Below are 60,948 nucleotides of genomic sequence, written 5' to 3'. Positions count from 1 at the left end.
CCACAATTCCTTAAATAACTTTGAGGATCCCGTATCTTTTTAACTAGCGCCATCATCAGGTCCAAATTACAATTAGTTCAAATACTAACGACATCCATCGGCCTAAGCTAATGCTAACACAAAAGATGATACACACAAAGCCTGCAATCAGAATTTTATAATTGTCATTGTTAGCTATGGATCTATTAATAGATGAACTTATATGTAGAGTACATAAAAGGGTTACTGGACGTTGTAAATGTTTTGCTGCCCTGGTTGAGAAGAGATCCCTTTAAACAAAACAAAAGATGGATCAATGTGGTAATACAGCACTACAGTAGTAGTTCATATTTAAACCCCCCTCCTTCAGACAAATGTTTAACTTCCACTTCTATCTCATTATTTTGTTCATCCTGTATCTTTTAAGGCTCTCATAAATGACAATGTCTTCATGTAATAAAACCTTTATTTTCTTGTGTGAAACTTGTGGCACTAATATGAATGACCACCTATAATGTTAGTCTGACAATACAATTAGTAAAACAATAGTTTCACATACAGGTTTTTATATTCCTTAGTGACAGTCCTCATTTCTGACTGTGAAACTCCTGATTGAGGATTTGTTGGAACAAAACTTTATGGGCTATGAAGGTTTAAAAAAGACATGTCAGTGAACGCAAAATTTATGAGGAGCGGGGCCTATAGATCAGTTCTGGCAGATCAGCAGAAATGTTGATTGATGTGCTCCATACTTATACTCATAAACCGGCAGTTTGTAATACAAGTGTAGAAAAATGTAATTAAAGTCAAAGTCAAAGCAGTATTAATAACATTTTTCAGCTACTGAAAACAAGAGTTTGCTCATTAGATCCCTGGGGATGGGGTAAACTTCCATATTGACGTTTGATGTGGACACATCACATTGATTTATATGCACTGTCCCCATCATATGAATGTAAAGCAGGAGCAGTATGGCCATCCATTGTTATTCTCTGGCTTGTCTGACACACACTAATTTGATATGACAGTGTTCGCAGCGGTGACAGCTGAATGTAACACAGCCAAATAACTTCATACTCAATAAACTCACACTAACTGATCTTAAAACAAAACACACAAGCCATTTTTACATTGATGCTGTCAATACTACTATACACAAGAAAAGCTGCTACTGAAATTCTTCATAGGACATAAAATAAACAAGTATAGTACAAATAATCTGGGCTGCTGCCCTGAGGTTTAAAAAATAAAGTTAAAATGAATGCATGTTTCCAATTTAACTTAAATCTACTGTTTCCTGATTTATAATTGAAGTTAATACCAGAATCAGTGAAACAGGAGTTTAAAAAAAAAAAACATTTGCATTGTAACTGGTAAGACTAAACTTGTTAATGTTCAATTCTAAACAACTCCAAGGCAGTTCTCTATTCACCACTTTCCCGCAATCACACTAAACCTAGGAATTTCTGATGAATGTCATTGTATACATTAAAAACAGATAATAAGTTACTATTGTTTATGAGTATTTCTCTCCTTGACCAAAGAAGTGTATATATTGTCCAAGAGACACATAAAGGCATATAGACCAGTGGGGACATATACATATGTACAGAAACACCAAAATCTAGAGTGATGGCAGGTTAATGGGACCTATGACGACTGTGGTCTAATTAGGAGGTGTTCCATCATTTCTTTTGGAGGTTTGTGGTTCTGCTCTTCTCTCTGGCCATCAAAGATCGCGTCTTCCTGCTGGACAGGGCTCCCACAGGACGGATCTTCATCTCGGTGAAGTCGAGGGACACTAGGTGGCCCTTCCACGGTTCCCAGTTCACTCCCTGAGAGCAGGAGAGCAGATTGAGCGAGAAAGAGATTGGAGAGAGAAAAGCAAAGTATGGTTAGAAGGAGATGTTGGAGCGATGAAAAAGGAGAGAGAGGGGAAATGAGAAAGACAAGAAAATGGTGAGGGACAGAGTCACAGAACAGGCAAGCAGCAATGACAGACAGGCAGAATGACAAACACTAATAAACACCAGCCTCAGGCTTCATTTCTTGTGAGTACAAACTTGTTTTGACTGTTATTGCATTTCGCCACCAAAGAGTGCGGGAGACATCTGCAGCGGCAATATTATGGTTGAAATCTTGACAAGAGCAGAGAAATCCCCTGGCATTTTCTTTAGTATCACACTTTCAGACATAATAACTGTTGTTGTTACCCTATCAGCCTGGTAAAAAACACTTATGGTTTATAGCTGGTGTGAGAAATGTGTTTTCTTATCACTGCTGATGGATTCAGGCGATTTCTGCTTCATCTCGACAATCCAAAACAAAACAAGTAAGAGTGGGCTGGGGTGAAGTTGTCTTTGATTGCTGACCAGGGAACAGCCACCGGTCAGTACTCTTTTTAAAAAATTGTTTTGTTTTTGTAAGAAATAACCCAGAATAAGAATAAGATGAGACAAGATACATTTAGCAGTTTCAAATGAATACAGGACAATGTGTTGTGAGTGGTACAACTACTAACAGTATTTCATTTAGCAGCAAGAGGTATGCATGGTGAAAAATGAATAGAAAAAAAACACAGCAGATCTCCTCCTTGAAACCCCTAATGACTGCTGACTTAATCAAGAACACAAAAAATGTAATTTGCCTCATTGACATTTTGAGCTGAAAAGGACTCATAGCAAACACAGGGGATCCACTTATTATTCATGGACACCAAGTCTCCAGTAAACGGTAGCTAAACTTAATGAAGCAGATTTAAACTTTAAATGAATTCAACAAATCCATAATTAAATAAATACAATCATTTACTGGCAAGGACGGAGTGAAGGCATGATATGTGACCGCCTATAGCCATCTCAACGATGTAAGACTGTTACAGTAACTGGTAACTTGGGTTAGTATAAATCTGTCATCACATGATACTGTCAGTGCCACCTATTGGTGAGAAGGCACACTACACCAGAAGATAGGTGTATATATGTACCTATACCTATAAAAAAACAAAATTAAAAATATTTACAAAAAAACATGTACTGGGGACAAACACTTTTGCCAAATCTTGACTTGGCTCTTGCGAGATCTTGAGTTTTATTTGTGAGATCTTGACTTTGACATGGAGGAAAAAACAAAAATTAAAATAATAAAACATGCACTGGAACAATCACTTTTGCAAGATCTTGACTTTGTTTTGCGAGATCTTAAGTTTTATTTATATACAAACAATAAGGCTAACCTAGCTAGCTGGCATGCTAGCGCAATTGCTAGTATCTAGCTAGCTAGTAGCATGACGTGATTGCATCTTCTTGGTTAAATACATTCAACATTTATTTTGATAAACATTACTAATTAATACATGCCAAAGTGAAGTGTTATAATGGACATTGTTACTGACTGTTGATGTCAATGACTGCAGGCTAAGTTTAGTTGCTAGCTAGTATCTAGCTAGTAGCATGACACAATTACATCAACTTGGTTGTCTAAATACATCAATCGTTTATTTTGATACGCATGTAAACGATCAGGAACAATGAAAACACAATGTTTACCATTAGTGAACATTTTATACAATGAAATGGCAAGTTCATGAGTTTGCCACAATGCTAGCTAGCTATACCATGGCTGTATTATGAGAATGAACTAGCTATACTTGTAAGAGACAAGAAAGAAGCTCATGTACAAGCATGTTGTTACAACAACACAAACTAGCGCTACTGACATCAACTGTCAACAACATTGTTCATTATAACACTTCTGTTTGGCATTTATTAATTAGTAGTGCTTATCAAAATAAACAGTGGATGTATTTAGACAACCAAGAAGATGTAATCATGTCATGCTACTAGCTAGATACTAGCTAGCAACTAAGGTTAGCCTGCAGTCATTGACATCAGTCAACAACAATGTCCATTATAATACTTCACTTTGGCATGTATTAATTAGTAATGCTTATCAAAATAAACAGTGGATGTATTTAGACAACCAAGAAGATGTAATCATGTCATGCTACTAGCTAGATACTAGCTAGCAACTAAGGTTAGCCTGCAGTCATTGACATCAGTCAACAACAATGTCCATTATAATACTTCACTTTGGCATGTATTAATTAGTAATGCTTATCAAAATAAACAGTGGATGTATTTAGACAACCAAGAAGATGTAATCATGTCGTGCTGCTAGCTAGGTTATCCTTATTGCAAACCCTTATGACAAAAAAACTCGACATCTCTCAAAACAAAGTCAAGATCTCGCAAAACAATGTCAAGATCTTGCAAAAGGGATTGTTCCAATATTTATTTTTGGGGGGGATTTCTCCCCCCCCCCCCCTTGTCACCTTGGGGGCCCCATAGATGTTAAACCACCAAGACCAAGAATGACTTATTGTGAATGACGGAGCAGTATGACTTAATACACTTTAAAACCACATTGGCAGATCCACAATAATTGCAGGATAGCACCCTATGACCGTCATGCATGATCCAGTGCAGGACTGCCTTTCTGCTCACTTACCAAACTGTGCCTGTTGTCTCCCCATTTTCCATTGGGGTTGGCCAGGTGACAGTTTTTGTACCACCAGGCACCACGGTGGGTCAGGGCACAGTTACCCAGAGCGATGTCGTTATCATTATCAATAGTAGTCCAGGGTCGGCCTTGGTGGTAGGTCATAGCATCACCTGGGAATCATTAACAATAATTAAGAAGCAATAATCATGCTCATTTTCAGGTTCATACTTGTATTTTCAGTTTTTATTAGAACAGGTTTATATGCTTTGTTGTTCAAAAAGCACATTATTTTTCTTACATTTGTCTGAATATACCCTACAGTCACCCTATGTCTAAAACGCCCTGTTTAGGCCCTGCCTATTTAAGGCAGGTATCTACCTAGGCACACCCGTCTACTGTCTGGAGAAGTCTGGCCAGACGTGGTCTTCTTGGAAAAGTTGCAGCCAAAAAGCCATACCTCAGACATAGAAACAAGGCCAAGGGACTCAAATATGCACAAAAACATAGTCTGAGGTATGGCTGTTTGGCTGCAACTCTTCCATGAAGACCACTTCTGGCCAGACTTCTCTGGACAGTAGACGGGTGTGCCTGGGCCCCACTGGTTTCTGCCAGTTCTGAGCTGATGTCACGGCTGGACATCCTCCGATTTGAAGGGAAATAAGCTTGATGTGTTTTTCATCTGTTGCACGTCTACAATCCTCAACGTTGCCCAACTTTTTGCGAGTAATTATAAGAATTGATGCTGGTTTGAAGGCAAAGGGTAATAACACCAAAGATTGATGTGATTTAGATTTTTCTTTAGTTTGCTCACTTTGCATTTTGTAAATTGATAAAAACAAAAAACAATCATTTATACTTTTGAAAGCATTCTTAGTTTACAGCATTTTTTCGCACAGTACTGTATACACATGCACACACACACACACACACACACACACACACACACACACACACACACACACACAAATCATCATCATCATCATTATATATATCATGTGATTTTATTGATACCATACAAATTTATAAAAATATGAATTGATTTTTGGAATTCTAGGAATCGATTTTGAATCGGTAGAACTTGAATCGCGACATACGAATACAAATCAAATTTTTTGCACACCCCTAAGACCTACTGTACATAGAGTAATATTATGACATCACAACCTTATGGAAGACCTGACAGATTGTTTAAAGGCACAGTTTCTGAATGCGGTCTGTGGAATTTCTCTGTGGATCGAGTTCTTTGATACTTTCAGTCTCTATGGCATGGGCATCGGAAGCAAAAAAAGGGGGTGGGTCCTCCCTCGCTAGTCAGTGAAGAGTAGAGCCTGACCAATAAAGGATTTTTAAGGCCGATACCGATATTTGGTAATTTAAAAATTAGATATGTCAATTTATCCAGAAATGCGTTATAAAAAATAAACAGATTTCACTAACACTAGTTATTTGTAGTTATTTGTTTTATTGTCACAGCAGAGGAACATCAAAATATATTAAAGTTCTGATAAATAAAATGTTAAAAATACAAACTTAAGGTATGAAACTTAAAGTCCTTTGAACAAAAACACAATAACAAAAAAAAAAAGAAAATCAGTGTTGCCAACAGGGACGCTGTAGAGTGCCCTCTGGTGGATAAACTATGCAAAACCAACACTCATAACATGGCTGACAGTCCGTTTTTATTTATCAGAATCAATTGTTTTCACTATAAATGATTTTGATAAATTAATATTAAAAAAAAATTGGCCATTATGAAATGCCAATACTAATAGATTGGGAAATGCCTAATATCGGCCCACAGATATATCGGTCAGGCTCTAAAGAAGATTACCATACAGTAGCAGTTTGGCTTTAAATCAACACATAGCACTGGTACAAAAACTATCTTCTCTCACTGAACATGATTCAAAGAGCTGCTCTTACTGTTGCAGTGATCAAATAATTGTCAGTGATGTTAAACAGCCTATAGGCCTAGGGCAGTGTAACAGAACGCCCCTACGGTTTTTGTGATTTTCCTTTGGCGTTGGCTTAAACCTGTTCTCTATGCAGGAAAAACCCTGACTTAGTAAGCTAACAGCAAGAGCCACCTGAGTAGCAGACATGAAAAGATGATTTGTTTACCTTGCTGTATCTCGGGAGAGCAGAAGGTGTGAGTAGTGAAAACACGCAACAGAGTTTATATGGACTCTGATTGAGCCAAGTGGAATAGATTTTAGGAAGCAGTAGCGTGGAAGTCAAGGCTGTGGCTAAAACTGAAATGGAATTTGATGAATTTGGGCATTCCTCAAGTGGAATGGATTTGACTGATGGCGCTCTGAAATGTAAAATAAACAGATGCGCTGCAAAGTGAGCGGGTCCGGTATCATTGGTCCCCAAAAGTGGATGCGTCTTGTCCCACCCCCATACAATTGTATGTATATTTGATATAATTGATGCCCATGCTCTGTAGGCAACTATGCTTGCTGTATAATCAAAAAGACATGGAAATCTAACTTTTTACAATATGGGAACTTTAAAAATATTAAAATTGTATTATTTAAAGAATCTGTATGCAATTCAACCTTCCTCTATCAACAATATATTCTTAGATTTTGCTGATCACTTCTTTTTCTTCCATGTGTTCCCAGAAGAAATTTAACAAAAAGGCCAAAAATAGAGAGATCCAGTATATGTTGTGCAGCACACTGTGGTATATGTAGACACAGCACCCCACTTGCTGTGCGTGTGTATCTATCTGGCTCAAAAGCCAACTAAATCCTGCCTTCCTCAGATGCCAGAAGCCTTCCTTATATAGCCCCCGTCTATAACTGACTGAACAGAACATTCTGAATATCCCACCTACTGTTGGTATGTATTAGCTTTCTCAGCACCCTTGAGAGTTATGGGTTGGGTGTCTACTGCTTAAAACCCCTCCATTCCACTCGCAGCCTGTCTCAATGCCATTCTTGCAGTCTTTTTTGTCCCTATAACATCTTCTATTTGATTAAAGAAAATTAAAGTTTTCGTTAATTCTTCTTAATGTTACACATGCTGTCTATTGTATCGCTGGTAGTTTGGAAAGATATTAGGGGCTAAAGGCCTACCTGCTGTCCCACTGTATTTGCCGATAGTGAGTTGGAACTTCTGCTTGACCGGTGCAATCTTGAAGTTGTCATATACAGCATAGGCTCTCTCTGCGCCCAGTCCCAGGTCAAACCTCAGCTCATACTGAGTAGGAGTGTTGGTGAGCTCATAAATCTTATCCAGACCTGAGGGAACAGCCGGACAGAGAATGTGAAAGCAAGAAGAAATACTTCAGTGCTGTTCATACGTGGATGTTTCAATGTCTGCAGAAACAGTGCTCACCAATCCAGAACTCGTCTGTCATGTTGCCAAAACCGATAATGTACGGTTTCCAGCGTTTCATAAAGTCCAGCTTGCCAACGGTACGTCGTTGGAGCACCTGAAAACATTGAACACAGGATGCTTACAAACAGCTGTTACTTATGTTTCATACTATCTGCTTTGGGATGTTGGTTATCATCTACATCACTAAAATTCCAGTGGCAATAACTGTCAACTACAAACCCCAATTTCAATGAAGTTGGGAAGTTATGTAAAATGTAAATAAAAGCAGAATACAGTGATTTGCAAATCCCTTCCAACCTATATTCAATTGGATACACTACAGAGACAAAATATTCAATGTTCAAACTGATAAACTTTGAACAAATATTCACTCCTTTTGAATTTGATGCCTGCAACACATTCCAAAAAGCTGGGACAGGGGCAACAAAAGACTGGGAAAGTTGTGGAATGCTCAAAAAACACGTTTGGAACATTCCACAGGTGAACATGTTAGCTGGTCATGATTTGTTATAAAAAGGAGCTTCCCCAAAAAGCGTTGTTGTTCACAAGCAAAGACGAGGGTCGCGTTTCAATACTTTGTGAACAACTGCGTGAGCAAACAGTTTAAGAACATTTTTCAAAGTACAATTGCAATGAATTTAGGGATTTTACCAACTACAGTCCATAATATCATCAAAAGATTCATAGAACCTGGAGAAATTTCTTCACGTAAGCGGCAAGGCCGAAAACCAACATTGAATTCCCGTGACCTTCGTTCCCTCAGGCAGCACTGCATTAAAACAGACATTATGTAAAGGATATTACATCAAGTGCAAGTTAAAACTCTACCATGCAAAGCAAAAGCCATATATCAACATCACCCAGGAACGCCGACTGCTTCTCTGGGCAAAAAGCTTATCTGAGACGGACTGACGCAAAATGGAGAAGTGTGCCGTGGTCTAACGAGTCCACATTTCAAACTGTTTTTGGAAATCATGGAGTACTGTACTCCGACCCAAAGAGGAAAAGGACCATCCAGATTGTTATCAGCGCAAAGGTCAAAAGCCAGCATCTGTGATGGTATGGGGGTGTGTTAGTGCCCATGGCATGGTTAACTAAGGCATCATTAATGCTGAAAGGTACATAAAGGTTTTGGAGAAACAAATGCTACCATTTAAGAAAAGTCTTTTTCAAGGACGTCACAGCAAATTTCAGCAAGACAATGCTAAGCCACGTTCTGCACATGTTACAACAGCGGGGCTTCGTAGTATAAGAGTATGGGTGCTAGAATGGCCAGCCTGCAGTCCAGACCTGTCTCCCATCAAAAATGTGTGGTGCAATGTGAAGCGCAGAGGTTGGGGACTTTTGAGCAACTGAAGTCGTACATCAAGGTACAGCAATAAGTGTCCTCAGTTCCCAAATGCTTATTGAGTGTTGTTAAAAGAAAAAAATGAGTTAACAGTTGTAAACATGCCCCTGTCCCAGCATTTTTGGAACGTGTTGCAGATATAAAATTCAAAATGATATTATTTGCAAAACAATAACAAAGTATCATATCAGTTTAACATTGCATATGTTGTCTTTGTAGTGTATTCAATTGAATATAGGTTGCAAATCATTGTATTCTGTTTCTATTCACTTATTACACAACATCCCAACGTCATAGGAATTGGGATTTGTACTTTCAATAACTGGATTATCCAGTAATTACACTGCATTGCCACACAGTTGGGAGACTCAAGACTTAAAATGGTTAAAATCAAAGGTCAGAGGTCCAGTTATATTGACTTTTAGCATGTGGACATAATCAGGATAAATTTTGAAAAGCCAAAGAAGACATTATATAATAACTGTTTTCACAGGTGGAATGTTTCTTCATTATTTACTGATAGAAATTCTGCTCACATAATAAACATTACTGTAAATAATAATAAATAAACCATATTATAATATCCTGAAACCTTATTTAAAAGATAGTTTTTCATATTTTGGTCTGTGCAGTTTATCAGTTATTTGTACCAGCCAGCCGCCTCCATCAGTCTCCATGTCGCAGTAAACCTCAATTGGTTTGGAGCGGTCGTTGTTAATATAGACTGTGTAGATAGCACTCTTTTTATTGCCATTCTTCATGATCTGAACGCAGTCCATGGGGAAGGGGTACATCAGGCCAACTACAAAAGAGGTGTGATGGCATTATTATTGTTGAATACTCAAAATGCGATGCAATGTTAAATATGTTATAACATGACCTAATAAATGTCAGACAAAGTGACACAATGCAACGATAAAAAAAGAAAAAGACCATATCAAGAAAGAGCAGAGCAGTGCACATACCTGTTCTGAAGACAGTCTCTACTACCTTGCTCCTCTTGTTCTCCGTGTAGGCAATGATGGTGACAATATATCGCTTCCCCATCTCCAGACTGGCCACAGCAAAACTGTTCTCGCTGGCTCCAAGCCGTTTTCCACCATCTGAACCCAATAAACATCAATTTCACTTAACTTACTGCATGAGAGATGGCATCGTCTTGAGCTTCGATTAGAGACAGGCATCAAGATCACTCATCTCATCCATGTACTTAAAATACTTCCAGTAGATTCATTTTAGTTCTGACCACAAGAGGTCAACGTTCTACAGAGCTTAAATTGAACAACACCTTTACTGTCATCTCAATCTATTTTAAACATTAAAAAACAGTATGCTTGTAATCTTAAGCACAGATAGCTTGTAAACATCTTAGCTCTTCTGGATGGAGGCTAAGAATCCCTGGTTGCATAACGACAAGATTTAAAAAAAAAAAAAGTCCCACCAGCAAACACTATTAAATTATAGAATTAGAATTACTTGCACAAAGCGCACAAGCACTTTGGTTGTGTACTGTTTTCTATTCTTTTTATCCGTGATTTACTGTCTGTTTTATATGGTTTATTGTTTTGTGTGTTGCATTTATGTAAGTTTTAAGGATGTCCTTCCTCTTAGACTGTAAACCTAGTTTACTCACGGGTACCAATAAAGTAACCTGAACCTGTAAAGACAAAGACAGGACTTAAAATCCTGCATGGTAGTGTTCAATATTCCAATAATATAATACTCAAAGAAACTGCAGTTCTACCCAATGCAAAATAAAAGGGTTTTGCATACTCCTACACAGTCAAACTCAGTTTTCCATATGAGGGTGTTCTTCACATTTAATGGAACAGTTTAAATAAATAAATATATAAAATATATAAAAAAATGAATGCAAATATACCCAGACACATAATACAGACCACTTATCTCTGTATTAACAAATTGTAAGACAAAGAGCTTAATACTTCAGTTGTGGCATATGTGAATACATTTGGGTGAGAAAATATGGCTAAGTTACCTCCATGTTCCCATCCTCATCTCTGTAGCTGAGGGTGTACCCCTCAATGTCAGCGAGAGGAGGAACCCAAGTCAAGAAAGCAGAATCCAGCGTCACATCTGTCGCCTTCAGGTCCTTAGGGGCATCAATATCTATGGATTGGATTGTAAATCGAGTAGATTACAGCACAAGAACATGTTGTATACTTTACGTTCATCAATACATCTTATCAACTCGGGTCTAGATTGGGTAAGCAGATGATTTTTGGTACTGCTCTTTCTTGAGTTTGTCCACAAAACCTGGGCAAATAATCAATTGTGAGAGAATATATTCTCTTAGTCAAACAGATGTTTTAATTATGTTTTGTTAAATCATAATTTTAATTAAACACTTTGTTTGTGCTTCAGTACAAACCGTTGTCATACTCACATGCAAAAGCAGTGGTTCTCAAACAGACATAACTTTGCGGCGCAGTATCATCCCTCTTTATTCCCTTCCCTTTCTCTACCTTCTCTTTCAATGCCAAGGCCAACATTCATGTCATCTGACACACTTTGCAGCCTCTTCCCCTGAAGCAAGACAGCAGAGATGTCTACCCGCCGCCTGCAAAGTTACAATTTGCCTTTGGAGATAAACTAGTAGTTATTCCTCTGCCATATTTAAACGCTTTAGAGGTTTGACCTGAGACACACGCTGAAATAATTTGTCTGACACAAAGACGGCTGCTGGAACAGTGGGAGCCATAACCTCCCATGGCTCAAGAAATTAATGAAAGCATATGTCACCATGATGTACAAAATCAGCCCAAGCTATTTACTACTTAGTAAAGTCAAGACTCATAATTATAGTCTTCTTCTGGTATAAACACTGCCTTCTGTTTATATTCAGGAATTGTCCAATTGTAGTTTTACTATCCGTGAAAAAATGAAACCTCTTTATCTGGTAATTTCAAGGAAATGGGAGTAAAGTGTGAACAGTGACACATTAGTGCATATCGTGGTATCATTAGTGGAAAGCAATGCAGCTGAAAAAGTCTGTGAAGCACACTGATGTTTGTTTGAAACATTTTTAACTGACGCATTAATGGTGCTTGTTACTAGGTCCAGTAAAATCTCAACTGTAATAACGCGTACGTTTATGTGTCCCAGATGATATCTTTTGACACAATGCCTTTCCTCTCTGAACCAAGCACCACGTTGGTCTGTAGCTACCACCGTTTCTAATGAGTCACGACGAGACTGGTTTATAATTCAAAACTCTTTCACCTAAAGCGCTCAGGTGATTTTACAGATCATCTGGCTCACACAAAGATACCCTGTTGTCAACATGTGCTGCCGCTGCTATTTTTACGCCACACTAGGTCAATAGACATGCCCGGTGACCTGGGCTGGCCTATGGGTAACATTTCCTGCCAGAGCAGGAGTTTTGGAAGTGTAGAGTAAACTTATTTTTACTTTCTAAGAGATTTACAGTTTAATAAATCAAAGGTCATATGAAGTAAGAATTAATGGATTGCAGTTTTGTGTGCAAACATAACATTCATAAATAAAGTGAATAAAAAAGCAATTTCCAAGTTTACTTAGTAAGCCGGTGTCTACAAAATGTGGTAATAATTTAAATTTGACCGAATTACTCTTATTAAGACAATCAACCGTTTTGGAGGTTCTATCGATATGTTAAAAAGCCCCAAATGTAACTTTCTGTGCCAACAAAACAACCCGGATGTATTCCCTGACTTCTTATACTTAACCCTCAACCCCTGTGAATACCAGTGTATCCAGTATTGTCACATAAACAACACTAAAGTAGGCTAATATACACCCACAATTGCAGCAATCCACAACCAAATTCAGTGCGTTAATCAGCATTAATTACAATAATGGGACTCTTTAACAACTCTATAAGGATGAAATAACTGCACTCTTGTCCTCTTTAAGTGAAAGGCTACAACTTTTCTATATCTGTACATAATGCTGCTCCAGATAATGACCTGTTACTGCTGTTATAGAACCAATAGTCCCCCAAACTACGACCACATGTTCAGTAGGAGACCAGCATTAAGAATCTTGGAACTTGACAGCTTTGGGCCAAGATAAAAGCATTTTTAAAACAGTGCCACAGTGGTGTTGCTTATGGGCCATGCACAGCATGTTGATGCCTAATAAAAAAGATAAATGTAAAATCTGCCCAAATGACTTTTACTTATGTTTGGTATGTATGTTATATAAGCTTTCATCTAGACTGCCTCTGTCAAAAAACACCTTTTATATGATGTTAAATTGCCATTACCAGAGAGAGGATAGCTTTCTTATTTACTAAATGATAATCATGCCTATTTGTTGTGTATTAACCTGTCTCAGCTTTTGTTGAGATCTTCCTGCTGACTTTGCTCCCCTTGATGGCCCAGATGTAGACAGTGTAGAGGACACCAGGCCTCAGACCGGTCAGCATGTAAGACCTGCTGTCAGACCCGACTGGGATCTCCTCACTAAAGCCCTCAGAGGAGCTGTAGGTCAGGATGTAGCCATCAATTTCTGCCTGGACTGGATCCCATGATAAGCTGAAGGAGGTCTCTGTTTCATCTTGGGCTAAGAGGTTAGCAGGAGCATCCAGTTCTAGAGGAAGATGTTAGTGGAGGTGGTTAATATACTACACATGCAAACTATAAGAAATATTGATGAAAACTACAAAATGTATGGTTTCATTTCTCACCCAAAAGGCGAACAAATTTAAACTTTTGGCATGTACTGGCTGAAAACAATCATACTATGATGGCAATTACAAGGAGAAGAACGATGTTTACCCTCATATACGGCCTCGTAAAAAAATGAGACCCAGACAGTAAGCTTGTAAGAAGACAGCATGGGATCCAAGAGGTGTCTCTGTGCTTGAACTCTCATCAGAACTGTAGCTAAATTTATGTCACAAATTTTTGACTGCACTTGTCTCATGACACGCTGATGAAGTGTTTATTTGGAGTGCCAAGTTCTGCATATGGAGTCACAGTTTTAGCAAGAGCCAAGAAAACTCTGCCTTGAATAACAGCCCCTGTGGCCAGGGGAACCTTGCAACTCAGCCAGAAAGGCTGGAGGTTGGGTTAATACCTGTTAGGCAAATAGTTACGGACTAAGCACATTATGACTCATGTAATGTGCACTCTGAGAGAGAGAAAAGAGCCTAATCTAATGCTAAATCTGATCCTATCTACCCTGGTTTCCCCTGGTGGATGGAGTCTGGTGCACTTGACTGTTGCAGGGAGGAAAATAAAGATTGGTCAGAACATTTGGCATTCTGAGTTTGCTAAAAAAAAGGCCTGGTATCCCCGTACAGCCCAAATTTAACTCTCAACTCCCAAGTTGAGACAAGACAAAATTCCCAAGACAAAATTTATTTTATTCATGCATAGGTTCTATACATAATGGACTGTTTAAAATCCCTATCAGGGATGCAGCTTCAAGGAGCAGTGGTTAGAAGGTGAAGAGTGGTCACCCCAAGAAACCTGGCGGTGGACAGCACGAGCAAAGAAGGCTGTCAAAATGAGGAAAGAGTCTTTCAAAGCCTTCACTTGTCCTCTTCTGATAAAAAGTGTCTTGTTAAATTCTGATAATTAGGCAGTTGCTCTAAGGATCCAGGTAAATTGGGATTTTACACACAAGTTAGATTGTAGGGCAACAACAAAACATCAGGGGAATTGAGAGCAGCAATGCAGACAATATATCAGATCTTGAAAAGACAGCTGAGCCAAAGAGTCCATCTTCAAGCCATCTTTCATCTGTAGACACACAAAAGTTGGTTGAGTGGTAAAGAACAAGAAACTGAACTGATCCTATTGTTGGATACAAGAGGCTGAGATGAGGTTCCCCGACATGTTGGCTGATCTCAGTCTGCACGACAGAGTGATGACTCTATTGATCTGAGAGAAATATGAATACAGCAGCTTCTCTTCCAGAGTAGCAGGTAGATGTGTTTTGATCACTCGGAAAGAATGGCCCTGAGTGCCTCCTTATGCACAACTTATTAGAGGCTGAGGGGAGACTGCAGGGTTGTCGCAGGACATACCGGAGGGATTACTCCTCGAAGCTGGCATGGGACTGCTCAGAAAGAGCTGGAAATTGGCTGTTGGGGGGAAAAGAGGGGCTGCTTTGCTTGCAGTGACCCGCATAAGAAGTTGGCAAGAAGGGGGATGAATACATTGGAAACGTTTTTAAAACAAACAAGCTGATTGGTCTACCATGTGAATAACACATTTTCTTTTGCCGTTTGCAAAAGAGTTGCCAAAAGAGTTGTCTTGTCAAAATAACTACAAGATTTTATGCTAAACATTAACACTGCCAAACAGAAGAATGTACGAGATGCGTATTTCAATTGAGGCATGGCTTCAATTGGTGGGTTTAACAGACAATGGTAGATTTAAGACCTGTCTGAGCTTGTGTTGAGATCTTCCTGCTGGCTTTGTTTCCTTTGATGGCCCAGATGTAGACAGTGTAGAGGACCCCAGGCCTCAAACTAGTCAGCATTAAAGAGGTGCTGTCAGGTCCCACTGGGATCTCCCCACTATGGCCCTCAGAAGAGCTATAGGTTACAATGTAGCCATCACTTTCAGCCTGGGCTGGATCCCATGACACGCTGAAGCTGGTCTCTGTCACGTCTTGGGCTAAGAGGTTAGCGGGAGCATCCAGGTCTAGAGGAAGATGGTAGTAGAGGATATTAATACACTAATGATGCAAACTACAGACCAGTCTATACAGTTATTCCAAGAATAAAAACTATATATAGAGTAGTGTTTTTTGTAATAGACTAATAACACAATGGTTGAAAGCTACATATAACAACTAAGTGTTATCATCTAAGATAATAAAAAGGTTTTGAGACATTTTAAAATTGTTTTAAAGTGCCTAAACATACTGCAGGTAGATGCAGGTAGATGAGCATTTAACCCCAATATTTGGCATTAGCTGGTCAGATAATTAAGTGCTTTGGATTTGAACACAATGTCATAGATTTGAGACCTGTCTCCGCTTTTGTTGAGATCTTCCTGCTAACTTTGCTCCCCTTGATGGCCCAAATGTAGACAGTGTAGGGGACACCAGGCCTCAAGCCAGTCAGCATGTACGAAGTACTGTCAGACCCAACTGGGACTTCCTCACTTGAGCCCTGAGAAGAGCTGTAGGTTAGGGTGTAGCCATCAATTTCGGCCTGGGTGGGATCCCAGGACACCCAGAAGCTGGACTCTGCTTCATCTCGGGCCAAGATGTTAGTAGGAGCATCCAGCTCTGCAGGGGAGTTATGATTAGTATAGACTGCTAGTTGCATTAATACATCCAGTGCAAATAAAAAAACTAAACACAGCTAAAACAATTCAGTAAAATGTGGTTACCACTTACACATGACCTTTTGGTCAATGTGTAAGAGGGTAGAAACGTCAAACTTGGATCAAGGTGTTAGAGGGGTTTGACTGTTTTTTGTCCTTTAATCAAAATAAGTAATTTTCTTTCCCATTCTGTAGAAATATTTTACTATGAGATTATTTCTGCTTAAGTCCAAAAAAAATCCAAGTTTGATGTCTCATCTAAAACATTGTTATGTAAGCAGGGCTACTACAGTACGAGTTTATTATGAGCTATGTTAATTAAAGAACATGCAAACTACTATTGCAAACAACTGATTGTGACAGAACACAACACACTTAAGAAAAATTAGAACCATTGATGTTGGAGAATACTAGATGAATCCTCTATGTATTTTGTGTCTTTGCTTCTCTGAATGTTTGTATTCTCTCAAAACAAGTAAGGTAGTGTAAAGTAAAGTGCAACCCATTCAACACTGAAAATGGAAGATTTCAACACGTATACAGCCAATAATTTGACACATCCGTCCCTCATCATGACAAAATAATAAAAAATAAAAAAAGTTACTCTTCCCCATATCACCCATGTTATAGGTCATTGAGATCACAATTGCTAACATCACCAGCTAGCAAAGTGAGTTTCAAGCCACTTCAGATATTAACATCCAGGAGCACTCCCGCTGGTTGATGTATGAGTGAGGATATTGGAGCCGAAATCTCTGCTTCCCTCATCAAAAGAGACCAAGAACAATGAAATACAAATTTAAAATGTGTATAAACATGAAAAAAAAAATGGAAAAAGACATCAGGTATATTCATCAACCGAAACTCAAAGCGGTAAACCATTTTTTCCCCCCCACACACACACACACACACACACACACACACACACACACACACACACACACACACACCCACACACACACACACACACACACACACACACACACACACACACACAACACACAAAACACACACTTATACTTATACTATTGATATTTAACAGTCACATCAATACAAATATGAGAACTATCTATTCTTTTACTGCTGATATATAATGCAGTTTATATAAATGTCTCAAAGGTTTTTGTTTCTAAAGCAATTTGGATATGCGCCAGTTGGTCCTCAAAAGCATTCATCTGCTGCCTCTCTTCAGAAACATAAAGGCAAGCAGACAGCAACAGCTGCTACCCTTCGCAACAGCAAAGATGAAGAGACAAGAGAAGCAAAATCGCTGGCTTTGTTAACAAAGCAAAAATGGCTCATCTCAAACTTCCTTCACACATTCAGCCCCAGGCTAAACTAAATGCCTTAAAATGAGGTGCCTAATTATGTTGAATAGCATTTTATGTGAGAGTTCAAATTCTTATGTTGGTAGATAGCACACTTACCCCTTTTTGCCTAAGTGTAAAATGTCTATTTTACTTTTTGCTACCACAAAAAAGAGCAGGAAATTGTGCAGAAAACCAATGCATAGAAGATCAAATGGAAATGATTGGTAGCATTGTACACAAGGTCTATTTGAGATAAGAGCGTTTGCACAAAGGAGCGTAAAAAAAAGAGCCACTAAAAACATCTTTCCCTTTGCTCTAAGGTTGTAAGGAAGAAAGAAAAGAAACGCACTGCCTAGGAACACTTGAGATATCTGAGAATCACACGTTAAAATGTTTGTTTTAACAACTACAACTGTGTTTAAACAAAAGTGTTAGTAATTTATCTCTTTATATTATTTAATTACAGACACAATTCCCATTCAGGGTCCCATTCAAAGTTTACCTGTTTCAGCTTCTGTTGAACTCTTCCTGCTGACTTTGTCTCCCTTGAAGGCCCAGATATAGACAGTGTGCAGAACTCCAGGCTTCAAGCCAACCAGCCTGTACGAGGTGCTGTCACGTCCTACGGGGATGTCGATGCTGGAGCCCTCAGCAGAAGTGTAGCTCAACATGTAGCCCTCTATTTCTGCCTGGACACGATCCCACGAAACTGTTGCAGTGTCCTCTGTTACTTCAGTGGTGACCAGGTTGGTAGGAGCATCAATGTCTGAAGAAGAAGAGATTAAAAAAAGGAATGAGACAAGCAGACAAATAAAAAATATGAGGACTACTATAGAAACTCAGTTGAGCAAAAAGCACAATCTAACAGCACCCACAGTACAGAAAACAGAAACTGGGAAACATATCCTTCCAATAACGTTGGGAAAAGATCATGGGTTGCGTTTACTAAGTAATTAGTTAAGGTTGCTGAACCAAATGGTTTGGGTTAAAATGACTACTTAGTTAAGGTTAAGGGACCTTTATCCTTATGGTTAAAATAATAATCATGTGGTTAAGGTTCAGGGACAATCACGTTAAAGCAAAACAAAAAAAAACAATATTGACTGTCAGTTGAAAACAGAAAAAGAATAGCAGTTAGAAAATATAGGCAGCTACAATTGTTGCATGGATCAAGATTATAGCGCAATGCTTGTTAAAAGTTGTGGTGGTGTGCGGTTTGCGAGTGCAATGGAAAAACACTAAAACATTGTTAAAAAATAAATAAATTAAAATGAACAGTGCTCTCCCTTGTTAAAGCCTGACTATTTGTTGTCCCATTCGTCTTCCCTCCATCACCTGACTTCCTTGTACCCCACATAATACTAAGGCCACCCGTGAGCTTTGTAACTTGAACATACACATAAGTTGTTAGCTAAAAGGACTAACAGAGTTGTTTCTCTTGGGAGGGCAGTCTTAATAAAACAGGAACGTGTTAGTATAGGGCAGGATCAGCGCAGTATAGCAATAGTTTTTTGTAAAGTGTGGATAGAGTGGGTCTGAGGTTGGACTCTCGCTTACACAACATCATTGAATTGGTGTGTTTGGAAGAAGCGTGAGGTGAGTAAAAACTAGAATCGCAGTTGAGAGTAAGCAGTTGTCTGCTGCAGTGTTTGGCATGAAGGAACTATGGAGAACTTGTTCAATCAGCTGCCAGAGTGCATATGAGTCAAGCTCATTATACACATTTTCTTTGTATGGACACTAAAGATGACACATGAACCAATGTCTCAAAGGAAGAGCTATGTGAAGCTCTTCAAAAGAACATCACCAGCACCCAACCCATGGTCTGGTCCTGGTCAATGAGCTGCACAGGATAAGCTGCAGTGGGACAAGGACACAAGGAGCACAGCCGAGAACACAGAGCCCCTGTTTGTAAAGATGATGGGCTTAAAGTGCCCATAAAATGCTAATTTTCAGGTTCATATTTGTATTTAGAGGTTGTACCAGAATAGGTTATATATATATATATATATATATATATATATATATATTTATATATAGGTTTATGTGGTTTCATTTTCAAAAAACACCATATATTTGTTGTACTGCACATTGCTGCAGCCCCTCTTTTCACCCTGTGCTTTAGCTACTGAGTGTGGCATCTCAATTCTGTACCCTCTTTGAAGGGAGTCACACATGCACAGTAAGTACTACTAGCCAGTCAGTTGCAGAGTATGAGGGCGTGCCACGCTAGCAGATAAGCAAGCAAATATTCAAATGTTTTGGCCGATGACGTAGACGGCCCTGCCAGAGGCGAGGTAAACAGATGACGACAGTTTAATCTACCAGTTAGCTCCGCTGGTAGCTAAGTGTATGGGTCTCTGGATACGTCATCCCGTGTGTTGTTGTGATTGGTCGTAGTGTTGCGTGCATCCAGTTGCGTGCAGTTAGATTTTCAAATGCATGCTTGGTGCCGCCCCTTACTCAATGCCAGACTACCAGAGACACAAACTAACATGCCACGTCCCAGAAAAAGTGATTTTTTTCACAATATGGGGACATTAAAAAATCACAGGAGACATATAGAAGACACAATGGGTGGTGCACGTGCATGGATGGGTGTCAGTCTTTGTTGAGAAAATCTCAATGAAAGCAAAGAGAGAGAGCAACAAAGAGAGGAAGGGAGAGAAAATAAAAGAGTCACAGAGGCATAGTACGAAATACACAGAGGAAGTGAAGAGCAATGTAAAAGCAATCATCATTTAGGATTATTCCTCTGTGGCAGCAGCTCAATGGAGGTCAGTCTTGTGTCAGTGTGCAGTCTGCATCATGAAAACTGATTGATGATGCATCCAGGAGAAGAAAGGAACCATGCAGCTGTCTAACTCTATACCCCCTCTCTGTCTCCCTTCTCTTTTCCTGTTGTCACTTTTCTGTCCTTGGCTGCACAGCTTGACAGTCTGTCATGAGCTAAACCACAGAAAGAATTTATAATAGCCGCATTTTATAAGGGTTGAGTGTTTCTTCCGAAGCCTAAAAATGAGATGTCAATCAGTGGTCTAAGTACCTTAAGTGGGCGCTACTAGGGAGCCCAGAAAGTGTCTGTGACTACACATATACAATGACACAGCTTATATGCATCCATCTATATGTTTGTTTTCTTTGACTACCATACTGGAGACTACAAAACACAACATTATCTCTCAATAAACAAAACAACCAACAGCAGTTTATATCACATATATCAAATCAATCTAACATCATCATACTACTTTTGGTCTGTTCATCCCACACTTAACCACCTTTGTTTTAATATGTTTCGTGGCATGCTGAATGTTCACAGAGTTGGTCTACTTTTTACTATTAAATCTCCAAATTTCACTGTTTCACACCAGAGTTGTGTGAGTATGACTTGACACAGGCAGCATGGGCCACAAGGCATATTGTGTTTACATCTTGTAATATGGCAGTAATTGGGAAGTGGTTGTCACACATACTAGTTGTAATTTCATTTCAGTGGCTTTGAGATAATATTTTAAACTTGCACATATAATAGTCCATTAGCCAAGGCAAAACTTGCCCACTTCACGGTACCGTGTACACAGGAGTAACAGTCGAATCACACAGTCTTCCCTGCAACATCCATAGTGGTATGATTTTTCTATACAGCCAGAAACAGTGAATCCAGACCATTTTAACAACCACTGACACATCTTAACATTTTACTACAAATCCTGCTTTGCTACAGTCAGTCTGAGGAAAATGATGTTTTACCCAAAGCAATGTTGGCTACCGCTGATTTATTACAGGTAAATTCAATTAGTGGGCTGTAAATTGATTTGCAATAGTCAGAAAGTCCAAATGAACTATTAAAGTTAAAAACCTTTTGAAAGTTTCAAGGACAGTCTGCTAATGCTTTTTATCCCTCACTACAACTTAACTTAAATTGGGTTTGTAACCATCAGAATAAAGCTTGTATGCCTTGTTTCCCTCTCCCTCTGTATTGCTATGTTACCCTCTGCAGTTCCTTTGGCTCTCATAGGCAGTATAGCTGCTGTCTTGGCCGTCTGATATATTCTATATGTTATTCTATAAATTAGAAGTTTTTTTTCCAAACACTAGTACTTTCTGAGGGCGCCTTGCATTTGTTCTGAAATTACAGTGTGTGATGGATTGAGTTTCTCCAGGCGTTCTACCCCACTAGCTGCATAGCGACAGTGGCTACCGGGCTACAGAACACGAGAGGTGGCTTTGGTCGTTTGGAAAACAGCTTATCCATTATAGGTGGCATGTTCAGCAGAGGCATCAACCACAAGGCACACAGCAACAGGCCATCTTTCATCATTTACAGCCTCACTGTACAGTGGAAGCCAATCAGTATGTCTGCAGATGGAGCCGAGGGAAAATATGTGTCAATGGACGCCATTCTTTTAGACACTACATTATGTCAGGTGTGACATGTGTTTTGTTGTGGAGTCCTCTGGCTGCCAAGGGCTTTTGGTTATGTTATGTTATGTTATCAACAATCTATTAGTACCGTAAGCAGCTCATAATTCTTTATGACAGTACTGACATGTATATTCTGCCACATCTACAAGTAAAAGTAACATACGATGTGGATGATATAAAAAGGCCCCCTTTTACATCATCAAATCTGCTCATTAGCCATTTACTCACAAAGGCCAATCCACATTACACAAACAGTGTGTGTCTTCACAATTCAAACCTTCATTGAAGCATGTTAAGTTTAAAAATGTATTTTATTGCATGTATTAATTAACTCTGGGATTAGAAACAGAATGTTTCATTTTACTTTTAAAATCTTAATTTTACGAGAAAATAACAAACAGCTGTTGTAGTCAATTCTGTGGAGGACATGGTAATTTCAATTTTCAAAATGAATGTGTATTGCGATACGTATGGTGACCTCTGTAAATCTTGAGGTTATAAGTCAGACCCAGCCCTAATCAATATATCTTTACCTCTCAAAAAAAAACAATGCAAAAAAACTAACTTTTGAGGAGACAGAGCTGTTACAGCATGTATACTTTAATAAGGGCAAAACCAGCAGAGCCTCTTCCAAATACCACATTTGAGAACATAATCTCTCTTGTGCCTGAACCTTGCTACATACACATGGATGTACATCTACATAAGAACAGGCCAATAGAGCTGTCTCATACCACACCAATATAATGATCAGACAAAGAAGGGTTAGACTTCTCATCAACAGATTTTATTAAAAGTCCCTACTCACATTTTCACTTGTCATTTCTTTCTGCCACCTAGTCTCGGAAAACATTGATGGACAAGTTTGAGCAGACAGGCTACTCCCAGTGGGCCACATGAGGTGCTAAAGTCGGTCCAGATAAAATAAAGACCAAACATTCATTCTCTACCAAAGACAAGTCCATCTGCTCTTGGTTATCCAGGCCTTGGTGGTGACTTTATTGAATCTGAATGTGCAGTAGCAGCCATGGTATGTTGTGTTTGTACGTCTTATAATCTTTTGGCAGGTTAGTGACTTTGAAACCTCTGCTTTAAATAGAGATCCATTTGACTGTTTTCCTAAATGTTAGCTGTCACTGAATCATTTTACTTTGGCAGTTAAAGGACACCATCCAGCCACCCACAGAATCACAGAATCACAGAATCACACACAACACACACACACACACACACACACACACACACACAGACTTTATATGTTGCAAGACCAACATAATTCCAACATACCACAGGCAGACAGAAGATGATTTATAGAGCCAATCTAGATGCATATGTGCATGAAGGCCTTAATACTAATTTCGCCAACATTTATAGAGTTGTCAAAAACAACTTTTTAAATGTCGGGACTAACTTTGTTATCTTGAAGAAACACTAGAGATACATTCCCACACTGGCTATTTATTTATATATGTGTTTATTTAGCATTTTTAAACTGTGGTAAGTCAGGAACGACTGAAAGAGAGTGAGGGGCCACGACTGGCATGGTGTAGGATCACTACCTCATACAGTTTTGGTTGTATGGAGAACAAGGACATGATTAACAAAAATGTTGATGGTGAACAAAGACAGATTGAGAAATAGAAAAGAGTGGAAGACAGATTGTAAAAATGAATAAGAAAATAGACAGGAGCAGGGTTATAGCCTCGACGGATAAAAGTTTCTTACCATACCATTCATTTCATAACAAGTAGCAACACAGTAATGCATAATGTGTGGCTAATAGTAACTCAAACGGATTTCCACACCGGGACAGTCTAAAGCTTTAGACACACAGACTAGCTGTACCATGGTTACCACCGTAGTCTATTCAATGTCATTTTAACGCATTCTTCAGCTATCTAGTTTGGACCTCATTTCTTGCTGCAACCATAGCACTTACTGTTCTTTTTTCTTTATTTCTCTTTTCTACATTTTTCTTATGTTTTACATTCTCCTTATGTTCCCTTTATCTGTCATTGCGTTTAACCACTCCGGCCCAATGCGAACACCATGTTTGGGGAGATAATAGGGGAGTGTAGAGGTCTCTGTTGCGCCATGCCAGACATCATGAATCCAGAACATCCTAGCTGGCAAGCAGAGCTGAGGACTATCCTCCTCAATCACCTCTAAGCCTTTTCATGCAATACCTAAAATTAAGGATTGTAGCTACTGGAGTGGAGACAACCCACTGTCTGTCTGGTGTAGATTAGCACATTCATCCACACACATGAAATTACTACACGAGTAGATGGCAGAGTCGCACACATAAAGATTAGCTGTGACAGGGTCCCTTGAATACCTGACAGGCTGCAAAAGAAGAGAAGTGAGTTTTGAAAAAAAACAAGCTAACACTGATGACTAAAAACCGTTATATTGGCTGCCTCAGGGTCTAAAATCAAAGAGTCATCAACCTGGAGACTGCTTTTGAGCTGAGTAACGACGAAGGACGAGAGGAAGGAGATGAAAAGGCAGAAAAGTAAAATAATATATATAACAAAGCATAAATGAGCAGAATGGAAGAAACTGAAGACCTGCCGTGCCATTGTGGATCAATCAATCACTTACCAGTAAATAATAACTTTAAAGCAACTGAATGTCATGACCAACTGTTGAAGTGAAACTGAAAAATTAATTCCTCCTCACATCATGAAACCAAATGTTAGACCAAACGCTTCAAACTCAATGCGACACCGCTAAACTCCAACATTACCAGATGGACTCTGTAAATCCTGGACCTTCTCACCTCCACCATCAGGGAGCATCTTGTAGATGTTACACCATTTTATATCACATTTCCTCTTGGTGAAGCGGCTTACTACCGGCATTATGACCCGTCCAGATTAGATTATAAATTCAAGCAATCCATCATTAAGTCATAATTGTGCTCCTTGCTGGCTGTATTCATTATGCTATTATTGTTGCCTGTGTGTGGAAGGTAATACAAGGTTGTATAATACCATGTCAGTATTGTGTATGACAGATTATGTTTTTCCTATTAGATTTCTGACCACTGGTTAATTACTGGCTGCTTGACAAGAGCTAAGAGCTGTCTTTGATGCAATTCAAAAATAAATGGAATATGAATATTCTCGCTGTTTCTTTAATGTGTTTCACTTGCAGAAGTCGCTGATCTATCATTTTAAGTGTCGTCCAATTCAGAGACAGTGAGTTGTAGCATATACGCAAGTTTCTGCAATTTCTGTCCAGCGGCAGTCCATTTGTCGGAAATTGGGCCAATTTTGTGGTTACTGATAATATACACAATTTGCACTGAGTAACACATTATGTTAAAGGGTTCGTGGACACCAAAGTCTTGACACTGACCTGTGGCACCAGTGACAGAGGATGGTTTTCCCTCAGTGGTTCCTTTGATAGCCTGCACTGAGATTTGGTACTCTGTTCCTGGAAAAAGACCTGCAGAAAGACACATTTTTTAATATCCAATATATTTCTGTTACACCATTATTCCACGTTTACTTTTCTTCCTTTGCAAAAGTGGTTATCTGTTCAGGACTAAAAATCCATAAAATGCACAAAAATGCAAAATCTGAGAAGGAAATTCCCTTTTTGGTTAACCTGATCATAATTTGCGTCAACACAAAGGACATAATCTATGATGAAAATTCTCAAAAGACATTGCTTTGTTTTAAAGGTCCTATGACATGCTGCTTTTTGGATGCTTTATATAGACCTTAGTGGCTCCTAACACCATATCTGAAGTCTCTTTCCCAAAATTCAGCCTTGGTGCAGAATTACAGCCACTAGAGCCAGTCCCACAATGAGTTTTCCTTAGGATGTGCCATTTCTGTGTCTGTAACTTTAAATGAAATTGAGGAGGAGAGAAGGGGGCAAGGAGGAGGGTGGGGGTGTGGCCTTGACAAACTGCTATGCTTTGCTTGTTTGCAAGCCATAATGTCTCTCTCTTTCTCATGGGCGGACCAAATTCTATGGGCGGGCAAAGCAAAGAAAGGGGAGGTAACCCTTCCCTTTATGACATTTAGGGAACATTCTAAATTGGCCCATCTGAGCTTTCATTTTCTCAAAGGCAGAGCAGGATATCCAGGGCTTGGTTTACACCTATGGCCATTTCTAGCCACTGGGCAACTCATATTAATGTTAAAAAACCTCATTAAGTGAAATTGTCATGCCATGGGACCTTTAAAGGCTAACAAGAAAATAGTGAGAAACTACTGCTCTAAACAACTACGTGAATGTTTTCTTTAATCATCCACATTTAAATGTTTATTGGGTGTTGTGATATGATGTGACATAAATATATTAAGATGTATTCTACTTTTTCATGGATTTGCATTATATTATCATGCATATTTAGGGGCAAAGACAGATAATTTGCACAGTCACCCTTACATTTAAGCCTAGCGCTAACATCCAGTGCTAACATCCATTGGTGAGCCAACAAGAGAGACTTTAAAATAAGCAACATATTAGAAGTATACTCAGAGGCTTCAAGTGTTTTGCATTTATTTTAAAACCCTTCCGTGCAAACTGATGTTCTGTCTATCACAACACTTACCAACAATAGTGTGTTTGGTGCGCGCCTCTTGGCTCCTCTGTACATTCAGCTCCTCCTCCTGTCCTGCCGGGTCAGTGTGTTTGAGCCTGAAGAGATCCACCTCAGCTGATGGGTTCTTCCAGTCCACCTGTATAGAGACTTCTGTATGGCCAAGAACTCGGATACCATCAATAGCGGAGAAATCTGGGAAGGATACAAGTGTTGTAAAGCAAGGTGGAAATGAGAGTCAGCTACAGACGGGACCCTTAAACTTGAAAGCCTGCATTAAAGCCCCTGTAATCACAAGCATCTTCCCTGCTATGCTGCTATGTCCTTGGGCTATTTCCCTTTTGGCCATCAAGAGAATACCATAACCAAATGTGATAATAGAAAAATTGTTTTTTACTATATCAAAATAAATAAATCACCTTGTCCGAACTCATACAATGGATAATGTCTTCAACTAGAAGTCTAAAAAACTGCTCACTGAAGTTTATGCCTGTATGTTAAACAAGTTTCAGTAAAGAACGAGTATCAATTATTAACATGTTAGGGTCCGGAGACATTGTGATATGGAATAATTATGTAAGCTCAACTCACGAGACAACATATTACCACTATTTTGAAGAAAACTTCAATGAAGAAATATGGCAAATAAAAGTTAAACAAACTGCACGGTGATTTTGCTATTATGCTATATTGCAGCTCGAGGGACGAGATCTCATCACACCTGTAATTGGTTATCTTGCATTGTTTTGGCCCATGTTACTAAAATTCAAGTCAAAGATGTGAAAAATATGCACATATTCTAAGCACAAGTTATATGGTTTAAACACATTAACACTGATTAGAAGCACTAAAGGCTATTTTACACATACTGTATGCCTTTTGATAAAAATCTATGAAATATATGTAACTGTGTATTAAGACAGGTAGCATTTAGGATACTAGCATATAGCCAGGAGGGATGAATTCCAGCACATGGTGAAAGAAGACCAGAACCATTACACAAAGCAATTGGTACCAAATGAAAAGGGTTAGCATTTTTTATGCCAGCTCTTGGGTTTTTCCGAGGGAAAAAGAAAAACATTCACTTAAAGCCTCTTTTGAAGTAGATCATCTTTTGAAGTTTAACTATGTAACAGTCTGCATCATGCTGTGTACTCCTCACACAACCATAAGCCAGATGATGGCGTGTTTTCTCATGCCCATATGTGAATGCCATGCTCTGTGAGGTTTTCCATGGCTAACCAGGCTAACCACACATTAGAGTCAAACTCAATCTCTCCCTCTGTCAGTCTGTCTCGCTCACGCCCAGCAATGATGACTTTTAATCTCTTTCTCTTCACATCTGCCACTACCACATCTGTGAGCATGTCGATTTCCATTAAACACATCCGTGAAGTCATTTCCTTGTAATTACCTTTAAATGCAATGGTTAACAAACCAGCGCTTAATGAAACACTTAGTAATGATGGGCTTCAGTTTGTTCTTTGCTTTTTAGCATTGTGTTCATGTAAAAAAACATTTACCATGGATTTAAATACAGGAAAAAAAACTCTTCATCTTGCACAAGACACTGCAAGTAATTTAGCATAAGTGGAACAGACTGTTCATTTATTCATGAATATATATCTTAAACATGTGCCCTTATCAAACCTCAGATTCTTGCTTTGTACTTGCCTCTTCCCTAATATCTAGATTCTTAATCTGCAACACCTTCCTCGAAACATTTAAGAGCTTGACGTTTAAGTGTTTTCATACCTCAGCCATCATCACAAGCGCACTTAAATTTGACCTCAAATTTGACTGTTTAATCCACAGATAATCTAACGAATAATTCCCCCAAACCTCCAGACCATACCTTGCCTCCCTACCACATGAGTCTAATGGGTCACATCTGCCTTTGAAGCGACACCACGGACACATTTAAAAGCAGTAGTAACTTTACTAGTAATGGATCTTAATCTGCGTCTTGCTAATTTTTTTTTTTTTTTTTAAGATTATTTTTTGGGCATTTTAGGCCTTTAATTGATAGAACAGTTGAAGACATGAAAGGGGAGAGAGAGGGGGAGTGACATGCAGCAAAGGGCCGCAGGCCGGATTCGAACCCGGGCCGGCTGCGTCGAGGAGTAAACCTCTATACATGGGCACCCGCTCTACCAACTGAGCTATCTGGGTACCCAGCGTCCTGCTCATTTAGTCAAAAGAGGTCCACATTTCAAGGCCTTATTGTTATTTTTTTTAGTCCTGCTCACAGCGTTCTGTGCTCACCTGTGGTAGCTTCGATCGTGTCTGCTTCACTTTGAATTTCTTTGATGACGGCATACACCTGGACAATGTAGGTGACCCCAGGAGTGAGTCCTGTGATGAGGTAAGAGCTCTCTGTGTTGGGAACCTGGACCTAGGATACAGTGGGTTGAAACAAAGGTGTTTCAAAATGAAAAATATGGTTGTATGCTACTTCCTTTATTCAACACATTCAGTTGTAACAAAAAGGAAAAACACAAAAAACCTACCTGCTCCAGGGCACTCTTATCATCTTTGGGATGATATGTCAAAATGTAGTACTCTGCCCCACGGACTGAATCCCACTCAACCAGAAGGGAGACGTCGGTTAGCTGGACCAACCGCAGACCCTGAGGGCCGAGGACTGAGATAGAAAGAGAGGGAGTTCCAGACAGAGAAAGGGACAGAGAGAGACTTATTAAATTCTTTCTTAGCTGCTTCCGTCGGTCATTTTCTCTGTAAGTCTTTATGTCTTTCACTTAAAACATTTACTCAAAGACCGTGACAACCTATGTTCTGTGTAACACTTTAAGCCCCCCTATTAATCATGTATAATCAGTATGTAAACGTGATAAATGGCTACAATTCCCCTCAAGATAAATACAAGTCCATCTTATCTTATATTTTATATTATTACAACTGTGTTTTATTATACAGTTTATGTGTTTCATTATATTATACAACAGTCTCCACTGGAGGAGATAGGGTTGCTAACAAATATATCACTAAACACTTAGCTCCACTTGCAACTACATTATAGGATAAGGTAAACCTTTATTGATCCCCAGCAGGATAATGTGGTTGTTGCAACAGTACAAGAATAAAACAATACGGATGAGCATGTAAAGTAACATACTATTACAATAATAAGAGGGACAATATAGTTATTATAAATTATTTATTACATGGTTAGATACTGATTATTCAAAAAAGACAGGGGAGACAGCACTGCCGTGAGTCCCAGAATGAGGTAAATGTGGTTTGTTCTAGTCTAGCAGGACAGTCAAGTGTGTTATCTAAACTGCCAAAGTCAGTTGAACAGGTGAAGTGAAGATAACACCGGTCGTCTTGCATTGCCAGACCTCTCTCTACAGCGCTGACTAGGGCTTCAAAATTAATCAAATTTTAATCACAATCACGATCAAATTTGCGTGATCGAGCAATATTTTGAATGCTTCATTTCATAGAACATTCCGTTTTTTTTTTTGTTGCTAAGCCAATCTACCGCTCCATAACCACTGTCTGATCAGGTGCCAGTCAGAGTTGTTCCCTGCACCGCGCAGCTTAGTTTCTAGATGTAGACAGTCACAGAGGAGAGTGTAACGGGAGGAAAATTCCACAACAGATAGCAGTCGGTAATACGTCGGTCACACGGTGTACCGGTTTAACAGCAAATGCAACATTTTGTCCCGTCTGTGTTGTTTTTCAGACATCAGCAGTGACCAGTGCTAGTTAGTGTCTGTTAGCTCACAGGGCTCTATGGCGCGAGTAATATTTTTCCTAAGTCGCACCGGTGCACCTAATGTTCTCGCATCCACTGCCTCACTAAAAAACGAAGCAATGTTGTTTACATCGATATGTTTTAATTTTGCATTACATGACCCATTTCTTCTGTAAAGCCGTGCTTGTTTTTGGATTTCTCCTCTTACTCTCCACGCAGGCCCGCCCCCATTCACTCACACACGACTCCATAGCGACATGGAGAGACACAGCGGTCGCCGGTCTACAATTCTACATTTGTCTACAGTTTTAGCTGTTATTAACACAGCTGTATATTGTTAAGCATGGGAAGCAAACCTGTATTTGTACCAGTGTTTCCTGTGGTAACTCTGCTACTGCGGTGGCCACGGCGGAAAACACAGAAGAAGTTATTGAATGCAACTAACTTCAGTTCGTAGAGTAGTGGCGTGTGAGACGGAGCCTTCTGGACCCGGGCGAGAGATGTGACTAATGGCCAGAATATCATAGTTCATGAAAATGCAGCGCAGTGACGATACAGACATTTCATACATACGACGTGTGTAACTCCACTGACCCGCCATTCAACCCGTGCTGGACCCATTCATAATGAGTCAGCCGTCACTCTGTGAGTAGCATATACGTTGTTGGCGCTAAATCCTGCTCCATCTCAGGGTTCATTCAATTAGTAGTCAAAATCTCAGATGTGGATGTGTGAATCCATTTTATTACATAGGATATCCTAGAGACAAATACAGAGTCAACCTCACACGGCTCTCCCCCAAATTTGTCTGACTCTCTGCTCCTGGACCCCCTGGTCTTATTCACAAAGGGTGGGGTCTCTTGGCCACAGTGGTGTGTGTGTGTGTGCCTATTCGTTATCTTTCAATTGGAATGTGACTGAGTTTATGACCCTCAGTTAAGGACTGGCAAAGCAAAAGATCAGTGGGCCATGAAGAGGGACTGGAACCAGAGACAGGATGTGTCTCTCTAACGTCATCAATTCAACTTCTGACACATTTGTAAAGCTGGATTATACCAAATGTAGCAGAACATCTTGATATTATAAAACAGAAGTATTGCAAAACATCTTAACGTAACAAACAACAAACAACAAACTATATACTTATAACAACAAACTCAATACATGACCAACATGTCTTCATTTATGCTGAAATATGCTTTTACCTTTTAGCTTAAATGTATAATGCAAATCACACACAATGTTTAAGCACATATAACATTTTAAATTCCAACAACGTCCATCGCCCTCCCTCTCCCTCCCTAGCTCTTTCAATCAGTTATTGTTGAAAACAAGTGAAGGAGCTTTCTCAGAGATACATTTAAAAAATATATATATATCCTACGCTATTTATTTCAGATAGCTAATTTTCATTTACATGTGTTGCAGCTGTATGTCTATACAACATACAACCTTAACATAAGAAGAATGTAGCATATTATGGATGTGGAAGCAGTTATAAATATCCTATGTGACAATAAAATTTGTTTTGGTTAAAATAAAAAAATAATCGTAATAATTAATCGTGATCTCAATATTGATAAAAAATAATCGTGATTATCATACATATATTATATTACACAATTATACATAATCGTGTAGCCCTAGCGCTGACAGATTTGGTGATTTTAGCTGAGCTAGACCAGAAAATATTCAGTTATAGATTCAGATCGGTGATGTTGTTTTGTCTGTTTTTAATCTCAATTTAGTGGAAATCGGCTCGTATAGACTTAAAACCTGCTTGAGACACTGTAGGTAATACATCTTAATAAACAAACAAATTTTATTTGGCAAGGCAGTGCAGACTTTTGGGGGGGGGGGGGAAATATTGCTTTTAGTGGTTTTAAAAGGCAAAAGGGCTTCAATGGAGACTATGGAAAAATATGGCAGGGGGGTGAATCGAAGGTATAAAACTATGGTGGAGTACAATAACACAACAGCAGCCAACAAAACAGAAGACAGCAAGTCAGCAGTGTTGGGGAGGGAGGCTTTCCACAAACAAGAAGAACTTTCTGTGGGTACCAGGAAGGGATATAAATGGTTGATGGTGGTACATTTTGACAAGTACGCACAAATGTAAGCAAATTTCAAGGGGAAAATGTGAGCTGGGTGGTGAGTGAGGCCACCATAACTTTAGCAGGGAAGGAATTCACATCAGGTTCAGATGCCGTTGTACAAGGCGAAGTCAGGAAGTTTAATGTTTTTTCTTAAATGTAGCAATCCTTTTCCATCCAGTAGCAGTTAATATCCCCCTGCTACTACTCTAGGCACAACTATCAACAGTCTTTACTTTCAAATAATATCCCAGAACAGCTGGGGTGAATAAATTGACATATTAAGATTGGAAAAAGTAGAAACTAATAGTGATTTGTGTCTTCTGAGAAAAATATGACTGAAACAAAATGTTTGGACTTCTTGACTTTGCAGTGTGTAGGCACAATGAAAGTATCGATGTTAATGTGGACAGATGGAATAGTAATTCAGTCAGCACCTTTGTTGTTCCTCTGTGTCCTATTATCTATCCCATCCATTTGTAAATGTTAGACAAGTGAATCAAGTCTCTGAGAAAATTCACTGACACAGAACTTGAAAACAGAGCCAAATATGGTTTTGATTTGAGGACAATAGTCAAAGGGTCCATTATGTTGAACATAATCTCAAACATTTTTGAGACAGTCAAAGGAGCTGCGATAAGAACAGCTAAAATAGCAGCTGCATTGTGTTGATAGAGTTCTAAAGGAGTTACAATGTATGCTTTTAATCCCAACCTCTTTATATGAAGATTATCTCATTAGATGCAGCTTCTGCTTCTACTTTCCATCTTTTTTACTCTAAGATGATAGACAAGAGTTCAGGCTGCAACAATATTTTCATTGTTAAAGCCTCACTGATTCTCTAAACCACGTGGCGCCTGCCTTTGATAGTAGAGATCAAAATAAAATTGAAGCTATCTCAACAATGATAGCACGGAATGAAACTTCACTATACATACAGTATATCCCAAGCCACATTTCAACATCCATGTCGTCACCCAGGGAGCAGACTCTACATCCATCATCCAGGTGCTAAAATGGCAAGTAGCCACATAAAACAAAAATGTATATTCTTCTCCTGGTGCTTATTACCACTACTATTACTAACACCTAAAAACAACACTATGTATTTTTTTTTTCTTACCTCCCACTTTTCCTCTGACTTAGTGCCACTATTGATGTTGGACTCCATTCAACAGCACCTACACACGAAGCTACAGATCTGTCTCCAGCTATGCTTTGCCTGTACAGAGCAAAACACAGCTTGAAGAAACTAAATCACAATCGAGAGTTTGACATAGCTGACCTGCTACTGTGGAGCTTTTTTTAGTTTAAGAATCCCTGCTTTAAATATGTGCTCTGTACTCTGGGTTAAATGTAAAGAAAGAAATGCCATAGACAGAGGTTGCCATACATAGATTATTATTTTTTTAAAGTTTCCAAGAGAAAAACACTTAGAAAAAGCAACATTTTGTCCGATTCACCTGTACTGAATCTTCAAGACATACTTAGAAATAACTGTCACAGTGTAAACTCAGTGAATTAAACTGCCCATGCCTGGCTGCTGCTGCTCACCTTTCTGCTTGTGCGGCCTTAAATTGCCATAAAATGCAATTTTCTACTCTGCTCCTGAAGCAGTACTGTAATAGCAGTTGAGCAGGTGAGCAGTGCATTTATCAGGAAAGGTGATGATTCTTCTAAGGGGTCAAAGCCAGATGGAGCCCCAAAAGACTAATGGGTGTTTTTGGATTCCAGTGGTATTACTGTATGTGACCTGATGCCATATGTTGCCCAGAGACCATAGCAGTCAGTGGTCATGGTCTGCCCATGAAAAGGCCCCATCAGCTTCATCTGAAATAACCGTTGGACAGATTCTTTGAATACCCCAGAAGCAGATCACTATAGCCATCATAACTGCCATAACTATAGGTTTAGTCAGAGACACTTAAGACTGCTCTTTGAGTGAGACCTCAAAGTAATCATATTATCATAATCTTTATATATTTTCCTCAAAACATAAGAAAGAGTAGGGGTGGTGGAAAGTGGAAAGGTGATAGGCAAAATAACCACTAAGCTTGGAAATTTTATTAGACCTTTTATCTCTCCTTGTTCTTTTTTTACTTACAAAGAGCAATGTACAAAACATTTAGGCTAGATAGTGTAGCCCAACAACACAAACAGAGAGGCAACTCTTCACCAAAGAAATTATCGAGCTGATCGTGTCACATCAATTTCAGTTGAGACTCCCAATTTCACTTATCTAAATCATATCAACATTTTAAGCTTATCATCTTTGGTTTTTCTCCTTAAACTTGGCTTCACCTCCAGTATTAAGCAAATATCTTATTAGACTAAGGTGTAAAAATAAGCAGGCTTCAGCTATTATTTCAAATTGTCTGAAACATTTTTTCAGCATTTTCTATCTTATGCTTCTGTTTTATGTTCATCTCCTTTGCAAGTTGTCAACATTAGTTAGACTCAAAACTGTAATGTTTAAGTAGATTATAGAGTTGTAGTTATAAAGTTATATTGTAGTTGTATTTTATATACTTGCAAATGTTAAAAGGTAAACCTAAGTGGATAAAGGCTGAATAGAATTTTAGTTTAGCTGCTTTGGTTTCAGGGTTATGGTAGCAAACTGGCCCACTGGGTCATGGTCATGGCTTACTGGAACACTTGAATAGAACGGAGAAATCATTTAAGTTATTAGTAACACTTTTCTAAAATGAATGTAAATGGCTGCTGTAAAAGAGGCCTATTGCTGATCAGCTGATGAGCCAAGGTTGTTGCATGAAATAAACAACTGATAGCAGATAAGCTGGTGCAAGCATGAAATGATTGCTGTAAGTCTTAAGAATTCTAAAGGAGGAGATCCTAAAGGCTTTTACTAAATGACATAGGAAGAATATTTATATGAAGGTGAACTGGGCTTTAGGGGCAAGTGTTATATTGTTAATGGTCCCAGAGCTCCTCGTAGCATCTGTGTTTTCCATGAGATGGAAATTAACATTCACAGCTTAATATCAGCATAGCCGTAGAGGTGACTAAATAAAAAGATGAAATGTGAATATTACTCCCACGAGAAACACAGATCAAACTAAATGCAAGAATGGGTCATAAAAAAAGCATTATGCTGTCTGCACGATGGATGATGATATGATATCGTCCATTGGCACAACTCTATAGCCTACTTTACAGACGACCAGTCCATGCATTGTACTTACTGTCAAACCTACTTGTTTTCAGAAAATGTAAACAATTTGTTTGTTAGAGGAACAACTAACCTTAAATTAGAGGCAATAAAAGACCACAAGTCTCACATCAAGTGCACTGCCATACAGCTGGCAAAGATGGGACTCCAGGAGCAGAGTGTGCCAATAAAGGCTTTCATTTTTTTTCACCTCACTTTTTACTTGCTCATATTAATAAAATATGTATTATGTAATATGTATATGTATGATACAAAGCAATGTATTGAAGCAATTCAAAATATGCTAGTGCACTCTCTTTTGTAAATTTGAATTCCGTAACAAGTGTCTGGTAAAAAATATAAGTGTCTGGTCTAATTGGGCATCCACCCCCCTGTCTGCAGGTATCAGTCAAATGGGATGGAAAATATTATATTTCTTTTTGATTTTTCCCCAAAGTGCAATGCAAATTTATTCCACTTTAAGACCCAATTACACCAACATATAAAACGTCAAACTTGCATGGTGAAATCGTTTATTTTTCTTTAATGAATTTGATTTATAGACAAGGGCCGAAGTGAACCTGCATGAATGTTTCAGGTTCAACTTCAGGAAGCGCCACGTTCTTTGAGTGAATAGTTAGCCCAAAATGGAGCAAGCTATCATAAGCTCACTGTGTTGCACAATTCACTTTATTTTGCCAAGACCTCTTTGTCGGGGTCCAAATTGTCTCGATACACATTACCAAGCCTCGAAACCACTAATTTCACGATTTAGAGACGGATGTGTAATTAAGCATTTAATAACTTACCTAATGAACAGTCTTCCCCAAAAAAGCCTTCTTCACAGATGCACTGGCCGTCCACACACTGACCATTACCAATGCAGTCATTGGGACACTTCTGGACGCTGCAATCCTCGCCGGTGAAGTGCGGGAAACACACACATTTTCCATCCACGCATTGTCCCTTGTCGTTGCAGTTGTCTGGACACATCAGCTGGCTGCAATCCTCTCCTGTGTAGCCCTGATGGCACACACACTTTCCATCCACACATCGGCCGTTGTCATTGCACTCGTCAGGGCAGGAGGACACTGAGCAATCTGGGCCTTCCCACCCTGGGTTACAGAGGCAGCTGCAGGTGTCGGGTTGGTAGGTACCATAGCCACTGCAGCTCTTGTCCACTCCTTGAGGAAGAGAAGGGTGAAAAAGGTGTTTTTGAATTGTTGGCAGGTAGAAGATATACAGTGGTGTGAAAAAGTGTTTGCCCCCTTCCTCATTTCCTGTTCCTTTGCATGTTTGTCACACTTAAGTGTTTCGGAAAATCAAACCAATTTAAACAATAGTCAAGGACAACACAAGTAAACACAAAATGCAATTTGTAAATGAAGGTGTTTATTATTTAAGGTGAAAAAAAATCCAAACCATCATGGCCCTGTGTGAAAAGTGATTGCCCCCTAAACCTAATAACTGGTTGGGCCACCCTTAGCAGCAACAACTGCAACCAAGCGTTGCGATAACGTGCAATGAGGCTTTTACAGCGTCCTGGAGGAATTTTGGCCCACTCATCTTTGCAGAATTGTCCTAATTCAGTTACATTAGTGGGTTTTCGAGCATGAACGCCTTTTTAAGGTCATACCCAACATCTCAATAGGATTCAGGTCAGGACTTTGGCTAGGCCACTCCAAAGTCTTCATTTTGTTTTCTTCAGCCATTCGGTGGTGGACTTGCTGGTGTGTTTAGGATCATTGTCCTGCTGAGAACCCAAGTTCGTTTCAGCTTGAGTACACGAACAGATGGTTTGACATTCTCCTTCAGGATCTCTTGGTAGACAGCAGAATTCATAGTTCCTTTTTTCACGGCAAGTCTTCCAGGTCCTGAAGCAGCAAACAGCCCCAGACCATCACACTACCACCACCATATTTTACTGTTGGTATAATGTTCTTTTTATGAAATGCAGTGTTCCTTCTACGCCAGATATACTTGGACACACACCTTCCAAAGAGTTCCACTTTTGTCTCATCGGTCCACAGAATGTTGTCCCAAAAGTCTTGGGATCATCAAGATGTGTTGTGGAGAAATTGAGACGAGCTTTGATGTTCTTTTTGCTCAGCAGTGGTTTTCCTCCTTGGAACTCTGCCATGCAGGCCATTTTTGCCCAGTCTTTTCCTGATGGTGGAGGCATGAACGCTGACCTTAACTGAGGCAAGTGAGGCCTGCAGTTCTGTGGACGTTGTTGTGGGGTCTTTTGTGACCTCTTGGATGAGTCGTCGCTGCGCTCTTGGGGTAATTTTGGGCGGCCGGCCACTCCTGGGAAGGTTCACCACTGTTCCATGTCTTCGCCATTTGTGGATAATGGCTCTCACTGTGGTTCGCTGGATTCTCAAAGCTTTGGAAATGGCTTTATAAGCCTTTCCAGACTGATAGATCTCAATTACTTTCTTTCTCAATTGTTCCTGAATTTCTTTGGGTCTCGGCATGATGTGTAGCTTTTAAGGATCTTCTGGTGGACCTTACTGTGTCAAGCAGCTCCTATTTAAGTGATGCCTTGATTGTGAACAGGTGTGGCAATAATCAGGCCTGGGTGTGGCTAGAGAAATTGAACTCAGGTGTGGACAACCACAGTTATGGTATATTTTAACAAGGGGGGAAAATCACTTTTTCACACAGGGCCATGATGGTTTGGATTTTTTTTCACCTTTAATAATAAACACCTTCATTTACAAATTGCATTTTGTGTTTACTTGTGTTGTCCTTGACTATTGTTTAAATTGGTTTGATGTTCCAAAACACTTAAGCGTGACAAACATGCAAAGGAACAGGAAATGAGGAAGGGGGCAAACACTTTTTCACACCACTGTACTTTATTGATCCTGCAAGGATAAATTCAAATTTCTTTTAAATAGTAGGCTAGGCCTTTAGGATATAATCAATGACGCTTATGAAATATGCTAGATGTAAAATAGGATTGCTTGCTACTCCTCTTTCCACTTTTTTACCCTATGAATTGTGGGTCAACTAGGTTGTGGCACAGCTTACCTGCAGCCCCACCACTTCCACAGCATCCCTGCGTACACTGGGTCTTTAGGTAGTTGACTTCTTCTTCTAGCCCGTTGACTCGATACAAGAGTGACTTGAAACTTTCTGATTCCGCACAGTCACACATTGGTGTCTGCAGCCTGATGTTATGTCTGAAGATGATGTCGTTCTCTCCATTCGTAGTGGTCTCTGTCTGCAGACCTACACAATATGAGAAAGAGTCAACCTTTTCATTTCTAGATGTACTGCCCATGGGTCACAAAAATGGTGAACTATATCTTTTACAGCAATGTGCACCTGTAAAAATATTGCTAATCGGTAAAATACTGTGTGGACAATACCAAACTACTTTAATTTATTGTAATAATTTTCCCGAAGAAATACATGACATTGTGTATATCTCTGTGTTGAAAATTACAAAAACTTTTGTCACTCTGGTTCTTTTCAGATTTTCATCCAATATTCTGAGCTTTCTGCATACACATTCTCATGCACCCCTCAGTTTCCTTCTTTAATTATTCTCAGTTGCATTCCCTCACCTTCTAATTCTCCTTTTTGCATATGACCTGTTTCGTCCTGAGTTGGCAGACGTTCAAGTTTACAACTGGAGCTTCCCGGAATGCCGATTTTATAGACGTGGCTAAAGGTGACTCCCTGCTCTCGGGCTGAGGGGTCCGGGTGATTAGTGGCCAAGCCGAAGGGTGACACAGTGCAGAGTAGGACCAGCGGGCACAGGGCCCTCCACAGGAGTCTTGTGGTCATGGCTAGAGGAAAAGATGAGATAATTGTCAATTTTCTGAAAAACACAATTCTTTGGTGATGGGTGGAATTGCAGACTGTTTGGCAAATCAAATTCACTTTCAGATTCACAACTTCTCATATGGAGATGAAATAAATATCCCATCTGTTTTTTTTAGTGTGACTTCATACATTTTGTAGAGATTGTAGAGATCTTTGGCATCAACTAACAGACTACCGAAACTGTAGATGTTTGTCGTCACGGCTGACTGGACCTGAGTCTCAGGGTTGGAAGAGGGTCATGCTTGTTCTTTCCAGTCAGTTTTATGGGTTTAGCGCTGAGGACAGAATTACAGTCTGGACAATGCATAAGTTACATTACTTTCATTGGCAAACGCTGCTGTCTAATCTCAGGAAACCTGAACCATTGTGTCACTGTGGTGTGTGTGTGTGTGTGTGTGTGTGTGTGTGTGTGTGCGTTGTGCTCTCATTCCTCAGTATGGCAGCAAAAAGTGAGCAGTCATCACTTTGCCAGAGATCGTTTTGCCCTAAACCATAAATTGTGCTCAGTCAGGCGTTTTAGAGCTTCAGAAACTTGTCCTCAGTGATGATGTCATTGTGTCTAATGACAGTGATGTAATGTGAACTTAAAACCTTGCAGCAGCAAGCGGCTTCCCCGAGAAGCCAAATTACATGCTTTCAAAATAGTAGGCCTGTTTAAACCTTCAGAAGGTCTGCTTTTGGACTTTGGTCTGAATTTAACATTCTGGTGTAAAAGTTTGAATTGCGGCAGCAAAAAACTTCTGATCTAAGTGTGCTGAACTTGTGTGGTATATGGAAACAAACCCTCTAATAGGGTGGTTAAGAAGAAAGCTCACTACTAAAATGTTTTGGTCCCGGCTGTGATGCTTGACAGCTGGATAGCACTATACAGTAGCGAACAAGCTGAAATAAATATGGTGGATTTGTTTGAAAGCACACAGGATTATTCAATCGTACATGCATGCTTCGTAAAACCCCGACGTAAAACAACTGTAAATAATACAGCACACAAATAGCCAACTGTATATAACCTTAGAGGACAGAAACAGGAAAGAGAAACAGCGTTATCCCAGATGTTATTAACATGGTGATAAATGACTTATTTTTAAGCAAAGAATGTTTCAGTGGGAACTGCGAAAGTTGAATAAAATACTTTTGTAATTAAGTCATTTTTTTCTGATATTTGCTAAGGTTCAACTTTGAAAAGAAGAAATTGACCGAAATCCGAAACATTTCCTCGTTGAGCATCAAAGGCTTAAACAGATGGAAAAGTAATGTGCAGAGAGAGACACAGATTTCAAAAATGCCACTGGACACAGCATTCGTCAGAACATTAAAATGTCAACAAGTGGATCTAAACCTGCCAATCCCATTAACAGAGATTCTGAGTATGTGAGAATACCTGTTCTTTTGAGTGTGCAAAGGTTCTTTTCTCTACATAAGATGGAAAGTTACTTCACTTGCTCAATTGGACACAGTTTGAATTCAGTAAAATAAACATTGGCTTATGAATCCTCTCTCTGATGAATTACATAGGTTGTAACTCAAGTAGTTATGTGATTCAAAAGTCTTAAGTCCTTTAAATAGACATGTAATTACCACAAAACCATTTCTAACTTGTCCAAACTCAATACAGCGGACCTTGTTTGGTTATTTTAACTGTGTATTTGATGTGTATTTTGACTGTGTGTGTTGCTGCTGATCAAAAGATTGAGGTCGGAGACTGGTGCCTGTGCAAGAAATCCAAGCTATGACATCACTGGGAAATTACTTTTTTGACTCTACATGTGGTGGCCAAAACTTGTGGTGGGTGTTTTATCAATAACCGAGACCTTGGAGGGCAAACCAGAGATGAGGTAAAAGAGACATTAAGAGAAGGAGATGGAGAGAGACAAATGGAAAGTCAGGGAAATAGAGATGAGAAAACTGTAAAGTGAGAGAGATTAAGTAAGTGAGAGAGAGTGAATAGGTGAGAGGGAATGATGGAGAGACTGTGTTTGAGTCAGTGACAGTCGAGCAGTTAGCCACATTATAGACAGTATACTATAGCCATGTGGAATGGCACTGAGCACTGACGCACAGCGATGCTTAACAAGCATGTTTATAGCTCCCTGTCAAGGTTCCTATTTGATGCTTGCCATTTTCAGGCCCTTTTCTTATTTCTCTTGGAGACGATAGCACTGTGACCTTCCAAGCATAGCAAAGGGCCGCTACTGAGTGCTAAGTATGTCCTGGTGTGGAAAAGAGAGACAGATGGAGGGATTGATGGAGAGAGGAAATGGGGAATAGAGAAGGAAGTGGGGCAATCACATTTGAAAGTTACTGCCAGAGAGATAGATGATGGCTGGGTGATCCAGATAAATGGATGGCAGATAAATGTATGTATAGATAGATAGATAGATAGATAGATAGATAGATAGATAGATAGATAGATAAGATAGATAGATGGATAGATAAATAGATGAATGCATAAATAAATGTATGGATGGAGTGATAATGTGTAAAAGATGGATAAATAAATCAATGAATGGGTGGATAGATGGAGGCCTAATTCAATGTATAAATATATGGATACATAAATTAAGAGATTGATTGATGAATACGTAGATAGACGGATGAGTTGAATGAATAAATGGATGGCCGGTGGGATGGATATATGGATTAATAGTTTAAGAGCTTGATGGATGGAAGAATTAGAGGAAGAAAGGGTACATGGGTTAATGTCTGATGGATGGATGGATTAGCTGAAGGGTGGATGGACGGATGGATGGATTAGAGGAAAGATGGATGGCTGGGTTCATGGCTGGATGGATGGATGGTATGAGCTACATCCTCTAGTATATTATGCATTCTATAGGCTTCTTGGAGATATATTAGACCAATTTTATTGGCCGGCCGATATATCGGGCCGATATTTGCGTTTTTACGTGTATCACGCGATACACGGCTGCTTCGTTCGTTGATAGATTTCACCCAGCATTATTTACAGACAGGAGTCCACAGGCAGCTCTTTGTTGCTGGAGACGCTGCCGTTCACATGCAGACCATGCACTGCCCCTCCACCACTAGCACCATGGCACCATGGTCTTGAATTGCAAATCAAGCACTTTATTTCAATGGCTACTTTTCTGGTTTATTGTTTTCTTAAATTATTTAAATGTGTTGACAAAGGACATTTTGTGATGACCTGATTATATCTGTCTTATAATATGTCATCAAGCAATGCATCATCAAGGCTGCGTACCCATCCATGTGATGCAAATTGCACATATAATTTGGGTGATATGGATGTAAGATGATTGCAGAAGTGACACTGAGCTGTGTTTTTGTTTATTATTTTTAAAGAAATGGCAGAGCAGATTCTGAAAACAAATCCTGTGTGGCAGGGTTTACATTTTTATGATGTAAATTGAGGGAGCAAAAGCAGTGTCATCTGCAAATGTTGGCTCAAGAAAATTGGCTAAGGCTGATGAAAAAACTCAAAAATCCACATTGGTCGATCCCTAATATTAAAGGTTGAAGGGGGGCAGATGGTGTTTGGACAGCAAAATGACATTAAAGATTAGGTACCACTGAATAAAATACTGGATGCATGCAGCATTATTGACTGTCGTGACAAAGCAGGACAGAAGGTTTTCGCTCAATTATTAGGAAAACGTAACGGCATTAACTGGATGTTCTCCGATGGAGCAGCAACATAAAGATGTTAAAGTCTGGTTTGGCATCAGTGTCCAGCACAGTTATGATCTAAAAACAATTGACTGTCATTAGTCACGCCAATTCAACATGCAAAAGACTAAAGCAGGAAAAAGAATTGCTTCAGTCCAAAGGGATCTCTCAGTCAGCACATGGGCCATCCAGACAGCCTTTCAACCTAACTTCCAAACCCTTTCAAGTAAAATTCAACATGTCCATAAAGACATTTAAAAATTCCTTCCCGACAATAACTTCTCTATGTCAAAGTAGAGCTATGTCAATGGGCCTGTAAAATGTTTGTTGACTACCTAGGATGTGTGTTCAGTCTTTTATATAGGAGAAAGAAGCCCATGTGTGTACAGTATTCATGGGAAACCTGTCATTTATAGCTTACAGACGGGGGGGATTGCCTCCACATGTAACAACAGCAATTTAATTACAGAGAGACAATGCTGTCTGGATCCAGACACATTTCACTCCTTGACAAGCTGTAATTTTGTTGGTGTGTGTTTCTAAAAATCTCTGTATTCTCTCAGAGATCTGGAAACAGTAAATGCACTTAACATTAGGTTGAGATGAACAGGGAATGGAGGGAATGACCATCAAAGATAACAGCTGTAGAAAAAAAACGTACATTGGGAATTTGGGAATACATATACGCACAGAGAGAAATAGGCAGAAGAAGACTTGGTCAGTCTTGTCCCATTTGCCCTTCCCTCTCTCATTAAGCCTCAGACAAAAGGCCGACTGTTTAGCCAGGTTTCAACTCAAGACAAATCTCATTGGACCAAACCAACAGGCCCGAGGATGAGAAGAAGGGATGGTTTAAAATGAGGAGCAGCTAGGCCGAGACTTTACGTGCGGGTTACAAACGATCCTTTCCCTTCCTCTTTTCCTTCCTTTGCAGCAGCTTGCAAACAGAACGGGGAAACTAAAATGGATAAAACAAAGCTGAAAGCAATTATCGTCTGAGAGCAGAGCTCATATCTTCACAATTCTGTCTGCCTCCCGCTGCCTTGCTGACCACAAGTAGCTCTCGATAAGGCCCTTGCTTTGTCAGAACCGCAGAGGCCCCATACCCCTTAGTGGGGCTGTCAGATGAAAACTTAACCAGAGACAGAGATGTGTTTTTGAAATAATAAAAACGTGTTTAGAGTAGCTTTCATGTACCCAGGGGCCATTTTCAATCAGTGAAAGTAAATGAAAAAACTGGAGCTGTGGGGTTTTCATTAAAATAGTTCTCTCTCTTCTCTCTCTCTCTCTCTCTGTAGCCCTCTCTCTATCATTTTGCATGGCTGAGGGCCCACATCTGTAGCTCATTTTGCGAGGGCTTCTGTGTATTCCCTGAGCCAGCACAGTAGCATTAAAGGTAAATCTACTGGATCGGCAGTCCTGTGAGAACATCTATCACCCCGGCTCATAGTTATTATAAATATTGATGTTATTATCATAGAGGAAAATTAGTGCTGGCAGCTTTGTTGACAGACAATATAGGATTATCTACAATGTGTAACTGGATATACAAATCGTAAATACCGTTGGTTTATGCAAGATTTCCTGAACATTTATGATTAATTTCAAACTAGATTTAAACTGATTCAAATTTGCAAATGTTTTTTTTAGAGTTCCTAACTAAAAATTAAAACTTTTTAAAATACCCATTTGTATTTTGGTATATATGATCTTAGTAGTCTACATGACTCATTCAGAAAACACACTATTAAAAGGAAGTGAAGGAAGTATTATTATTATTTATCGTAGACTGTATTACTAATGCATTAACAGGTAGTGGTGCTTTAATGTTGTAGTACAAATTTAACGTGTTTCACACTGTTAGATAATTTAATCCACAACAAAACATATTTTACAAAATAGTTTTGTGTTTTGTAAAGTAATTAGTAACTAAAGCTGTTAAATAAATGTAGTGGAGTAAAAAGTACAATATGTGCCTTTGAAAGGTGGAACAGAAGTATAAAGTAGCATTAAAAAAAATATCAAGTAAAGGTACGTCAAATTTCCACTTAAGTGCAGTACTTGAGTATATGTACTTAGTTACTCTTCAATACACCGCAGTATGCAGACAATATATAGCACTTTCAATGGATTTTGTGAATGCAGATAACGTTACATTTTAAAGCTCACATAATTCCATTCAGTGTCTCCATCACACATCAATATTCATCATTGACCAAGAGTTCAACCCAAACTAACATAAGAACAGCTTCAGTCCCTGGACACTTATAAATTCTAGGTGTCAAGTTAACTTTAGACTGTCATGTAACTGACGGCGTATATGGACTGTGTCATTCAAGTCCTATCAGTCATGTGTTCAAAGCCTGGTAGAGGTGAAGCATGGGATGGAGAGGAAAAAGGGAGAATGATAGATAGATGGAGATGGGAGAGAATGAAAAGCTGAGAAACAGCTGAGACGGATTTGTAATGTCAAATAAAAAGATAAACAGAAGAAGGGAAGAAAACACGTAATTGGCCCTTTTGGGATAATTAAACAAGAGCGCTTTCCTGCCACAACAAAATTAACTTTTAATTAACAAATGTCTGCAACGTTTTTTATTTTTTTATTTTACTTACTGTACATTGAACTGGACAAAACCTACCAATACAACTTTAAATCGTCATAAACCTACAGGCCAATTGGACTAATAAATAAACCTTCAATTAAAAGACATATTGAGGACAGTTCAAATTAAGTCCCATGCTTAAATCACTGAGAAAGACAAAAGGAAAATGTTGCCTTACCCTTGAGGGTTTTCTTTAACTTTCTCCTCCTCTGCTCTCTTTCTTTCTCTTTTCTCTGAAGGACTGAGCGTCACCAAGTCTCTCCTTCTGCCACCTGTTGACAGGCCCAGGCCAATGATTCAAAGACTTCCACACTGCCAGTGACTTTTGCTCTCGCCCTCCCTCTTCTATTGCTCAAATCTCTCCCAAGTGCCTACAGGCCAATGGGCAGTTAGCTTGGGAGTGTCTCCTCTCCTCTTCTCAAGTGATAGAATGAAAAAGGAGAAGGAGAAGAAAAGGAGTGAGATAATGAGGAGCATTTACTCTTCTTGCCTCTTACCTTGCTTCTTCATTGTAACTCTTGAACAACATTGTTTTATAATCATATCAAGTTCCCCCCCCCCCTGTTTTGTGTTTGGTTACTGTAGCAGAGGAGGTTGAAATGAATGTATTTAGCAGAAGTATAGGGTCTAAAAATCTGGATAAATGTTGGATAAATGTTGGATTCAAGGGAGCAAGACTTAAGCCAAGAAAAACGCAGAGTCTGCTTAGGATGGTTGGAACCATTGGGGGGGGTTATTTTTGACAAAATACATTTTTAAAATCTGCATGGGAAAACACTTAAAATAATTGGATTAAAAAATTGACATGGCTATAGCAGCATTTTCTTCCTGGAATAAAAACCTTCTGGGGGTGTGGGTGATAATTATCATAGGATTCCTTTGGAGCAATTATTGTTTGGTCGGATGAATGGCAGCGAGAAACCAAAAACTCTTAATTTGATTTAATATTTACATACTATTCTCTCCAAAGTACAGGCCACAGCTGTGGGGATACACGGCAGGCAAAGTCCTTTAAGCTGAGAGAAAAAACCCACAAACATCTTGATCCAAAATCCCCTTAGACTGCATTTTATGGTCAGTTATAAGCTCGCAAAGAAGAAATATTCTGTTTCAGTTTGGTTTCCTGTTAAGCATCTATACGCTCAAATTTGAAATCCTGCAGGTGGCTACGTGCATGCATACAAACAGAGCCCACGCATCAGCATGTATCATCATGACCACCACTGAAGACCCCAGGTGTCAAGGTTGGCAATACTTTACACTGACAGCGGCTGTTTGTCTCTAAATATAAAAGGTTTCGGATTTCTGTGGAAACAGAAGTGAAACTGGAGCTGAAGCTAAGGGGCCATGTACAGAACAAGTGCTGCTTTATTTAGTATATTTGCCAGTTAAAAAAAAAAAAAAGAAGAAGCAACAAGATCAAGGATTATATCGCTTGCACTGAGAGGCAACATAACTCTTGAAAGATAACATCTGTCATTCTGCTAAAGTGTCTGCAGTGTTTCTAGAAGCAAACTGCTCCTTGGACCAAGGAAAGAGATGAATGAATCACCGGATGCTCCATAATGACACACTCATTACAGAGGGTTTAAACATCCTCTAAAAGTAAGAGAGTAAGAGATGTAACCCTAGTGCATGTAATGTTCAGCCTCAGATTTGGTGCTGCTGCAGCACAGCTTTCTACCTATCCTACTAACATCTATGATCAGAGAGCTATGAAACTAGGACACTTTCAATTATGCTATGCCGACAGAATACAGACTACAAAGATGAATTAAGTTGCCATTGAATTTTCATTTCATCTAGCGATTCTTCTTCTTTTGAATAAGTACAAAGCTATTTCTCATTAGAAAGATGAATGTGGAGCTGTTTTAATTAACTTTGACAAACTGGAGGGTATAATCACCTGGAATCAGATTTTTATGAAAGAAAGAGAAGAAGAAAGATAGACGACTGATCTGATATCCCCATTCTTTAAGCCTCCAAAACATTTTCCCTCACTGAATTGGATGGAAATCAATGACTGAAATGTATTGTCATATGGCTTTGCATTACGTGAAAACTGCTTTCATGTCTGTCTGAGGTCCATAGACCTCCCACAGAGACTTTGAATGGGAGTCACATTGTACATTAACAGCAGAATGCAGTATTTCTATGACAATACTATGACATCTAGTACTACTACTACTAATACATAAATGGTCCTACATGCAACAGTAGGCGTTATACTGATAAGCAGCAAGAGTTTGCATGTCCGGAATGTGTGTATGTTGGTTTCATGGTCGGCGTGTCTTTTCGCCAGTACTTGTGTCCTTCATGTCTGTGTGTGAGAGTAGAGATGGGAGCAGACTGTCACTTGCATGAGATCAGCTTCAAATGTTTAGACCCAATCACTGTCTCTTTTTGATTTGGACAAAGGCAAACTGATTCCAAACGAGATCAAGAGGAATGCAAGTACAATGTCAAACGCACATGCTCACAGCACACAACATTGAAGTTGAATTAGAATTCAACAATGCTCCACAATGCTTACTTAGAAATAGATTTTGGGAACATTCATTGCCTATAACAACTTTTCACTTTGCGCCTGTAGAGTTGGGTTTAGATAGTATTGATCATCGATTCTACAAAAATCCTTCTTTTACCTTTCATGAATTACAACTTCACCGACTGTAGTTTAATAGTAATCTCTGACGAAGTGAAAAACAAAAATGAAAGGTTGCTTCAATCCTAATCACTATTAATCTAAATCAAGCCCCATTTCTTGCTTAAGCATAACTATCCATTTTTCCCTTCTCTTCGACTTAATAATGTGTCTCATTTAACAAAACGAGTATTCTTAAACAGTATAACATAAAGGGAACAGAGTGTCAATGACACCCTGAACTTCCAATTTAAATACCTACTGTTGCTACAACATGTTGGTAGGAGGTGATGACATTTAAAATACTTCATGGGACAATGGAAAACTACGTCATGCATGCTACTAAACCTTTAGGGAAATAGGACCTTTGTACAATTGTTCGTGATTTCAGCGTGTCTGGAAACTGCCCACATTAGCAGCAGATGTTAACAGAGCTCCCACTGTCTCACCACGACATATTGAGATCATTTTTATTATGTTTTCTTTGACGTGATGCATGTCTGCTCCCTCCTGCTGAACTCTTAGAAGTGCCCACACACATTCAATTTTCCTTCAAGTTATTGCTGTTCTTTTTCTGCCAGACCAGTAGGTGACAATATCAAAATGCAAACCATGACAAGCTTAATTAAAGGTCAACCCACATGCTGTACATCTGCTCTGCCTCCATTGATCTGGCCTGTACCTAATAAGCAGGGTGTTGTTTTCAACCATCTTCATCTGTCAGTTTATTTTTACTGTCTTTTGCCAGCTTGGAGTCCTCATTAAAACAAAGTTATAACTATCTGCATGTGAGAAAGAGTTGGATCTGCTTCCTCCCCCCTGTAATGCTTTCCTCTAAAGTTTAAATACCTTAACTTAGCATCTGCAGCCTATCATACTCTTTGTGATGGATAAGGCTACCTTATTTTATTATTATGCACTTGCTGTTACATGCTGGATGGAAAACATCTCCATATGAATTAACACTTTCAGTAAGAAAACCTTTGGTAATAGATACTGACAGATTTTCAGTGACAAATTTAGGAGAATGTCTGGAAATTACTGGTGGGCTGACAATGACAACAACCCTTTATTATGATAAATCCCCTTGGTTATTGTGTTCTCTTGATGACAGTGGAAAATATTGGCTCAGACAACACTTTTTGGAGTCCTTTTCAATTATGTTGGGATCTGGTTGGCAGGATTGGTCGTGGCATGTGGTTTACATTTTTCTCATGTTATTTAGTGAACTCAGTAAATACAAAGCCATGCTGGATGTACACCAATAGCCTTTAGTAGCCTGTAAACTGCAGATAGCTTTTCATAGCTGTTGTCTTTAGACATTGCTGCTAGCTGCTTGCTATGCTACAGTTTAGGAAGCATCCTGCAACGCCGAGTTAAGACTTTGTGGTAGGGGAACAATAGTTACAAGGTTGCTGGGAGCCATCGTTAAAACATGCCACATTCTTTCCTATGAGGCTACAAGGAGAGCAACATCAATAGTTACAATAAAACTAATAGCTTCACTTTCATTGTACAACCTCATTTTAGAAGGGCAATGCTATTTTCAAATTATTTCCATAGCTTCTCTGTCATTTTTGTTGTGTAAAAGTGTATTAGTGAGATAACATTTTCCAGGGCATTCCTGTCTCAGTCGTCATGAGCTCTGATAAAAAAAACTCAACAAAGTAGCATCAGACTGTTAATATTCTCAAATGACTGTGCAGTGATTATGATGGAATTATTGAAGCGATGAGTATTGCTGACATACCTTGATCTTCCCTCCCGGCATGTTCTCTTCAGCACGATTTGAAATTGAGTTTAAATGCTTGCTACATAAAGGAAGTAATTTATTGTCCACTCCTCTTCGCCTGCTACAGATCTTTGCTATCCTCTTGTTTTTCCTTCCAGCTTGGATAAATAGCAGCCCTCCTGATGCTCATATATTTTTAGTCATCAACCATGTGTGAGAACTTGGAAGCATTGTTTACAAAAGGAATTTTAGCTGCCTAATGGCCTGCCGAGGACATTAGGCAACTAAAATATATAAGCATTACTAGAAATATATGAGCGTTACCGGCTACGCCAAAGATGCCATTAACAAAGATAACAAGTGCATTATTTATTACCGTGTGCCATTTATAACAAATGTGTGTTATCATTACAAACTTTACCTTAATGTTAATATCTCAAAACTCTCTATTTAGTTCTCTTTGGTGGCACCCATTGCGATAAGCGGTAAAAGCAGGTGTGTTTTTGGAACTGAATTTTTTTTTTTAAAGGGGAGAAAGACATGCAGCAAAGGGCCGGAAGGACAGGGCCTTTGCTGCATGGGGCACACACTCAACCAGGTGAGCTACGCCAGAGAGCCAAACATCGTCAGTTGTGAGTTGAGGTTATTGCGTTAGCTCCTCCTACCCTCTCCCACAGACCAACCAGTACTGGGTGATGGAAAACGTCACCAACTGTGCGCCGCTTGTGATTTTTTTTCCAGGGAACGTCGCCCCAGACACCCAGTTCAAGGGCTTTCATCACTGAGCCATTGTGTCAATCACCATTGTGTTACCTCGGTCAGACATTTGGTAATATTACAAACTACTTTAAAGAATTAAGTTTTCAGCTTTTTCTTCCAAATGTTTACATCTGTACAGCAAGGTAGACAGATAGATAGATAGATAGATAGATAGATAGATAGATAGATAGATAGATAGATAGATAGATAGATAGATAGATAGATAGATAGATAGATGTTTATTGATCCCAAAAAAAATGGGAAATTCCTGTGTTACAGCAGCAAAATCAGTCACAAATTGCACAAAAATATAAATATAAATGAAATACTAGGAAAAATATACATACATACAATATACATGAAATAATAATACGAATAAGTAAAAAGAACAAATACTTGAATATGTACAGGATGGGGGAACAAAAATGTGCAACTGCTTAAATAATATGCTAAAATGTAAATGTAAATAAACCAAATGTCCAGGTTGCATTAGTGCAGTAGTGTGGTGTCCAAAAGTCTCATCCACCAACCAGTGATGACGTGTTAAAAAGTGTTATTGCTTGTGGAATGAATGATTTTCTGTAGCGGTCCGTGCGGCATCGAAGCTGTCGGAGCCTCTTAGAGAAGCTGCTCCTCTGGTGGACCAGTGTGGGGTGGAGAGGGTGGTCAGGGTTATCCATGATAGATAACAGTTTGTTCAGTGACCTCCTTTCCACCACAGCTTCAAATGTGTCCTGTTTGCAGCCGATCACGGAGCCTGCCTTCCTGATCAGTTTGTTCAGTCTGTTTTTGTCGCTGGCTCCGATGCTGCTGCCCCAGCAGATGGCGGAGGAGAACAGAGCGCTGGCCACAACAGACTGGTAGAAGATCTCCAACATCCTGCTGCACACGTTGAAGGATCTCAGCTTCCTCAGGAAGTAGAGTCTGCTCATCCCCTTCTTGTAAACAGCAGTGCTGTTGACCTTCCAGTTCAGCCTGCTGTCGATGTTGACACCCAGGTATCTGTAATCCTCCACCATGTCCACGTCACTTCCCAGGATGCAAAGGGGCTGCGGAGCCGTTCCCTTCCTTCTGAAGTCAATCACCATCTCTCTGGTCTTATCTACGTTCAGCACCTGCATCTGTCACACACACAATTGAATCGCTGCAGATTATTATGTAAGTTACACATTGGAAAATTAAAAAAAACCTATTACAATTTTCAAATTGACGTTATGGGTTTGAAAAAAAAGTGTTGTCATAGCCTATTTATACATTTCTGAGTCTGGTGTCAGTTCTCAAGAGCACTTCAACTTTTGATTGATACTTCTCTTATGTCTTTATGGTAGATAAGCTGCAGTCTGTTATCTTAGCACCCAAACTGGAAACTCTTCAAAGGTACTGTAACACAATTTTAATGGCATCAACTATACATACACCAACTACTGAATGTCTACAGTATCTTTGCTCAAAGAACCACTTTTAGTAACTTAAACATGAACCCTCATTGAATCTTTTTAAGTAAACATACACAAAGCACATTAACCCTACTCTTTGAACCACATGTTATATTTAATCACTCACAGGCTAACTGTGGTAAGGGGAACTGAACATTACTGATTGCATGTTTCCTTGTGGATCTGGAAACTGTTGATTGAGATTTGATCTGAAAGGGAGCTGCACTATAAGGGGCTTTGTGCGAAATTGGGAACTGACAGACGGATCCATAGCACCAGCAGATATCTAACACATGAAATATGTTTAAAGACTAAATGTCTGGCTCGTCTCGTCTAGATTAACACAGCATTATTTATTATTGTGGTAAAAACTTTCATTCCCGTCTAAACATTTAGGAATAGGGACAACGTGATTTATCTTTGTTTACGTGGAAATGACAAGATCAGATCAGTGGAAACTGGGCCAGAGCTGGCGTCAATGCTACATTCTGCATGTTTACACTTGTGAAATCTCTTGAAGGCTGTCTTTATTTTGTACCGGTGTAAGCTGAATGTGTGTGACCTTGGTGGAGAGCAGATCAGATTGGAGGATGTAATGTAGATAAAGCCTAAGTTATTTAGGGAAAACAAACCAACGCCACATGGAGGTTTGATGAATGTGTTTCAAAGCCCTTATGTGTGTTTGGCTTTCTTTGATGCCCAGTACACTGTGCACATACACAACACTTGTGGGTACACATAAGGACATGCACACACACACACACACACACCACACACACACGTGCACACACACACACACACACACACAGATTATATGCATGTTCATAAATGATGCGCTGTTGCCCTGTCACCAGTTGACTTTAATGAAAACCGCAGTTCAGTTTTTCATTGTTTGTTTGTCAACCACGCAGTATAAAAAAAGGCAACATACTGGATGTGCAGAAATTGTTCGTCTATGCCGTGATTATCTGCTAATGTTGTACTCAACACATCTGGCTTTCAGACTTTCAAAGATTATTTTTAATGATTTTGTTAGACAGCATATGGTAAAGACCAAAAAAGAAATGATTATACAATGATATGAAACAACAGCTGGGGTCTTTACTCAGACCTGTAGCGTCATTACAGCACGCATCTGCTTTAGATCAGATGCGTGAACTTTAAAAACGCACATATACATTTGTTCTCTCAATTTTTCACACGGAAAAATGAACTACGGTGAAGAACGGAGCCACTTAATTAGGCATTTATATACAGTGCAATTCACAAAATGAGACAAACCTGCCATCCCAATGATAATTAATGAGTCCTTAAATTCATGTGCAGGGAGTCTGTGCAAGCACATTAATTAGTAAAGGAATTAATTGGAACAGACAAGGCAAGTCAAGCAGCAGTCTGACGGATGAGCTGGTGTCAACAGCTGTTACAGAGCTGCCTTCCTGCATGGGCTGATGTGAATACCAGTCCTCAGGCTCGGGTCATCCTGTCTTTGGCGCCGTATGGAGACCTGACCCCCCCCGGTCCACCGGCTTACATAACCCAGCAACGCTACTGCTTTTTTTTTTTTTTTTATCTCAGTGACTCACCAAGGTTTTTTTGTTTGTTTTTTATTATTTCAATTTTAGGGTCTATGTAACATAATATTACTGGAATTACAAAGCATAGAAACGTAACATGGTTTATTTTTTGCCACAGAGAAGAGAGACAATGTGAGAATTTAAAAAGAGACAAGCTCGCGCAGGTGAAGCTGCATAACTTCCTGTCACTTCCATTTTTGGTTGATGCTCGCTTTACAGCGTCAATGGAACAAATCGGCCCGCTTCTATAAAAGTAACTACCCATGGAATTTTGATTTCCAAAAGAATGGAAATAAATAATCCTAAAAATTCATCACAGAATTACTGCTGCATTTGTGACAAATACACACTAAAAAATGATCCCCTCTGTGTGAGATTATCTGATTTCAGCTGACAGTAAAACAAAGATAACCTTCGCCAAGACCTTAAGGGTCTCCACAGGAAACTCGAGGTACTCGGTTACAGGTGGAGTGACAGTGACAAATAACACACTATTCATGTCATCTTGTTCTTTTATAGGGAGCTCTAAATAACATAGACAAACATGAAAAAGTGAGACCAATGATTTAACACAAACTCTGACAAAAAGGAAATTATTTCAGCTTGGTAAAATGGCACCAGGAGTTACCCTTCACCTGATTCTCTTAGGTCAAGAACGATTTGTTTTCAAAGCTTGCGGCCTACACTTCCTCAAGCACTGGTGGTCCTGTAACTAAGTATAATCACAGATGTGTCTATCCCCCCCCCCCCCCACCTCTCTCTCTGTTTCTTTCTTATTCTCTCTACACTCCAAAGTCACTGATCTCATTCAGATCTCATCTTAAAGTACTTCTGTTCTTCTGCTTGACAATGACATCAACACCTAGCAATAAAATCAAGGGAATAATACGTTTTGGCTTTTACACAAATGTCTTTACATCCTCTGAAATGGGTAAAAACAGAAGTGGTGAAAACACAAACCAGCTAATGGGTTTCTTCATGAGGTTCTGCATCAAACATTTTATTTACAAAGTGGAGAAGCTATGATTCAGGGAGGAAGAGTGGTTTGTTTTTATAAAATCCTCCCCTCACTGGGGCATAATCAGATGGGACTCCGCATTTTTTCTTGACCCAAAAGACTCAGTTCCAAGTCCTACAATGTTGTGATTGATAACATTAGGTTGGTAATATATCTGCCAGAAAATGATAAAACAGATGCTATGAGGCAATCATGCATACGACTGATGGCCACACCATTCCACTTTAAAATCTAATGTGTTTGATAGGCACAGTTTCCCAAATGTTAAAAATGAATGATACTTTGTATTTGTGCATTCCGGAAAACATCATAAATTATAAACAAAAGCTTTAAACGTCAGACCAATTCATCAAATGGTTTTATCATCGCAGTCTGGGAAAATAGGTATTCTTAAATCCAAAACACCAACAAACTTTGCCGTTATGAAACCCGTACGACCGCAATAGGAACAGTTAATTGTAAATTTTGACTATGCAAATTTGGCATTAGTGACCAAGTAAAAAAGAACACATGATGGTCAGTTATGTTTGTCTCATTTGCTTAAAAGTTTCACCTGGCATTGGTAAATGCATTGGTATGAGAAGTAAATGATTTACTCATTGTCCTTGTGCTAGTTTTGTATTTCATTAAATGTACATTTTAAGACATGACATGTTAAAAGTATATATGTCATGGTTCTACTCTAAGATTATAAAGTAGTAATTAGTACATGTTATGGTACAGCATGAAAGGACCAGAGCGAGAGTAGCAGGCAAGGGAACTAATGTTAATAAGTGCCACAGTTCACAACAACAAGGAGAACGGAAGGAGTCCAAAACAATCCAAATGAGGCTCATGGAACAGCAAATCCAAGGGAAAAACAGTGTCACAGGAAACTCACAAGTGGTGTTGGAGCGCAGGTAGGCCAAGGACACAGGGAAACAAGTAGCTGAAGACAACAGGGCGACAGCGGACAAGCAAACAAAACTGAATGCAAACAAGACTGGAAGACAACAAGATGACAAAGGAACACTGGGTTAATACAGAGTAATGAGTAACGGGGAACAGGTGAGACATCAGGTGGATCACATTAGGGCGGGGCTAGACAATCAAAACAAGTGACAGCTAGACAAGACAAGGCAGACAAGACAGAACGACTACCAACTAAGCGAAAGTAGAAAAACAGGCAAAATGGGACAAGACAGGGCCAGTAACACAGGACCACAGAGAAAACAGACAAAACACAAGGAGGCCAAGGAAGGGAACTACACCCAAACAAAAACCCAAACCACAACAGTACATATTAGTTACTTAAATCACAATACAAATTGCCAGTTGACCTGATGATATTATTCATTTGGATCCATTCATGGGGGAACCTCTTACATCAGGCAGAACAGTCCTAGCTCTTGGAAAGACCCTGTGACCTTTGCACATGTGCACTTGTATGGCAAGGCAAGGCAAGGCAGCTTTATTTGTATAGCACATTTCAGCAACAGGGCAATTCAAAGTGCTTTACATAAAATCAGTTGAACAGATAAAACACAAGTACAAACAGTTAAAAATCCTAAGCATTAAAAACCGATAAAACACATGAATAAAAGTTACAGTGCAGCATAAGAAATTTAAAGAAATGAGCAGTCATTTAAAGAAAGGCAGCATCAAAAAGAACACATCTACTGTTCCCCGCTTGGGTAAATTATGTCACTCAGTTCTGTCCCTGACAGAAGGAAAATATCAATGATAATTTTACTTTTAGCTTTTATCTGGCCCCTGGCAGCAGATTTTTCGTGCAGATTTATCTGGCCCCTGGCAGCAGATTTTTCGTGCACTTTTCCAACAGTGTACCCCAGGTGCACTCAAAACATGTATGCAGTGAACTAAAGAGGGTTTTCTGTGAAAGCTGTGATAGGTCTGTAATCGTGTGGGATTCTCTGCTGTAAAATGTATGTGTGAATTCATTAAGGAGTTGAGCCTGCATGCGTGCCATAAATTAGACCAAGCTCCCGCTTTCCTATTCTCTCTCTCCTCTGGGAAGCTAGACATGCCTCAGATCTGGAAAGCAGAGACGTCCGAGTCAGTTAGGTCATGGCCTCCCATTAAATGAGCTGTATCTGCTTCACTGATTACCACGAGGAGAAGGAGTTCCCATGTTGACGTGTCAGTGAAGGTATCGTCATGGCTAAAGACTGCTCATTCAGCGCCTGTAACCTGATGTCAATGTGTAAGATGCAGTTTTAAAAATCAAGACATTAAGAGTAGACATATTTAAATGTAACATTAAATTGAAACACTGCATATAGTGTGTTTAGTTATGAAGTGCTGGAGAGCCTGCAATATCTTTTTCTCTCCTAATTGTGCTGTCTCCGTTTCTCCAAAGGTACACTTACACAGGGTTTGAACATGGTTGCATGATTGAAAGAGTTTTCCATGTTAAAAAAATCCAGTCTGAATGGTTTGCTTTGTCATTGATTCATTAAATCACTTTTAAATACTGTAACATGTGCTTGCTTCTTTTCATTTGGCAAAAAAGTTTGTCAGAGACGTCCGTAATAGAACAATGGTCCAGTTGAAGGCTTGAAAAACTGTGGCTCCGCTTGTGAAGTTTACAACAGAGAGAGTTATTTATTTTACCCAGCGAGAGCAATACAGGAAATGTCTCACGGTTATGTTTTTTTCCTCTTTGCACCAAGTACTGCATGCATTTGATTATGGTCCCATAGAAAGAGTGGAATATTTAAAATGGACTGTAATCACTAAACCACATCTGTATAGACTGGTGTGTCAAGACATAACACTTTCTTGACATTAAGTGCTGATAATGTGCTTGGCTTAGATAAAAATAGGCACACGCTGAACTAAAGTACTGATTATTGTGAGAAAAAGAATAAACGCATTTTGTAGATTGATCCAACATGAATACAATCGGCTCATTTACAGTATTTAATGGTTTGTCTGTCAACCACTCAGAAGTTCCCCATTTTAAACATTAACACATTTAATTCATTTGTCCTAACCAGCAGATCAAAAAAGGTATGAAAAAAATGTTGGTCAATGTAGGAATGATAACTGGATAGTCGTCAATTTACATTCATGAAAATAGCAAACATTTGCTTGTCTGAGAAATTATGACTTGGTTATATATATATATATATATATATATATTATAATCATTGACAGGCTGTACAGAAAAGATTTGGTAGTCCAAAGTTTTTCAAAAAGGAATGACACCTCTGTTTAATGTGCGAACTTCCGTCCCATTATGGCCCTATATAATATTAGTTATGGTATAGAAATATAAGGGGCAAAAGATGAATTCACTCAAAACTGGTTTCAAATGTTTGATCTACCAGAGGAATACATGCGATGTGATGCTATAATCTGGCCTTGAGCCCTCTAAAGTGACATCCCATTCCCTCCCAGATTCCAAAGTTACGTTTTATAGTTTTGTAGTTTAGTTTATTAAGACATACAGTATGTCACTACATTTTTGCTCCTGGCTGGTACAGTAATTACGTGGGCATGATTTATGTCCACAGAGATGGTCATGCTGTACAGCGTTAGGTCGAGAGAGAGAAAGCCCACCCAGCAGCTTGTTTATTGCTCACAAGTTGAATTGTATTTATAATGATGTCATCCAGAACAGAGGTGGCAGACGGTCACGTTCACCCTGCAGTTTGTTGACATGTGTGTGTCTTTGTTTCACACTACTACTCACGCACAGCAGGAGTCATGTAAGAATAGCATAATCAAAATATGCCACTTTCCCTCCCTCTGAAATCCAAATGATGTCAAACATTCCCAAACAACCAAATGGAGTGAAAACACACCACCCTGTCACAATTTCATCTCCATGTGGTATGTTCAGCCACAAAACCCTTGTGTACTGGATTCATCTTGTTTAGGATGGGATGCCAGAATGCCTAAACCATTATAGCAGTAGGTAGAGTTGATGAACACCAGAAAGGTTAGCTGGTTGCAAATAGCTCCTTTTGTAAATTAGTGGAAACAGAGAGCTTTCCTTTGAGCCTAACCTTTGAAACTCCATAACATGGTTTTATTTTGATACAGTATGTACAATATGAACATTCATTTGATTAGGCAGTGAAGGTCAGTATAAATCTAATTCAGGATACATTTCAAGTTTGTGTTTCTAAACTAAAACAGGACCAATGCACATGGCAGTAGCTCAGTCCATTGGGACTTGGCTTGGGAACCGGAGGGACGCCAAGTCAAGTCCCCCGTACACCAATGTGTGCAACACGTGTGGACTGGTAGCTGGAGAGGTGCAAGATCACGTCCCTGGACACTGCTGAAGTTCCCTTGAGCAAGCCACTGAACCCCCAACTGCTTTGACATATCTCCATTGATGCATGTGAATGGGTCCTGTATTCTGGCCCTGTGTGTAATTTGTATAATGACAGTGAAAATATTTCAAATCCCCTGGCGGCTTAATAAAGTATGTCTTCTTCTTAAATAGTCTTAGCCTCAGTTACATCATTTTGACGGTTCACTGCACTGCTGTCATTTTTATGGATGAGGCCACTTGCCTGCTGTGTCCCGGAGTAATCTAAACCTATCTCAGAATCAGATCAGGTTTCGATTGCATGGCTTTATTTCTAAATCTCCCAAATATTTGCTATGATCCACCCTGAGGTCTTGATCCCCTGCTAGGCATGAAACTGCATCGCTGTTAAGACACCTGTCTACATGACAACTTTATATTCAATTGCTTCTTTAAAGCCAGCTGACGAGACTGCACTGTTGTTCTACTGTCATTTGTATTATCCACTCGTAATGTAAAAGGTCCGTGTCTCAAGGATTTCCTTCAATGCTCTTTTTCCATTGCTCCCTTAAAACAAAGCACTCAAGGATACACACACATTTCTGATAGCCATTGTCATTGAATTCAGTTTTAACCACAGCAAGCCTATTCTTTGCACTGTCAAAAAGCAACACTGCAGAGCTGTTCATATTGAGTACACTGGGGATAAATAGAGCTACATACGTCTTCCTCAGACTTTGAAACATCACTACTTAAAGCATTAAATTACTTCTAACGGGAGCTATGTGGTGAGCAGTTCTATTTGTTTTTCTAGAAATATATATTTTTTTCAAGTAACACTTGAAGTGATAAAGGCACCTTGTTAAAAGAAGCATTGGTGACACTTAAAAATACTGTTCCAGTTGCTGATGCTAGTTGCTTATAACACATGTTCTTATTGTTGTCCCATTTTGTCTTTGTTTTGTCTAATGCAGGTGACCAGCATTAATATTATTATTATCATGCATACGTTTTCTCAAGTACAGGTACTCCATTCTGCATGTGCCAGTTTTGAACATACTTCTCCAGCAGAAAGGTATTTTCGCCAAGCAACACAAAGACCTGGCAACCTGGCATTTATGATACATTTTACAATGCATAGAAATGCAGAAGGTCACATTTCAAAACCTCTCAAGCCTTTGACATCTCTTTGCTATGGAGGTGGAATAAATTACAGAGGGAATGATTTTGCCTTCCCGGTGATCTTGGAACAGCCACCTCAGGGGTTTGAACGATAATGCAAATCCAACTGAGGGCCAAAAAGCAGTTAAACGACATGCTGCTGTCAAATGACAATGCTGCTCAAAAACTGAACAAAAACTTTTTTCTTGCTTTGACAACCATCTAGTTGCACAATGCAGGCATTTGAAAAGCTTTCTAACTGATAATTTAAAAGACAGTTGAATATTCTGACCTCACGCTATTTCATGTAACAATAAATGTATTTCAATACTTTGCAGTGTTGGACTGGTGCTATAATGTTTTTTATCAGGTTTACAAACACCACTATTGTCATACATGCTACGTAGATGCACTTTGCCTACCTGTGATTTTGCATTTAATTTGAAGGTCCAATGGCATGAAAATGTCACTTTATGAGGTTTTTTAACATTAATATGAGTTCCCCCAGCCTGCCTAC

The 60,948-nt window shown here is 39.3% G+C and overlaps 1 protein-coding gene across 1 annotated transcript; it reads right to left on the bottom strand.

Moving 5' to 3' along the window:
* Nucleotides 1-427: 427 nt before the first annotated feature.
* tnn (tenascin N) lies at nt 428-46,220 on the bottom strand. The gene is made up of 19 exons (XM_032531906.1): nt 46,019-46,220; nt 39,352-39,549; nt 38,786-38,986; nt 36,559-36,933; nt 29,277-29,410; nt 29,032-29,161; nt 26,779-26,961; nt 25,569-25,658; nt 18,280-18,543; nt 16,166-16,429; nt 15,574-15,837; nt 13,508-13,771; nt 11,173-11,308; nt 10,144-10,277; nt 9,829-9,980; nt 7,828-7,924; nt 7,566-7,730; nt 4,489-4,652; nt 428-1,814 (listed from the first exon to the last, which is right to left on the bottom strand). Exons 2-19 carry the CDS (start codon nt 39,545-39,547, stop codon nt 1,665-1,667), a joined length of 3,363 nt encoding a protein of 1,120 aa, XP_032387797.1. The 5' UTR covers nt 39,548-39,549; nt 46,019-46,220; the 3' UTR covers nt 428-1,664.
* Nucleotides 46,221-60,948: the final 14,728 nt, after the last annotated feature.

The sequence above is a fragment of the Etheostoma spectabile genome, chromosome 12 (genome assembly GCF_008692095.1).
Source record: "Etheostoma spectabile isolate EspeVRDwgs_2016 chromosome 12, UIUC_Espe_1.0, whole genome shotgun sequence".
NCBI classification, from domain to species: domain Eukaryota; kingdom Metazoa; phylum Chordata; class Actinopteri; order Perciformes; family Percidae; genus Etheostoma; species Etheostoma spectabile.
Note: the sequence above shows the minus strand (reverse complement) of the source record. Positions and strands in the feature narration are given on the sequence as shown.

Bases quoted from the DNA above. Each gene is read 5' to 3' on its own strand.
- tnn (XM_032531906.1), bottom strand. From the start codon at position 39,547: ATGACCACAAGACTCCTGTGGAGGGCCCTGTGCCCGCTGGTCCTACTC. The intron at 29,411-36,558 runs GTAAGTTATTAA...TTTCTATCTCAG, and splicing joins TGGGGAAGACTGTTCATTAG to TCCTCGGCCCTCAGGGTCTG. The intron at 15,838-16,165 runs GTCTCAAATCTA...ATCTTCCTCTAG, and splicing joins CTCAACAAAAGCGGAGACAG to ACCTGGATGCTCCCGCTAAC.